This window comes from Thunnus thynnus, chromosome 4 (genome assembly GCF_963924715.1).
Source record: "Thunnus thynnus chromosome 4, fThuThy2.1, whole genome shotgun sequence".
Taxonomy (NCBI): domain Eukaryota; kingdom Metazoa; phylum Chordata; class Actinopteri; order Scombriformes; family Scombridae; genus Thunnus; species Thunnus thynnus.
The window spans coordinates 6,463,955-6,535,586 of NC_089520.1; the positions used below are offsets into that span (position 1 = coordinate 6,463,955).

General features: G+C 38.7%; 4 protein-coding genes across 6 annotated transcripts; 1 reads left to right on the plus strand and 3 right to left on the minus strand.

Annotated features, from left to right (window-relative positions):
* The first annotated feature begins 2,516 nt into the window (after positions 1-2,516).
* ywhaba (tyrosine 3-monooxygenase/tryptophan 5-monooxygenase activation protein, beta polypeptide a) lies at positions 2,517-21,942 on the plus strand. Its single transcript, XM_067586308.1, has 7 exons — positions 2,517-2,658; positions 9,675-9,834; positions 11,490-11,630; positions 16,524-16,647; positions 17,648-17,811; positions 18,262-18,357; positions 20,007-21,942. The coding sequence occupies exons 2-7, from the start codon at positions 9,682-9,684 to the stop codon at positions 20,061-20,063; spliced, it is 735 nt and encodes a 244-aa protein (XP_067442409.1). The 5' UTR covers positions 2,517-2,658; positions 9,675-9,681; the 3' UTR covers positions 20,064-21,942.
* A 4,001-nt stretch (positions 21,943-25,943) lies between these two features.
* tomm34 (translocase of outer mitochondrial membrane 34) lies at positions 25,944-35,188 on the minus strand. Of its 3 annotated transcripts, XM_067586306.1 has the most exons (9): positions 34,916-35,188; positions 32,967-33,116; positions 32,608-32,707; positions 32,311-32,463; positions 31,828-32,009; positions 31,412-31,559; positions 30,129-30,255; positions 28,309-28,439; positions 25,944-26,138 (listed from the first exon to the last, which is right to left on the minus strand). In XM_067586306.1, the coding sequence occupies exons 2-8, from the start codon at positions 33,094-33,096 to the stop codon at positions 28,338-28,340; spliced, it is 942 nt and encodes a 313-aa protein (XP_067442407.1). In that variant the 5' UTR covers positions 33,097-33,116; positions 34,916-35,188; the 3' UTR covers positions 25,944-26,138; positions 28,309-28,337. The 3 variants fall into 3 exon arrangements, with proteins under 3 accessions (XP_067442407.1, XP_067442406.1, XP_067442408.1); XM_067586305.1 differs by having other exon boundaries at positions 25,944-28,439; positions 34,916-35,187; XM_067586307.1 differs by lacking the exon at positions 34,916-35,188 and adding an exon at positions 34,703-34,810 and having other exon boundaries at positions 25,944-28,439.
* A 3,126-nt stretch (positions 35,189-38,314) lies between these two features.
* On the minus strand, positions 38,315-55,706 carry LOC137180990 (protein-glutamine gamma-glutamyltransferase 5-like). Its single transcript, XM_067586310.1, has 15 exons — positions 55,572-55,706; positions 49,750-49,920; positions 48,782-49,036; positions 48,562-48,680; positions 47,720-47,848; positions 47,005-47,182; positions 46,452-46,587; positions 44,479-44,588; positions 43,474-43,589; positions 43,231-43,357; positions 42,892-43,154; positions 41,078-41,252; positions 40,719-40,882; positions 40,099-40,232; positions 38,315-39,278 (listed from the first exon to the last, which is right to left on the minus strand). The coding sequence occupies exons 1-15, from the start codon at positions 55,594-55,596 to the stop codon at positions 39,131-39,133; spliced, it is 2,250 nt and encodes a 749-aa protein (XP_067442411.1). The 5' UTR covers positions 55,597-55,706; the 3' UTR covers positions 38,315-39,130.
* A 5,712-nt stretch (positions 55,707-61,418) lies between these two features.
* Positions 61,419-70,701, minus strand: ccndbp1 (cyclin D-type binding-protein 1). Its single transcript, XM_067586311.1, has 11 exons — positions 70,542-70,701; positions 68,900-68,959; positions 68,601-68,680; positions 68,086-68,167; positions 67,531-67,627; positions 67,109-67,182; positions 66,132-66,208; positions 65,535-65,794; positions 64,840-64,900; positions 62,959-63,005; positions 61,419-61,960 (listed from the first exon to the last, which is right to left on the minus strand). Exons 1-11 carry the CDS (start codon positions 70,627-70,629, stop codon positions 61,852-61,854), a joined length of 1,035 nt encoding a protein of 344 aa, XP_067442412.1. The 5' UTR covers positions 70,630-70,701; the 3' UTR covers positions 61,419-61,851.
* Positions 70,702-71,632: the final 931 nt, after the last annotated feature.

Consider the following 71,632-nt stretch of genomic DNA (forward strand, 5'->3'; position numbering starts at 1 on the left):
ATATGGGATTTTAGTTTTACTGACAAATTACTATATAATGATATCACTCCATATCTCTTTGTGTATTTTCAAGGACTGCATGATTAAAACTAGCATGATTTTTTGGCTCAAGTCTATTCCTGCTACCTCTCAATATAAGATTTTGGTCAAATATATTTATCTGGAGCTTTAGTAATATATTTTATTAGGGACATCTGCAGAGAGATCATTAGGGAATTAATTTGAATGCCTCTTGTCTAAAATTTCCACCTTTATTCATTTATGATGCCATGTGTTAGTTTTATTAGATTCTCAGCCTCACATACACAAACAGAAATATAAATGTACAATGTGAGCACACATATCCACTGGCCTATATACAGTCTATATATATACATACACACACACACACACACACACACACACACACACACACACACACTGAGCACAGCAAGAACAAAAAAAACACAGCTTTTAAGCAGGAAATCGATCAGTCACAGTTCAGTTACATTCAAATTACACTGAGACATTCAGCTTTCAATCAGTAACCTCTGACATCACTGAGTGATTTGATTGGTTAATAATTTCCTGGTTGCTTGCTCACTGGTCTGTTGTTGCACCCGACTTTTACTCACACAAACTCCTGACACTGGTTGAGTGTCTTGCTTTTCTTGATTAACTCAATGTTTGGTGAAGCATTAATGAATAAATTTGTTTACAATATTTATACTGGTTTGTAGATGTTTTGATTGATTACCAATTGATGAATTAATGAATCTACCGGTTGCTTGACAGGCTGACTACATACAGTTTCACTATGAGAAATTCATAAAAAGTCCTCACCCAAATTACAAAACAGATTTTTCATTCATTTTTGCCTTCTTGTTTGGATAAAGCATGTCTTGTCTGAAAGGATAGAGGACTCTGCAGTTCAAGATGGGAAATGCAAGTCATTTAATCAGTTGATGGAAACATACAATATTCCACAAACACACTTTTTTCATTATTTATAAACTCAGAAGCATTCTATTTTTCTGTCTCTTTCTGTTTAATGTCCACTCTTTGATATTTTTTTAAAAAGTCACCTAATTCAAGGCATTTAAAGGCGCGGTGTGTAGAATTTAGTGGCATCTAGCGGAACGGCATCTTGGCAGAAATGGAATATAATATTCATAAGTATGTTTTAATTAGTGTATAATCCCATGAAAATAAGAATCGTTGTGTTTTCGTTACCTTACAATGAGCCCTTTATAGCTACATAGGGAGCGGGTCTTCTTCCAGCCCACCATTTTACACCGCCATGTTGCTACAGTAGCCCAGACCGGACAAATCAAATACTGTCTCTAGAGAGGGCTTTTCACGTTTTTTGCAAGCCACTATAGGCTCTCCTACATGAAATTGTTTCCACAGCCTGTACGCTACCTTTTACCAACAAGCCAACATGCAAAGCATTGAATTTGATTAATGCAAAAATGATTGGTGTGTCTAGTTGTCTGTGATGACGTAAAATATCGACGATTCACAAGTGTTCAAAATCTCAATATATTGAGCATTATAGAGTAGAGCTTCCATGATTAATTGATTCGTTCTGAACTATTAAATTCATCACCAACTGTTTTGATGATTGATTAATTGTTTTGAGTATTTTTTTTAATGTCCAAAGTCTCTGATTCTAGCATCTCAAATGTAAATATTTTCTTTGATGACTGTAAACTGAATATCTTTGGGTTGTGGACTGTTAGTTGGGACAAAACAAGACATTGGAGGACGTCACCTTTTGGAAAACAGCGATCCACATTTTTCCCCATTTTCTGGACCAAACAACTAATTGATTAATCGAGAAACTAATCAACAGATAATGAAAATAATTGTGAGTTGCAGCCCTATTATAGAGAAAGGGTCTCAAACTCAGATTATGTGGGGGTCATTGCAGATCGTAGGGGTTTAGGGGACCTATTGAACACTCTGTTATCAAAAAATAAATAAATAGGCCAAATGTTTATGTTGACAGGTTGATCAGTTAGCTGCAACCTAAATGTGAAAAGCTGTTTTTTATGCTCCAAATTAGCAGTTAACCCTGTCATTACATAAGGAACAGCAAATGAGTGAACAAAAGGGAGATTTTAGACATAGCTTACATCTTCTCATGTCTTTTTTAATGATTTGAAAAATCAAATTCAATTATAAAAATAATAAAATCTATGGTGAAGATGAAATAATGATAGATCAGATGAGGCCTGTTGATGGGATTGCTGTTTCAGGGTTTGCAGTGGTTGTGTAGGTGGTGTCGTGGGAGAAACCTGCTTCATATAAAGTATAAAAAAAAAAGAAAAAATCAGTGTAACCCACACGAAGCTGTGTCAGCTGACACGATGGTGAACTCAGATACGACAGCAGCGGACTCATGGAGACAGTTGCCACGGAGACCGAGCGCACGTCATCCTGTAGCGGTTGCCATGGTCCTCCTGACGTCAAAGCCCCTCGCAAGATGCTTAGGAAACCCCCTGGCGCAGTCGCTATGGATACTGGCGGGGGGAGGGGTGGGGTTTAGAGGAAGCGGAAGTGTCAGAGCAGGCGGAAGTGGTACTGCCCTGAATACCCTGAGCAGCGAGCGGAGGACGGCTTGATAAACTCCCATCGTTCAGAGAATAAAATCGGGATTCCTAGTACGCTCTAAATGTGAGTTTACCTGCATATCACTCGATTATTGTCTTATATAAAGGTTAAGGAGAGTCTTTCGGGGGTAAGATCAGCCCCAGCAGTGGCCCCATTCCCTGCCTCTGCGGCGGAAGGTGCCTATTGTGGTTTGGGGCTCGGTGCGAGGATTTAGGCCGGGACTTGCGGCCAAAATAGCGAGAAATACCCCACAAAACACCTGGCGTGAGGTCGCCCGTGTTCTTTGTGCTGTCGAGTTTTTTACAGGTCGCTCTTTTTTTTTGAAGGCCCAGATTTCGGTCGATGCCACGCGCGGTGCGCCGGAGCCCGTGTGTGTGTATGTGTGTGTGTATGTGTGTGTAGGGGAGGGAGGGAGAAGCAGTACCCGAGTTTGGCCATTTTGACAGCTTAGCAGCCGCGGCCGTCGTGAAAGCAGCCCCGAGACATTTTAGCATTCAGTGCTAGCGTACGTTACACGGGCACGGATGATAACGTAAAGCTATTAACCACACAACCGACATATCTGGCTTCATTAGATGCAGAATAGACACCAGACAAAGCAGCGTGATTTTCGATTATGTGTTTAGTGTGATGTCTTTAGCCGAGCTCCGTCATGGCGTAGTGAGACGACATGGAAGCTAACACACCCTCCCTGTTTCCCGGGAGTTTCCCCCTCAAAGGCGATTTCACTTTTTAAAAAGGGTTTTTTTTCTTTCGATTTCATATAACTGTTAGGAGACGGAACAGACACCATATTTAACCCCCCTTTGTAATAGCTATTTCAGCGTACAGTATGTCGGTGTCGGCTTATATTGTATCTCCAATCCAGATTGAACTGGGTCAGGTCCCGTTAGCAGCTAAGCTAACGGTTGCAGCCAACGGCCGTGCTGTGACGTGAGGTTAGCATGCTAGCTAGGCGGTAATCTGTCTCTCCATCTTAAAATTCCGCAGGGGGATGCGACAAGGAGGGCGTAGCTGCTAGCAGGCCGACTAAGCAACCAATGTTTCACAGTCTTGGCCTGGAGGGCTGTTTTAAGCGTTATATCGTTTGCTTTTTGAATTTTTTAGTTTTTAAGCTGTTCGTTGTTTCTCGGTCTGCCGTTGAACACGGTGTTCCTCATTTTCGGTGCGCATAATAAGCCTGTTAACCTTAATAGTCAGCTAGGTGGTTGAGTAATAGCACTGCTACTGTTGAGTGTGTTGGTGGCGAGCCAAATGATTGTAGCTGATCGAAGAGGCCAAGTTGGACAGATTTTAATCGATGTGTGGGTCGTTAACCAACGCTTCATTAATGCGCCTGCAACCGTGATAAGCGACGTTTTACTCGATGCTAAATGGTAGCTTGAGGATGCTAAATTGAAACATGTTAGCCTAGGAAGGCATAACACGATTGTCGAAATGACAGCAATGTGTGAATGCCACATGTAAGGACTCACTTTCTATTCGAGTTAACTGTAAACCTCACTGTTAACCTGGTATTTACACTGTACATATGTTCCCATCTGTGCGTATTTAATGGCCTATCAAATTAATTGTAAAAAATACTGCTTAGCCCATTTAATTTTATTGTATCGGAGTAATAAAATCCATAAAGCTAAAGACACCGTTTTCAGAATCATTAAGTATAACTGCCCTTTCATGGGCTATGTGTTTCCACTATCTTGTCTATTGTCATGTATGATTATCATTCTGGAAAGACTGTAGTAAATACCCTTTTTTAAAAGTAAGACACATCAGGTGCATTTCGGCAAGGGCGTGTTAATCCCGTCATACCTATACTTTACAATGTCCTAAAATGATGAAACGTGTGATTTGAAAGGTGCCGCTGACAGATAAAACCCCTCAGCCCTCACAGATAAAAGAACAGAAACCGTCTGTGTTTTAGGGCTGAGACTAACGATTATTTTCATTATTGATTAACTTTATAAATAGTTTGGTCTCTAAATTTGCATAAAATAGTCTGTCAGTTTGAAAACCCATGAAAAAAAAACACATTTCCCATAATCATCATTATAATTGTATTTTCACAAGTTTTAATTTAAGTATGGGTGTGTGTGAGTAATGTAATATGATTAAAAAGGTATTGCTCCTTCAAATCAAGAACTGAAGCTGAGCAAGTGATGTAAATGTTGAACTTTCGGTCAATATGAAACAAACACATTTCCCTCACGTCAACCACAACACAACACTGGTGAATTTAGATCAATCTCAGGTTTTTTTCTCAATGAGTGTCCTGATAACAGAGGAAATGGGTACGTGAATTTATAATGACCCTATACGCTAATGGTCTTACCATTTTGTTTTTTGGTAAACTAATGGAACTGCACTCAATATCAGCAGATAATTGATTTCTCGATCCATCCCTTGAATCAGCACTGAAAATGTGCTGTTGGTGCGCTCCCAGCTGAGAGGCTATTAAATACTCTGCAGACCATAGGAAGTGCATAAGAGTGTCAGCAGCATCACAATTTAGCTAATCTGAGAATGATTTTTTTTTTCAAATTTGTCCCCTCATGTTTTCATTTATGTCTGCTGTCATGCTGTTGCTTGACATTCCAACATAGAGTAGTCCAATATTAAAATAATTAGCATAACTAACATTGAGAAGTGTAGGCGACACTCAGTACTAACACAAGTAATAATCTGTGGCATTTTTTATTATTGAAGCATTGAGAAATGTTTAGGGCTGCGACTAACAATTATTTTCAGTATTGATCAATCTATTGATTTTCTTGATTAATCAATTAGTTGTTTGGTCCAAAAATGTCAGAAAATGGGGAAAATGCCGATCACTGGTTCCCAGAGCCCCAAGGTGACGTCTTCAAATGTCTTGTGTTGTTCACAGCAGTCCACAAGATATTGCGTTTACTGTTACTGAAGACTAAAGAAACCAGAAAAGATTTTTTTCTTAAAAACATTCTCAAAACGATTAATTATCAAATACATATGGTATTGTTTGGTGAAATCCTTTTTAAAGAAATCTTAATGTTTTTTTTAACAACTTTTTCTCAAGCTCCCATAAAGAAAATGTATATTTTTCACAGTACAGATTTTATGTCACTACCCTCATATTATGTAATCGATCAATCTGAATAGTCTTATCAGTCAGATTTTAAAGAAGAAAAGCTGACAGTTCAACTTAAAATAGCTGAGAAATCAATTAAGTTAGTAACATTAAGATAAAAAGGTTACAGAGGTTATAGGAAATATACAAATGGCAGTGGTAAAAAAAAATTTAAGAACAGATGCCATATATAATGGATATAATACTGAAAGACAAGATCTTTTATCACACACATAAAGGACAATGTATCAAAATGAAAATATATAATTGTAGTTAAATATTTTTATGAGGATAGATGGCCTATAGCTATACCATTTTGAGTATAGTGATACTGTTTGGTCAAAATACATTAGCGCCGTTTTAATATGGTGCCTATAAAAAGTATTCAAACCCTTGGGCTTTTTTTTTCAAGTTTTATTTTCTACTATGGAATTACACTTGATGTAACATTCCCAGCATTGATCATGGGGGGCAAATGTACTTAATTTATGTACAAATTAAAGTATAAGTCAAAGTATAATGGGGATTATTTATTATTTCAAGGTGTGACATTGGCCTGCTCATTGATTTCCAGTACTGCACCTGATGGCCCAATACAATCAGGCATATTAAAGTGTTACCACGGTATAAACAGTAGTAGTGAAACAATTCTCCAAATCCACAGTTCGGTTCAGACCTCGATTTTGAGCCACAGTTCGGTTCATTTGGTTTTTGGAGGGTTGAATAAGGAAAAATGGGAAATTCTGGGTTTTATTAAATCAACTGCAATTTGAAATATCAAGAACACCAAAGAACATTATGGATGTAGATTAACTTTATAAATTAACTTCACATTGATTAACTAAGTAAACATAATTACTGTATTTCCTCTTAATAGTGGCCGGGGCCTTTATTTACATCAACTGCAGACGGTACCAGGCCTTTATTGGAAGCAGGCTTACACAGAGGCCTTTATTTCTAATTCCCTCTGTTTAATAAGATATGATATTTGCTCATATTATAGTACGAAACCTCCTTGTTTTCTGATATGCTTCCTTTTGCTCTGTTAATTTTTTGTTACTTCATTAGCGGTGATTACGATAACCAGCACCATAGACTGCCGCTGGCCGAGGCAGCTAACTTCCAGTTAGCCCTCTGGAAACCTGAATGAGGATAAAATCTTTTAAGCGTGCCGCTGTTCTAGACTTTCCAAATGTTATCAGATCGAATAGATAAAATTCTGCTAGTGCATATTGCATATTGCACTAGCAGGGGTTATGAGTTGCTTGGCTTGAAATAGAAGACGGAAACGCGTTTCGATACGGTGGATGTTTGTGTAATGGTTTCGGTCTCAGTTTCAGAACTGTTCCACACCCCTAATAAACAGTATCGGAAATTCACATGTGGCTGACAAATTTCTATAGTCTCAGTACATATTGTCATATTCTCCAACCCTAGTGTGAGTTTAGTTAAACCTAAGGCCAATGATTGATCTATCAATAATAACCAGTAGCTCACAACAATGAAATTTACAAAGCGATGAATATAATTCTGCACGCTGATCTGACGCTATGAATTGAATGGAAGATAACATCAAAGCAACATTGGAACAACCATTTCTCAACGTCATAAGTACTTAGTAATGTGTAACACACCACCACTCAGCGGGTAGGCGTGTTAGTTACTACGGATGCCTCAGTGCTATCTAGTGGTCTTATAGAATATAAGTTAAAAAAAAAACCTATAACTGTCTGAAAATGGCAAATTGAATTAAATATACAATACCAGTCCCACTTTTATGTCATATATACCTGTATCCAACCCCAGCCTACATCATGAACACAAAGAAACAAGTTATTGGAAGAATTAATCAAGGGATAGATGCATAAAATTCTCCAAGGCCCCAAATATCAATTAGATCAATTATTACAAAAAACAGTTGGAAAAAATATAGCACAGCTGCCCTCAGAATGCTTCTCACCGTCCATGTGAGCAGAGCACTAGTGAAGGAGGCCACCAGGGGGACTACGGTAGCTCAGATAGAGATGAAGAAGAGTCTACGGACTGACGATAAAATGCCACACATCGCTCATCATCATGAAGCCTGGTTGTGGCATGAAGTGGGAATGCTGCATAACAATGAATTCAGTAACTCAGAATTCCCGGAATAAAACCTACAATCGTTTAGAGAACTGTGAGTTAGGGTATTTATTTTCCAGCGAGGGAACAACTCAAACAAAAAGCCAAATCCACACAGTAATGGTTTAAACCAAATATGAATGTCCTGGAGTGGTTGTGTTATACCTCAGTCCAGTCAAGAATTTATGGCAGGGCTTGACAATCGCTGTTCACCCAAAGTCCACATGAAACATGGCAGAGCTTACAGCAGTGTTGCAAAGAAGAATAATGGAAAGAATTGCAGTGTATATAGAGCTGCAACGATTAGTTGATTAATCAGTTAGTTGATCGACAGAAAATCAATTAGCAGCTATTTTGATAATCAAAATAGCTGCTTTTAGCTTCTCAAATGTGATTTTTTTTTTTTACTTTTCAGTGTCATACATTAATGTAAATTGAGTATTGTTGGGTTTTGGACTACTGTTCAGACAAAATAAGACGTTTACAGACATAAACTTGGAAATTATAATGTTTATTATAACATTTTTCACTATTTTATAGACAAAACAATCAATAAATCAAGAAAATAATCAGGAGATGAAACGATATAATGAAAATAATCATTAGTTGCAGCCTCAGATACTGTAATAGCTGCTAAAGGTGCTATTACTAAATGTTAATTTGAAGGCGTTGAATACTTATGGAATCAATAAAAATATCACATCTGCAGTGATTTAATTGTAAAACAATGAAGTTTAAAGTAACCATGACATTTATTCATTAGATCAAGACTTTCCAGTAAATTATTCTGATCAGATTGGAGACACAATTCATTGGAACATTTCTACTTAAATCTAAACTCAGTTACTAAAATACCCTGAAAATTCAAATACATAAAAACCTTTGGTTGAAAACCCAGATGTAATTGATACAGGAAAAAGAAAGCTGGAACTTGAATCCATAAAATCGTAATCCTTCCTTGTCGTGCTGTGTATCATAAAACTATTTTGCCGCTGTAAGGAAACCCCATCCTCATCACCTCCTTCTGCGAGGAGGTCAAATGTTAGGTAGGCCTCAAAGATACTTGAGTACAACAAGGTGGTGGTTGAATTTCCCTCTGATGGGTTAACGGTGGTCACCAGTATCCAAACTGGAAAGTTGTCAAAGTCGTTAGTATGCAGATGTGAAGCTGAAGACGGTTGTATCAACTGACTTAAATGTAGAGATTTACATGTTCAAATGAATTAAACATGCAAATGTGGACACGGTTAAAGTGCACGGCGGAGAGTTTCTAGTGTGATGTAGATATAGAGGATATAGAGGAGATGGAGGCGAGGCTGTGGCCTACTTAGACCTACAGATTCATCTGGAGAGCAGAAAGCCCTCGGGGCTGAAATAACTGCAAGCAGCCATTTTATTGGAATCGAAAGGGTTTTTGACCTTTTTGTAAAGTGCTGTTGTTTCTTTGCTGTTATAATTTATTGTGATATTGGGATTCGATCAATACCTCTTTGCTTTTTCTTTTCCAAACCAGTGCCCATGGTTTGATTATATGTTTCACCTTTTTAAAAAGTCACTCAGAAGCCCAGCAGATGGAATAAAAGGTCACAATGTTGAATTGATACCAAACACAACTTGAGTGCGGATGATGCGTTGTGATATTTTTAAGGATTTAATTAAAGGCAATGACTTATCTGAGAAGGTTACATAAACGAGGTTTAATTTTATTATCTTAATGAGACACCCTCCCCTCAATATTTGTCACTCTGTCCCGCTCTCCACCATGCTTTACATAATATCTCGCACACCAATATTACCCGTCTATGCTCAAGTCCAAACACTCAACTCTTGTTTTTTTTTTCTGTTCTCCTCCCTGCAGCCTTAAGATGGATAAGAACGATCTGGTGCAGAAAGCCAAGCTGGCAGAGCAGGCCGAGCGCTACGACGACATGGCGGCTGCCATGAAGGCCGTGACAGAGCAGGGCCTGGAGCTCAGCAACGAGGAGCGCAACCTGCTCTCTGTCGCCTACAAGAACGTGGTATGGCATCCGTCTAACGGCTCAAATATTTCCCCCTCCTACAGGGACGGATCAGGGCAGAACGCCACAGATTTGGTTCGAGTCACAACGTAGAGCTCTTGATAGTTTGACTGAAAATAGACAATGACTTTTTAAGTTAGACTTTTTAAATCAATGGTTGAATTACTCTGCTTTACAGGTAAACAAAAAGAGGCAGCATGAATGCAAATGAAGTCTATTGAAACACAAACTAAAACAAACAGAAGCAGATTCACAGGAACTCCTTCATGCTTTACAATCCTTTACCACGACTTAATGACCAAACACTGGAGCAAAGGGCAGTTCGCCTTTTCCCTAATTTCTGTAGGAAATTCAGAGAAACTGAAGTTCTAGGTACGTTGGGAGATCTCTCTGTCTGAGCTGCTTGTTGTCAAAACAAACGTCTTTCTGGGAAATTAACTATTGACCTAAAAAACAGACAGAAAAAAAGCCCTGCGGTGGTCAGAGTCATGTGAAATGTTCATTCTGTGGCGCTCCATAGAATTAAACTGATATGGTGATCCATTTTTCAGCTCCTACTTATAAGTATTATCACAGCCTGGTATCGCCAAATGTTATTCACATAATAAACGGCTGTGGCGCATTTCAAGATGATTTTACTCCCATGGTAGCAAGGAATATGTCTCCCAAGTTATGGCCTCTGTGCTTTCTCGAATGACTGCCAAATTTTTTCTAAGGAAACCTGTACTGTGGGGACTTGGGGGGGGCGGGGGGAGGGTAGGAGGGGGGGGACAGGACATCATGTGCAGGCTGCAGCACCGGACTGCACACTGTGTAGCTTATCCTATCTCGGCTCATCACTTACTAAAATGCCATTTATATAGGCAGGAGTTGTACCGTACTCCTCAGTATTAGCGCTATTACAGGATGCACAGATAACAATCTGCTTACCCCTGCTGTTGTATATTTATAGCGTTTACAGTCAACGTTAAAATGTTTGCATTCGGTCCGAGGGAAAAGCTGCCTTATATAATACGTAGCCTGTGACTGGCTGCCGTGATTTGCTGTGCTTTTTGTTTTTCATGAAGATTTTATACTCTTAACTTTGAAGCACAAATTATGTAAGAACAGCCTCAGGTTCTCAGCACTGCTGCTCTGTTTATTATTGAGGTTTAGTTGATTTTTTTTTTTTTTTTTTTTTTTTTTTTTTTTATAAAGCTTGCCAGCTTTGAGTACCACTCAGTACTTTTTTTTTTTTGTTTCATCTTTCAATACCAGCTGCATCCAGGAGAATAGTATCATCACTCTGTGGGTATGTTTAGTTAGGAAATAGGGAACTCCATAAGCAACACTTACTGTATCTCATATATATGTTTTTGTTTTATATTTAAATATTAGCTTTTCATTGTTTAATTGTTAACATTTTAGCAATATCAGGTTTTTTTATGCCATTATAAAGACAAGACAATTATAAAATACTTAATTAGTTTTGTTAAACTGTCTGAAAATCATCCTGTTGCTCATTTAAAACATATGCAGTAAAATAACATTGTCCAAAATCATGTTTACTTTTATCACTAAGTGTTTATCAATTCAGCTGTGTTTATTTAGTCATGTCATCCTGTTGTTGTTTTTTTTTTTAATGTCAGTTTTTTGGTTGTTGTTGTCGCCTTTAGGTGGGGGCCCGTCGTTCATCCTGGCGCGTCATCTCCAGCATCGAGCAGAAGACGGAGGGGAACGAGAAGAAACAGCAGATGGCTCGCGATTACCGTGTGAAGATCGAGTCCGAACTCCAAGAAATCTGCCACGACGTGCTGGTACGGAGGAGAGGGGAGAGAGGGGAGATGGGGAAAGGGCAGGCGCAGATGAGTGGGGGTGTGAAGATGGAGAGAGAGAGAGGGAGGAGGGAGGGAGAGAGAGCACAAGATGGGTTGTGATGTTGAGCGGGAGGAAGGGGACAGAAGGTATAAAGAGGGGGGGTGGGGGGGCAGCGGAGAAAAAGATGGAAGAAAGCACAGTGGAGCCGATCCCTCCTGGCTGAGGAAAGAATAACAGTCACATGGTGTTACTCGTGGAGACGGTAATAATGTCGCTAGCAGCGACACTAGAAGCTGTTGAAAGATTCATCAAACAAAGCTTTAATTTTCCTCTCGGTTTTCCTCCTCGCTACCACGTCTTTGCTTTATTCTTTTGTATTTACTCGGCGCTCGACTGGAAAGGCGACGCAAGTCATGTGATACTGTGTGGAGAGGTGGGGGGGGGGGGGGGGTGAACTGTGTGGTTGTAGATTCAGAAATGTATTGAAGACATGAGGTGTTTGTAAATGTTTATATTTTACAAACCCGACATTTCTTATTCTTGTTTTTGAAGCGGTCTCTGTCAGCTGGGGCCTGAGCAGGTGTGCAAACCGAAAATAGCGACGCATTAAAAAAAACACACACACACACACACACACACACACAGCGTCGCATCGGTGCGGGTGTGTTGATACAGGTACGGGAGAGATGATGAAATATGATCCAGGATTTCATGTTTGAGTAAAACATCTGTGAGTTTGAAGGCTAATTAGATTACAAAACACTGCCGAGCGGTGGTGTATATAACAACATGAGACAGGATGTTACAGCTGTGCAAAGTTATTACAGAAACAAAATATTAGTTTTGCGTCGCGCCGGTTTTTGATGTAAACACTGATATCGCAAAAGTACCTGGAATGTGCCTGCATTTGATTGGTCGACGAAGCGTGTTGCCAGATGATGTCGAGCTTGGTTCAAACATTCTGCTGGAGAATCACATTGAAAAGAGGAAGCTGTGTTTTTTTTGATATGGCGCTGCTGTCATACGGTCTCTTTCTGTTAGTTTTGATGTCATCCGGCACCGCACTGCATCGGCCAATTAAATCCAAGCAAGTGTCTGTTCTAGGTAGGTTACTTTTTTGATACAAACAAGATAATTTGACAGTTCTGTAAATGTCACAACAAAGGATGAAATGATGATGATGATTTACAAAGCCTAGGATAAGATTGCGTGTAAGGGTGTTAGTCTGGTGTCCAGTGTGGACACTGATGGTCTTTCATGTGCTTCTTTAACGCTGTTTTAACGCTGCAGACGTGCTGTTCCAGCTGTAGCTTCTGGTAGAAAAGGAAGCACAATGAGGAGAAATGCAGTGACTTGTTGTTGAGAAGCAGGAAAGAGATGGTGGTCAGTTTGATTGTTCTGTGATGTAAGTTCAATCTTAAGCAATCCAAAAATACCGAACCCTCACCTGTTAGTTATGGTCAGCCGAACAATGGATGCAGCTTAAGTAAAGCTCAGTAATTGTGCCTGAACCTAGTGAGACCTCAAAGACTCGAGCTAGAACCAGTTTCACTCAGCTGCTCAAAGATGCTTTAGAAAAAACAAACATAATAAACATTTCAGGCCTTGAATATGATTTCAGCCTCAAACAGCCCCCCCCCTCCCCTCAAACACTGCCAGGTCCTGACTAGGTTAGATCAGAAATTCCTCAAGGTCAGACCAGACTCAAATTTGTAGCGCCTGAGCAGACTTCTAATAATATCTTCAAGGTCAAACTGGAAGCCTCTGCAGTGATGTGGTGCTGTAGGAATGAAGGGAGGGAAGGACGGACGGGTGGAGACATGCTGTCCTTAAAGCAGCAGGAAGCTCGGAGAGGGAAAAAGCTCCGATGCATCCACGGCACAAAAAAATGTCAGCGACCTTGACCTAGAAGAGCTTCCCAATTGATCAGAGTGGTTTTTTCCCCCCCCAATATGTGTTATATTTGTTCCGCGTTACAATGAAGGAGAAACCATTTATAGATGTTTTTCTCTGTTATGCACAAAGAGTTTCATCATACAGCTGAAAATTACAGCATTCAAATTGAGGTGCTGTCATAGAAAGTAGTCTTGATTTCATAATGCCTGTCATAGTTAACTGACCTGCCATTGGCTGGATTAGGTCTACTACAAACTGGATATTATGGCAACCAGGATGGGTGCGAAACTGCTAGAACATGCCACAACCTGGCAGTGAGCAGCAGCAGCGAGCGGCAGCGAGAGCGGTTGTTAGCCACTGCAGACTTCTGACTGCTGGCTATGTGGACACTATAAAAGTAGAAGAAATAGAGACACTGAATCAGTTTGACAATTTTAGTTATTTCCTTGTTAGTCACAAGATAAATTTGGTCGGGTGTGGGTGGCAAATAGGAGCGGATGATTCTTCAAATTCTCAAGAAGTGTTTGTAATTTTATCTTGTGACGTATATCCTAATAAGGTACGTTTGATGGAAATTCAATGGAAAAACTGCCAACTGAAAATGGATTTTTTTTTGTCTAATCCTGTAAATTAAACACAAATTATTTCATTGCATCAATGCAAAAATCATAAAATTCCAATATTGGCACAAATCAGTCTTGCACATTGATTTACAACATCGTCTACAGTGATCTATCTAATACAGTGGTTTCTAACCTTGGGGTCGTGACCCTTGTAAGGGTCCTAAATTAAATCGAGGAGGGCCACAAAATAACAAAGCAAGGAGGGAAAAACATTTTTTAACAGAAAATTGTGATTATTTTTCTGCTTTTTCCCTAATTTTTTACTTTTTACCTTTACCTTCAGGTAAGATTGAGTATATTATCAGTTTGATTAACATAGTAAAAACACCAATCACAGGTTTTCACAGTCTTGTATTTAATCTTCATAACAAATAGTAATAGGTTGTAGAAACAGTTTATTGTAGTTTTCTTTTAAAGGAGATCACTTTTCCTTTTTCCCGCAGTGTTTTAAAACAATCATTTCTCCAGCTGTCTAGTGACACAAGGTGAAACAAGCGCACAAACACATAAGCAGCTTTTTTTCACCAATAATCTGCTGCTCTGTTGGTCAGCCACACTGTAAGAGTTCATTTACAGTTGATGAATTTGCACTTAATCTTAATCCGGTGATTCCAGCCTGGCCCAGTGTGTCTACATGACATATTCCCAGGCCAGGTTACTGGAGTCACCAGATTAAAAACAGACTTCTCAGTGGTTAAAAGGTCTAAATGTAATCACTGAAACAAAGCCGGTCTCAGTGAGGAGATGCTCCGGGGGTAAATCAGCCCTGATCACATGATCTGGGTAAAAGCGATCAGATGAGGACAGCGGCGGCGGCGGTAGGAACAAGAATGACACACACACGCTGTGAGTTAGTGACACCCCACCGGCAAACTCGACTCGTTTTTACTTTTCATGAAGAACACACGTTAATCAGCTGGGCGAGGGCAGCGAGGGTACGTTAACTGTAAGAACTCTTTATTTCTGTCGGCTCTATTTATACAGCACACGGCAGCAAACCGTCATAAATCAGCATTTATTTTATTTTATTCATGCGCTGACACAACGGTGAAAGATGATACTACTCATGAGCAATTAGCAGTAATTTAACAGTTTGGGTCTAATTGAAAGGATGTGACAGTGTTTTAGTCTCAGTATAAAAGCAGAATGATGAAAGCCAGGCTGGCGACTTCATAAGATCATGATCTAAAATTTCACACTGAGCCAGATCAGATTTTGATCATCGAGTTACAGCTGTTTTCCTTTCATCATGAGGCTTTTTGTTGCCTCGTTTGAACTGCTGAACTGTGGTCGGAGACCTCCGGTTTAAAGCTAAATCAGCTCGGATAGTGACTGTTACAAGAGACGCCGATCACTATGATACACCCTGAACTCCTCCGCTAACTTCTCTGAACTGCATGACTATGAATCTGACAGCTCATCGTTAGCTACTCATGACTGCTCGGCTCCCAGTGCTGCACGCGTACGTAGCACTGACTATGCTAGTTGTACTGAGTGATTACGGTCCGTCCGTGTAGCCACGCCCTCCAGGTCGTCACTCACAAGGAGGCCTCGGTGCCACGCCTCTTCCTCTTCCTGCTTTCCACTCTTCTGTTGCATTTTTAAAATTTGCTGGAAGGGAGGGATCTAAGAAAGCATGTACTCAAACAAGAATAACCTCTTTAGGTTTTGGTTGTTGCTCTTTAGTCGGTGGTGTTTGGCAATGTGTTGGACACAAGTTTGGTTTAAAAATAAAAAAAAAATTACCTAAATCTCTCTATTTTCATAGACAAAAAGGAGGCAAAATATTATAGATTGTTTTTTTTCTTTTTCTAAATTACAATCTAAATACATCACTCATCAGTGAAGGCGGGCGTATAAACAGACAATGACTGACACAGTTGTAGGAATATAAAATGTGTCTTCAAAGCATTTAGAATTGCCGACAAACACGACTTCAAAACGTCCTTATCTGCTTATATTATAGTGTGTGATAAAGCATTTATTAGTTTATATACTGCTGATGTATAAGTGGACTTACAGTGTACAGTACAGGTGTGAAGGTTGATCTCAGGTTCATTGTGCAGCGTTTTGGTGTCTAACAAGCCTTCAGATTCACCGATATGTTACTCACACTGAATTTCCTGGATCGTATTTCACGTCTCGCCGCTACATGAAGCAACACGTCTCCGCCAGCGCAGCCCCCCCACCCCCACCCCACCCCGCATTGTTTAACACAGGCCCGCTTACAGTAACCATCTGTAGTGGAGTTGTGAATGTACTCGTCCGCTGACAGGTTTCTTTGTGTGGTCCTCTGGTATAAATACAGAATCTGCTAACCCTGTTTCACGTTTTCTGTTTATAAACCCTCTTCTGGTCTTCTGTCTGTTTCAGAATCTGCTCGACAAATTCCTCATTCCCAATGCATCTCAGGCGGAGAGCAAGGTGTTCTACCTCAAAATGAAAGGAGACTACTTCAGATACCTGTCAGAGGTGGCTTCTGGGGACTCAAAGAAGGGTGAGTGTCTGAGTTTGAGTCACAACAAAACATCTAATCTTTCTGATCCGGTAAAGAAGTAAGGTGTTTTTTTAAAGGAGGAGCAGGTCGATATAGATACAGTATTTATCATTATATTGATGTGTTCAAGTGGAGTTGAATTACTGCTAAAGGACAGGACAGGCTGATGTTTATTGACTCAGACGGGGGCTTGAACCCAGTTAAAAAGGTAGACCACTCAGTGTGCCACTCGGCTTATCAAAGCCCAACCAGAGTGTCTTTTTATTGCTCAAACAAAAGTCGCTCTGTGTTGCTCAGAGTAAATATTCCTTTTGTATTAAACAGAACTTGCTTTTTTTATTGCTCGCAGTAAAGAGTCTGTTTTATTGCTCTAAGAAGAGCTAGAAGCTCCTGTTAATTAGTGATCCACTGATATCACAGCCTGAACCAACCGTCACCGGCGGTAGACAATACTCAAAAATACCATGAGAATCAGAGTGATGTCAGAGAGCGAAAGAGGAAGATTAGAGGACACATGAAGCATCAGGTGACCAGAGATGACGTCTTCAAATGTCTAAAGTCCAGATATTCAGTTTTCTGTCATGTATAATGCAGAAAAGTTTCATATCCTCACACTTGAGGAGCTGAAACCAACAAATATTTGGCATTTTTGCTTTAAGAAAATAAATCAAAGGATTATTTGATTATCCAAATAATTGCTGATTCAATTTTTGATAATCGACTCATTGTTGCAGCTCTACTGCAAAATAAAAACATTTGAAAGCGTTAGCATGCTGCTGCTAGCATTTAGCCCAAAGCACTGCTGCGCCCAAGTAGCCTCACATAGCTCCATGCTCAGCTGTAGACTCTTAGTTGTTAAGTTGTTGGTTCCTGCTGTCAGACACCAGCGTCCGCTGCAGGTTACAGTAAACGGCGACGGTCTCCGTGCACAGTTTGTTGGTGTACGATGTGTCACAGAGGATCACAGTGTGACCGTTGCGGTTGTGTTTTTGCCGCGCAGACACGGTGGAGAACTCTCAGCAGGCCTACCAGCAGGCCTTCGACATCAGCAAGAAGGACATGCAGCCAACACACCCCATCCGGCTGGGCCTGGCCCTCAACTTCTCCGTCTTCTACTACGAAATCCTCAACTCGCCCGAGCAGGCCTGCTCTCTGGCCAAGCAGGTGGGTGCACACACAAACACTTTGTTTTATTCATGTAAGAGCTCTGAATTTGAATGTTTTACAGTAATACAGGTTACAGACAGGCGGCCCCGCCTCTCTGCAGTCAGACAGTAAAGATGGAGCTGTGTCTCGCCAGACGCTGAGCTCCTGCTCCTGGCAGACCTGCAGACATGTGACGGCTGCTTACTGGACACGATTGTCAGACATCAACACTGCAAGGCTTATGGTTAATTTGAAAGAGCTCATATGTCTCTTAATGTAAAAGTGGATTATTGCACTACCTGACAACCAGTTAATCGAACAAAAAGGCAACCACATGTTACGGATCACATGCGTCACTCTTATATAAACGTCATAGAAGTGGACTCATTAACTGAAGCAAACCTGATCTGTGTGTATTTACTTGTCAGAAAGATTCACGCTGACTAACGTCTCCGTTTCTCCCCGCAGGCTTTCGATGAGGCGATCGCCGAGCTCGACACCTTGAACGAGGACTCTTACAAAGACAGCACGCTGATCATGCAGCTACTAAGGGACAACCTCACTGTGAGTATGACGCACCAAAAAAAAATACCATCTGTATTTGCTGTCTTCTATCTTAAAGTTGCGCCCACATCAGATACTGAACAACAACAGTACTGTATGAATTTAATAAACCCTTCCGGCATTGGATTGTTTTTAATGCAGGAACTACTTCATTTTTCTTCAGCGTTTATCAGCTTTAACAACGGCCACAAAACAAATGAAGTAGTAAATATTTGTCGACGTTATCTTATGTCCACTGGTTGTGTTGACAGATATGAACCATAAGGTTCCACACCCAGTACACCCAGTGTACCCAGCGTATTCATGTTTTCTTTTTACAAACGTCACAAGCCGGAGTAACTCTGCCGTATTTACATATCAAACCGCACGCTGCGGAGTAGAGAACAGAGTTAAACTATTTTGTTTTCCTAATGATGGTGAGATAACGTTAAACCAAGTCACCAAGACATACAGGGAAGTTAAAAAGCCAATCTCTACTGCCATAGTAGCAGAAAAATAGACCAGAATGCATTGCAGCCACTAGACCAGACAAGAGAAGTTAGACTGATAAGGATCTAAGCTGCCATCTTCCATCGGCTCTAATGTTTGCCTGTTAGTCAGCTACTGTTCCTGCATTTTTATTTTTATTTTAGTGTATCTAATCACTCTCGGTTGTTGAGAAGCATTATGGTAAATGTAGAACGCTGCAGACGAGGAGGCACATGAAGATAAAGTGGCTGCACTAGAAATACGCTAGATTATCTGAAAGTACCTGCCTCAGAGATGATGATGATGATGATGATGATGATACGGTGCAGTGTGTGAGGTTGTGGGTGGATTTTTACTGTCAAGTCTGGAAGATATTTTGCATCAAGTCTTTCTATGCAATGATCTTGATTTTTTTTTTAATATATGTGCAAAACTGAAACTAATCCCAACATTTTGCACGGTGCAGCTCTGCAGCTTCACTGTGGAGCGCGGCACGTCTGTGTTTTATGTTCAACTGCAGAAGCTAAAAAAAACAAGCACATCTTTATCACTTCAAATATATCAAGATTAGGATGAGGCTGGTAATATTTCATATTTTTATAGTCGACAAACACCATAAAAAGGCCAAAACCAACAGTACATGAGTCCATCTCTCAATACTCTTGAGTTTTCTCAGCGCCAAGCCCCCATTGGTTCCTACTGAGGATGTAAATCTTTAAAAACACCTCAAAAAATACATCATTTCATTTTTAAAAAGGCTCAATAATCTCCCTCAAACAGCCGGTCACTGTAGTTGTTTGCAAACGTTACTCAAACAGGAGGAAGCAGCGCATTTGTCAGGGACTATTGTCAGCTGCGGATTAATACATATCCGGTGCTCTAGTGGGTATTTCCGGCAGCAAGAGGGTGCATGTAATGTTGTTGTAATGTTATGTAAAGTAATGTTTGTCTGTTAAACATGTCGATCACTGATGTGTTTTTAATAGTTTTTGTACAATAACGGAGCTCTATGACACAGAAAAACTGACAATATTTGATATAAGATAAATAAGTTGTTGGTTTTGGTCTTTTCCTGGGATTTGTTAATAATTTATAGAATATTTTGCTGTATTTAAAATGAAATTATCACATTTTTTTCACCGATATGAAGACTAAAAGATATTTTTTCTCTCTCTCCGCAGCTGTGGACATCAGAAAACCAGGGAGACGAGGGCGAAGCCGGCGAGGGAGAGAACTAGAGCGCACTTCACTGTTAACCCATCCCCACTCTCTTCCTCCTCCTCCTCCTCCTCCTTCTATCTCTTCCTCTTTCTTCTCTTCTTCCTCTCTTCGTACACATAAACAGCCCGTTCATTCCCTTGTCCCACTTTTTCAAGCCCAGCCTCCCGACCTCCCTTCTGTATAACCAACAGCATGAATAGTACCTGACCTTCACAAACAAATATTAAAGAAAAAAAAAAAAGGAGGGGAAATAAAAAGAGAAACTACTCCATCACCCCTACGATCCCTCCTCCCTCCCTTCCTCCTCCCCCCTCCCCCCCTCCCTTGTTCATGGCACTCCAAGACAGGCCAAGCAAACTAAAACCCCTGGCCGGTCTAGTCTTACAGCACGCAGGGAGGGTTTTTATCCAAAACCACAAAATTAAATTAAATGTCTTTTGGAGCCCACATCCCTGTTTTTACCCTCCTCGTTTAATCATTCTCCTCCATCTGTTCCGTTCTTCCCTCGCTCCTCTTCCCTCCTTTTTTTTCCCCCCTAACATTTCAGTACGTTCTCTCACCTTCCTCCCCTCCTCTCTCTAGCGAGTTAATGCATTTATATAGTTGTCCATCCCTTCTCTTTTTGGCTTTTCTTAGTGTACTGGCAAATGGCTGGTTTTATTCCACTTTAAACAAAACAACAAAAAGGTTATTAAACTGTCCGTTTATTTTCAACAAACACTGTGATTGCTTAGTTTTTCCTCCACCTCCGCCAACAGAATCCTCGTTTTTTTTTTTTTTTTTTTTTTTTTTTTTTGATGGCAAACAAGAATATTCAAGCTGGGGGAGGGGGTTGTGTTTTTGAACAGCAGTGCAATTCTGCTGAGGTTTATACAGAAGGGTCCTCCTACAAGGCTGTATTGTGACACTGACAAATCTAAAAAAAAAACAAAAAAAACAAAAGCATTTTACCTGCTGCGTAATCAAACACTCACCGTTTTTTATTTTTCCTTTCTAACATGCAAGTCAGATCCAAAAGGGACCCCCAGGTTTATTTAATTCTGCATATTTCCAATTGGGAGCTAAAAAAACAGGAAAATTGAAAAGCATACATTCCATCTTAATGTTTGAGAGGATTTTAGACCTTTTCCACAACAAACGGGACCCGCCTGCTTCCTTGTATAATCCCACTTCCTGTCAAGGTGCTGTTGAACATCAGTACTGCTGTCCCTCAAGTTAATTCCTTAACCACATGCTCATTCTCCCCCCTTTTTTTTTTTGCGATTGCTTTTCTTTTCCTTGTTCTGTGTGTGTGTGTGTGTGTGTGTGTGTGTATAACAAATCAAACTCGCACCTTTTTTTCCGGTTTTTGAAAACTGTAAAATTGTAAACATTTTTAGAGCTTAACTGTAAATCTGTCTTTTGGAAGAAAAAAAAAACAAAACGGTTTGTCGATGTTGTTCGTTAACACCTGCTTGCAAAGAAGCCGTTACAGTCAGCTGCTGTCTATGCTTTTGCATTTTTTTTTTTTTTTTGACCAGATCATTTTTTTTGGTACTTTATTTTTTTCTCTCCCCCCCCCTCCGCCCGCCCCGCCGCCCCTGTTCTTCCGCCTCCTTCCTCTTTATGCCCCCGTACTGCTTGTACTGACAAGTCTACAAAAGTCCTAAGTTTCCACTCACTGCTGAATGGTGTGATCTGCCAACAAGAATGCATGCCTTCATTTATCACCATGTGAATCTACTGCAAGCATCGAAGTGGGGGGATCGTACACTCCGCGGATTGACACTTTGAACTTTGCTGCTCTCTCATTTCCAAAATATGAAAAAGGCAGTAGTGACAGTGAGGCCCAAGGTATTGATCTGATGGTTCCATCTGAAATGATCGGGATTAGAGTTATCAGCTAACTGCCTTTTTTCTTTAAAAAGAAAAAAAAAAAATGCCAAAGTTGAGATTTTGAAAGTTCATTCAATAATTGGCTGAAAAAATGCAGAAAAGCAACCTTGAGCTCAGATTTTTATCAAAAAAAGTTTTGATTAAGCGCAGATCATGTTGATTTTTAGGCTAAAAACCAGCTGACTTGCGTAACTGTAATCAGGAAGCAGTGTTTTTTTTTTTGTTTTGTTTGTTTGTTTTTTGGCGCATTTTTTTGAGTCCACACAACAGGTACGTGCGTTGAAGGAGCCAAATAAATCTCCCGGCAGCCGATCAGCCAATCATCTGTTTGTGGAAGTGAGAACCTGTAGTTTGGATCAGGGTTCATATATTCAGGCTGGACTTCGGAAACATACACGTATCGAGGCGAATATTCCAATTATCTTTCAGCTGCTTTTAGAAAAAGAGAGAACAATGAATCAGCAGTAAACGGTACATTTTCCAGCTCATTTTTGTTTTTAAATCTGATCTTTTACAATATGTGCATTAAATGACGATGCCCTGCCAGTAGTAAGATACTGCGCAAAAGTAACGCAAATCCCAAACTGGACTAGTCTCTAGTCCCAAACTGGGACCCCCAAATTGACATGACCTGTCAAGCCCCCCCCCATTTTTCCTTCCCAAGTAGAAATAGTCGAGTAAAAAAGTGGATTTCACCACTCAGTGTCACAATAACCTTGTCATTAACCATCTCGACATTCCACTCTGTAGGTGTAGAAAAGTCATGTGTCTCAATGTTTTGTTTTTTTTTTGTTTTTGTTTTTTTTTTTCTTTTGCTGGGGACAAAAAAAATGTTTTCATGCACTGAAGTTTAAAAGGTAAAAAAAAAAAAAAAAGATTCCTCCCTGCCGCTCTTTTCTCGTTAGCTGAACAAAAAAAAGGCAGTTATTCTACGCTTTATAAAGGAAAAAAATGATCCCATGCAGTAGTGAATGTGGCACCGAGCCTGTCTGTATATCTGGTATCTCAAATCATTTTGTTTTTACTGACCAGTATTCTGCTTAAAATAAAAAGGAAAAAAAAAAAAATTTACCCAAAAAAAAAAAAAAAAAACAACAAAAAGTTTGCTTCTGTGACGGTTTTATTGCTTAGCGCGCACGTGGTTGTGAAAATTTAGACTTTAGCTTAAGGACACCAATAAAAAAAAATAATAAAAAAAATGACAAAAAAAGGAAAACCCTTCAACACCTTCCCCCCCCCCACACACCCTGGTTATTGACGTAATACTAGATTTGTGTATGTCTTTTAAAAAAAAAAACAAAAAAAAAACTCTAGTTTCACCTTACATGTTATAAACAGGACAAAATGTAAAAGACAATTTAAAGTGAAATAAAGGTTTTATCAGTTCCGAATCATCCCTGTTCTGTTTATTATCACCACTACTAGCCTGTTAATGCCGCATGTTATTCTGACTTCACATTGAGTTTCCTGGTTGAAGATGCATGGCATGCAGGATGTCAGTGATGCTACAATTCTTCTTTTAAAAAAAAAAAAAAGTCTAAAAGAAACGTAAAAAGCATAACATGTTTTGAGAAATGTGTAGAAATTCCAGTATGTATGAAAACTCGGTGAGTCTGTGGACGTGTGCAGTGAGTTTTTTTTTTTTTTTTTTTTGATCTGATGACGTTTGGGACAGAAAATGCAAATAACCCAAACGGGATATAACACAAAAGGCTCATTGTGTGGACGTTACCGCGGTAACCTCCTGGATAACGTCTGGGCTCAACACTGATGGATGCAAATTTTTTTTTTTATTCTCATTTGGTTTTCACAGATGACAAAACCAGCAGAGTGGCACCAACTGAGCAGAACCTTTTTTAAAATCACATTTAGACGTCGGCCGACCCGACCCCCCCTCTCCCCTCCCCTCCTTCACGACCGGACGCTGCCTGGCGTTGGTGTACTGCTGTTTCCTGTTTTTTCAGGAATAGAAATCAGTTTAGTGCCGTTTAAACTTCATTTAACCCACCGAACACCCCAAAGTGAGAGAGCGTACATGTTGACAGAAGAGGTTAAACTATTCGGTAAAGATTGGATTGAATCCTAATTTTGGGAAAATCGGTGTACAGAGAGTCAGTCATGGTCAACAGGAGAGCTTGTCAGAGGGTCAACAGCATCTGAAATCCCCCATCTGACACCAGAACTTTTCTTACAACTTCACACAGTTGATTAGCCAAGTGTGTGGAGGTGAGAAAATATGCGGTCTTCACACAACTACTTCTATGGACGACATCATGATTGTCATTGAGAAGAGAGAGTAGTTTGTAAGTGTTTACCCTCGTCCCCATTTGAATGATTATAGCATGTTGCCTCTCTCTATGACAGCAGATTCCCCCCCCCCCCCTTTAAGTTTACAGGCCAACTAGACATTAAAATTCATTAAAACTCTGATGCCAACAAATCTTCTATCACACTTGTCTCGCTTAAAACATCTGTCTGTATGACCTTCATCAGGTATTTGACCTTTTTATGCCTCCGTGCCGGCGACAGCTGAAGTTGGAGGCTTTATGTTTTTGGGTTGTCCATCCAACCGTCCTGTTCTCGTGAATGTGATATCTCAGAAACGCCAGGAGGGAATTTCATGACATCTGGCACAGTTGAGGATGAAATGATCAGAAATTGGTGGTCAAAGGTCACTGTGACCTCACAAAACACATTTTTTGGCTGTAACTCAAGAATTCATACAGTTTCTGAGCAAATGTCTTAATAGAATAAAATGATGAAGTAATGACTTTTTTTTTTATACAAAGGGTCAAAGGTCAACTTCACTATGACATCATAATGTTCTGCAATAACACTTTTCTAACCTTTATTCAACGCCGTAACTCAGGAACAGAAGGAGGAGATTGTGACCATATTTCACATTTGGTCATATACTGAACTGGTGACTCTAATCTTAATTCCTTCCTGCTGCCGGCTTGAAGACGTGTGTGAAGCATCAATGTGTTTGTAGCTTTTTTGCGGCAACGTCCATCAGAATCAGCCGGACATTTGAACACATACAAGGAAGATACACTCAATACCTTTTTATTAAATTCCTTTTAAGTCTTCACTACAAACATTATGTGAGTCTGGAGAGACATGGATGTAAACTGCAACTTGACTGGTTGGTGGAGGCGTCTGTTTTAGCTTTCCTCACTTTCTTTAATGAACAAAGAATAGATAACGTATAGATAGCTGACTCATTTTAAAGCCAAAACATTGCTGCTGTCTCTGGTTCCAATAGCTATTCAATATTAACTCTGCAATGACGTAAATAAAAGGTTTAGCTGTCTGTAATCAAAGGTTGTTTGAGAATGAAGAGGTATCACTCTGACACCACTGTTGGACTGTAGTTTAAGGGACCAACAGCAGTGTTTTCTCTAGATAAATAACCAAACTGATCCCCTCATGTCAATTTAAGAAGTTCAGTTAAATTTTGATTCATGTCAGCATTTTAATCTGATCAAATTCCTGTCATTCCTGAATCTGAACCTTCAGTATTACATGTAATAACCGAGCTGAACAGAGGAAACATACCAGAGAGAGAAAAGACTGGAATACTGAACTAAATTAACCAGACACAACTTTTCCACTCCAGCTCTGATTAAAGAGAATCAACTGTCTGCTTTTATAAGTGCTTTGTTGTTTAACTTCCTTCTCTCTGTTTGAATTGGATTGTATCTGGCGGGGCGGGGGGGGAAGAGTAATGTCTGAGTGTACAGCCAACACAAACAAAAAACATTTCTTATCTCGATTTCTTTCTTTCACTTTCGATTTGAGGTCATTCGGTGTGCAGCTGAAGAGGAAGAAGTTCAGATTATCTGTGTGCTGTGTTATCTCTACGCTGTGTAAATAATGTTCTGCTTTTAGTTGAAAGTAAAAATATGGGGAACATTTCCTTAATTATAATTCTAAAAAGTGTTTTTGGCATATTTATGTACATTCTTCCTGCTGTCGACCATTTAACTCCCCAACAAACTGTAAAGAAAGAAGACAGTAAATCTGAGTATTTATTTATTTGCAGTTGAAACAGAAGCAGGTTGACATAAACCAATATAACAAATTACAAAAAAAAAAAAAAAACCTGGCAGAAATGTGATTAAAAGTGAGATAAAACAAAACAAAACAAAAAAAAAGGATCTGTGTTGCCGACAGTGTCAGGCTGCGGCCGCACCGTGCGGCTTCTTGGCTCGACTCTGTGCAAACATGAAGAAGCGTTTCAGAAAAACTTCCCTGCATGAAAAAGTTGATACACAAATCTGGAGACGCAACTTTTTTTTTTTTCTTTCTTTCTTTTTTTTTTTCATATCTGTTCAGCAGAAACTATTCCAGAGCAGCAGATGGGAAGATGACGACAGGCACTTCAGAAAAGATGGAGATTGCCGAACTACAGCTTGATCCACAATGAGAATGAACTTGTTTCAATATGATGTATGAAGTGACAGGAAAAAAACACAGGATGAGACAGAACTTTGTATGTACAGACCCGTTTGAGAATTATTTCCTCTGATCCTAAAAAGTAGTGAATGAACATGAAGATGAGGGTTATTTCAGACGTCAAGGTAAGAACACTTGTTGTATCTAACAGGCTCTGGGTTTGAGGACGGCGATGTCGTTAACAAAACCACACGAATAAACATATTTTAGTGGGCAAAGTTTCCAAACAGATTTACAAAATAAAACAAAGGCAAATAACTTGAGATTAATGCTGCGTTCATGTCATATTGGAGTTTGATGAACATAGGAATTATAATGAAGCTATGACTTGCTGCTTAATAATCCAGAAGTGCTTAAAAAGACAAATATGGACGCCTCATGTCAGCTGTTGATCGAGGTAATTAAACCTAAATTTTCATGTGTAAGGTAACATCTCTACCATCCTATATCCTATACGACGTGAACACAGCATGATATTCACACATACATAAGTAAACTACCTGAGTGGAGAATACTATGTGAAAATAAAATGGTTATTTATTTATATTTGTAATTTGAACCTTTATGATCACCGATGTTTGGATGAGTAGGTTGCATGATTAATGTGGGCTTCAATATGGATAAAAGTTAAAGCATAATTAACTTATAAACAGTCAACAAAATAAATTAGTAAAAGGGGAAGGATAGGTTCACAATTTTTCAAGGTTATCTTAAGAGAACACTGAGTCATACTGGGTTATTGATCAGTGTAATTGAAGATGCCTTTCAATGCAGGTGATGGACAAACAAATCATCTTCCAAAGTTATGAGCTTTATTTTTAGTATGAAACTGTCTTTGTGCTTCCAGAGACAGTATTTCTTTGTAGCAGAGAGATAAGTGACACAAAATGTGAATTTGGTACCAAAAAGAAGGAATATATATATCATTAAGATCATCTAAACTTTAAGTATTTTTACTGTGAATTTCACCGTCACTTAGACTGAGATTGCTTTAAGGAAGGATCTTTTTGCATCAGGCCACAGATTTCAGCATATATTATATATATATGTGCTCTGTATTAAGATAAACTTGAAGAAAATGTGAACCTAACTCATCATTCTCTGGTTGCAGCTTCTCAAATATAAAGATTTGCTGCTTTTCTTTGACTTAAAGGGTTTTCAGCTGTTTGTCAAATAAAACTAGCAATATGAAAATGTCACCTTGGGGTTTCCGGGACATCGTGATGGATGTTTATTTTACTATTTACTGACATCTTCTGGAAAATAATCAGCAGTTTAATAATAATAATAATAATCAAAGTTATTGCTAGTTGCAGCCCTTATTTTAATGACTCAGAAAAACCTAATAAATGCATCTTGAGCTGTGATTATTTTGTCAAACGCTGATCTCAAGGTCGAGAATGAACTCTTGCTCTGATGTCCAGCTGGAGCTCCGCATGTTGGCCGGTCACCTGCTAAACACTCGCATATAAATGGAGGTCATGAACAAATGATGGTGGTAAAGGCTTATTATCAGTTAGGATTATGATGTGTCAATCATTTCAGCTCTTATAAATAACCATAAATACTCAGTGACTTGAAACTGACAGTGAAAACAGTAAAACTGGTAAAATTCAAACAATCTCAGGGCTGAAAGTGGTGGCGCCTCTTCATTCCCGATACAACCCCTCGGTGGTTCCCGCCAACCCGGAGCTGCGTTTTCCCAGAAGCGTCTCGAGACCGAGCTCATGTTTGTTCCGGTGAGAGTCAACGGATCAAACACGTGTTCAGTGGAAGGGAGCTTTTGGGAAACACAGTCTCGGAGCAGTTGGATCGTGTCACCGCTCGGCTGTTTTCCGCCGTCTGACTCTTATTAAAAAACATCAGATTGGTGTTCCTCTCTCTCTCTCCTCTCTGTGGGGGGGGGGTGGTGCGGTGACAGATCCTTACCGCTGTCTCCGGAGTCCTCGGTTGTTTCGTCACTTCTTCTTCTGCACCTCCTGCAGCAGCTTCTGGGCGGCCGTGTTCTTTGGTTCCACTTTGAGCAGACTGTTGAGGTCGTCCACACAGGCTTTTGTGTCCTGCAGGAATGACGAGGAGATTTTAAGAGTTGTTACTTTCTGTGGGTTTGTCATTACATGCGACACATTTCACAGCTTTAAAAAAGGAACCTGAACCTCCGTGTACCGGCCTGATGGCTACAAAAGCTTAAAGGAACAGACCGTGTATGTTGGAGAACAGCTGTTTGACCTGATTTAGAAATTACAGGTTCCTCCTCTTTCAGTTTATTCATCCCTGAAGGTCACTTCTTTTCCTGAAATATATTTTACGTGTCAAAAAGAATTATCTTGGTTGGACTTCAGTGTTTAAATTTGTAAGATGATGAGGAAGTTGAGGAGGTTCATCTGCACAAAATCTCCTGATGTATCAAACCAACAGCTGAAGCCTCCCTGAACGGTTGCTACACTCTAATTTGCATGTCTGACTTCATTAAAAAATGTACCTGTTCTTTAATAAACAACTTAATGTTCTTGCATATAAAACACTAAACACATGAAACAACTTCTCAGAATGAAAACCAAATAAAATTCAGCAGGTTACAGAACTTTTTTCCCCACACAGCAGACAATCTATTTCAGAGCGAATAAGAAGGAAACTGATCTGATAAATACAACCCGACCCGTGAAACGCTGCAGAGAGTAAAAAAAACTTTCTGTTCCACATGCTGGTTGAAGAACGCTTAATTATATGTTAAAACAATCTCCGATGAAAACAGATTTCCAAGAGTTTGGCGAAGCTCTCGGGGAAATTCCCATTTTCGTTTTAGATTATGTAACGAGGCCGACTGACCTCTTCTCTCTGGCAGACGGGTACGCCGGCTGCAGCGCAGTGACACCCGACTATGGAGAAGTATGTATGTATACGAAATCAGCGTAAGGCAACATAACCTGGTTACTCTCAATAATCGGGTTTCTTGTCTGCATGTTGACGGTCTCATCGGCTTTATAGTCAGAGTAGAGTCTGAGCTGATCAGGCGTATAATTAGCCGGTTTCAATCAGTGGCATCTCTACTCAATATGCTAATTAAATATGCAGTCAGTTAACAAACATGGCGTGTATGAGGAGGTCATGGGAAATGATGTTGCTGTACAGCTTCTACTCAGAACATTTCGTCTGTCCTCACTGATATAAACATCAGAAACACCTCTCAGCATAATAAACGACCATAAACTTCAATCAATACTTGAAACTGCTGCACAGCTGTTATATTATACTGTATTGATTTTAGAGAGCTGTCCCTAATAAACTAAGTGTATTTTTAGAGCTTTTTGACAGGCAGCTTTAGATGACAGGAAGTTGCAAAGTTAGTAAATATTTGAACTTGTTGGGCAGATTTTTTTCTTATGAACGTGGCCCGACTTGTCAAATCACATTTCCACCTGCATTAAAATGCTTTTTTCCAGATTAGACATCCAGATAAGATTGCATGTTAAGCAGTGATTAGCGATCTGTGTCTGTTGACTGCTCTACTGTAAGACAGCACGGTTGTGAGCGAGTCGGGGCTATTTCAAGAGTTCAGAGTCGTGCTGTACGGAGCTAACTGCGTCCTCTGTGTGTGTGTGTGGAATACTGATGAGGACGAGCTGTCGATTATCGAGGCAGGAAATCGTCAACCTCCCCGAAAACCTCCAGACGCTTTTGAAACTGACGTGTGATTGCTCTGTGTGGGAAACTGAAGAGCGGTGATGAAGGTTCGGGCTCTCTCTCACCTTGAGCTCCTTGTGAGCCTGAGCCCTCCTGTAGAGAGCCTTGACGTTGCTGCTGTCGATCATCAGAGCCTCGTCGCAGTCTCTGATGGCGTCTCTGTACTGCTTCACTGACAGGTAGCACAGCGCCCTGATGTGTCACACACACACACACACAGTCAAAACACAATCAAAACATCAGACAGCTTATATTAAAGAATGTGTAGCCTGTTTTTACCTCGAACCAAAGGGACTAATTTAATACACAACATGATAATGAATGCAGGTCATTATTACAGCTGTAACAATATGTAAATATTTATTATGAAGCACCTTGCTGGCTGTCAGTAGTGTTGCTATGATATGAACTGATTCATTACAGACACATATTACATTTTCATCAGATTATACTCATACAGATACATTTTATATTCATCCTTAAACACTTTCTGTTTATGGTTGCTGGTTTATAGTGGAAAGTTTTAAAACGCCACAATGGTCGAAATACTGAATTTTTCATTTTCTGGACCTTAAAAATCTTTACCATTGCCATTTCAATTGCAAAAGTTGGTATTGGCTAATATACTTAGAAAATTAGAGCATGTGTGCAGAGTGTGTCTATTAAACTATTATAAATAAATATAAATAAACCTCAAACATATTTCTACCCAACAGTTTAGCCGACAAACAGCAAACCGTCTCATCAAGAGCTGGATCACCCAAAACGGAGGAAGCTATCACAGCTCTTTAACACTATAAACTTTTATTTAACCTCCTCTGTTGCAGTATTCACTGCTCCACTAAAGAGTGGAATCAGTTAACTCACTCTCTATCTACAACTGTGAGTAGTCTCAACATCACCAAGACTCCAATATAAATATTTTGCTTAGACGCATTGATGAATTTCTCTTTGCCTCTTTCTGGCGTGACCAGACCCCTTAAATCAGTGTTCAAGTATGTGTGTGTAAACTGCAGGTAACCATAGCAACAGTAATTCCTGCTTTAACAGTTCAACCGCTTGTGAAACTAACATATCCGTGAGTTAACCCGTCTACACACACACACACACACGCTTGAAAGCATCGATGACGATCTGAACTCAGCTCCTCTCGACGTCTCCGGAGGTTTTGTTTGTTATGACTGTGTGTCAGGATACCTCACTGTGTATTACTGCTTACATAGTAGCAGCTGAACCAAAAGATTAATACATTAATTAATGTTTTATAGGTGGTTGATGAGCAGATACATAGAAAAATGGGATTAAATAGAGATAAAACTGCTGATGTACAAGTGATGATGGGACCCACCGGTTGGTGTAGGTTGTGATCTCAGCAGGGTTGTGTTTGAGGCTCTGGCTGTACTTCTCAATGGCTTTTTTATGCTCTCCTTTCTTCACCAGGGCGTTGCCTTCGTCTTTCAGAGCCTGGGCTTTCTTGATTTCTTTTTCACTGGGAGCTGACAGGAGGAGAAGCAGGGAGGAGGAGAGAGGGATGTGATGTGGAAGACAAACAGTCAAAGAAAAATAAAAGGTCATAGAGGCAAAAAAAAAGATGGATTCACGGAGAAATCAGATTAACTACAAAAACTATACAATTGTACATAAATAAAGCTAAAGAGATGTCATCATTTTAGCTGAATAAAAATCACAAATCCAGCTGGTAATAATTCAAATTACATGACCTCTCTAAGCTCTAATCTCAGTAGAATACATATTTCTTCTTACCGGGTTTGTTTGTTTGTCTGGTGCCGTTCTGCTGCGGTGCAGGTTTGGGTTGGTTTGGTTGTGCAGCGCTGGCAGTAGATTTTTGGGACAGTTTCTCTCTGACTGACAGAGGAACGGTGGGGATGGGAGGAAGCTTTTCTCTCCATGATGGACCATCTGCCTCTGTCAGCGCCTTCGTCATCCTGAGAAACAGTGAAAGACACAATGGAGCGAATGTTAAAAAGGAAAAAAACTTTAATACTCTAATACAGGATGTAGAGATACTACATCCTATGTGCTTTCATCAACGGAAAGTACATATGGCACCTTAAATCTCAACTAATTATTCTGAAGAAGAAGAGGTGAAAAATACCTGATACAGTTATGCAAAAACCTACATGACGTCAGAGTGGATAAATCTGAAAACACTGGGTTGCGTCGCTTCTTTTGTCCACCTCTGATATCTCACATGAACACAGAGTCGCCAGCCTACAGATCAGGTACCTGTTGGTGCCGTCGTGAGCCGCTGCGATGTTGTAGTCGATCTGCAGAGCGGTCTTGTAGTCTACGTAAGCGTGCCTGTAACGCTCCAGAGCTTCTAAAGCGGCGGCGCGGCGGAGAAGAGACTTAACATTGAAGGGGAACAACTCCAGAGACCTGCGATGTACGAACACGTAGAGTTTACAAGTTACGTATCGATGCTTTCAAGCTTACCCCTCAAAAAATAAGACACTATATAGTATGACTGACAAATACCAAAAACACAGTGTGAAGTGAAATAAATCAAATAAAAACACTTACATATTGCAGTCTTTCACACATTCGCTACAGTTGCCGTCCTTCAGGTAGCCAGCTGCACGATTTGAGTACAAAATGCCCAAATCCTCTGGGTTCTTTTTACCTAAACAGCAAATAAGACTCTTTAAGAGAAACATTCCACCAAACTGGTAACGAGACAAACTGTATAAAGATGCAGAAAGAGAGAAACTAACAGACAGGCAACAGACACTCAGTATAACAAGAAAAGAGAGAGACTTATTGGTATACATTAGGAGGTAGTAATCTTTAAAACATTTTCTGACTGGGATCAAAATATTGTTTATATGTTGAATTTATGGTTTGAAATCCATATCCTCAGCTAATAGTGAAGTCATACTTACTGTGCCTCTCCAGCTCTTTGATAGCCTGGCTGTAGAGAGTGGTGGCCTCTCCGTACTGGCCTGTCTTGAAACATTCATTTCCAGCTTGTTTCAACTCCGTCCAGGACCGAGACTTCTGTTTCTGAGGCATCGCGTCTATTTCTGTCTAATCTGAAAAGATGAAACAACACCGGTTACCATCTGTGCATGAAAATGTCTGAACCGATCATAGTGTCGAATGGATTCAGAAATATACCAGAGAAAACATCTGAACTGTAGTCAAATTGTGTCAAATTTTTCCAACCTGGAGCCTATTTTCCCATCTTTTTGTGTCTCAGTGACTAATGGGGAGAACAGTTTTTGAAATGAGTCCAGTATTGAGTGAGACAGCTTCAGCCAGCAGCCACTAAACAGGCTGCAATGTAATCCGATGGAGTAATAGCACATTGTTAATGTGTGTCCGCTAAAAGCGCCGCTGACAGGCTCAGAATGTTATTATAAGCGTCTGACAACATTATGGACCATACAGAGAGATAAAACATGTCTTTACCTTTCACTTGATCTGGTCTGTTTTTATTGTTTCTAACCAAGTCTCACTCAAGAAGTCTTATTCTAAGATCTCGCGAGAGTTTAGTTGTCGTAATCAGGTAAATATTCAGCCATGACTGCTTCTGCTTCATGCTTTCTGTACTCAAAAATAACTTTTTGACAATTCAACTCTCTCTCTCTTGATATATATTTAGGCAGTGGCAGCTCACTGGCAGGTGCGACCGGCCAAAGGCACCTGCCAATAAGCTGCCAACAAGCCGGCCAAAGGCAGTTTGTTGGCAGCTGCCATGACAGTCACCCCTGGCAGCTACTATTCTCCAAGACTAGTAGACTGTATATACATGTTTGGGGTTTGGGGTCTATGTCTGTGATTAATATCTGTGATTGACAGCTGGAATGTTAAAGATCAAACTTTACATGATCAGGTTCTTCTTAATACTGCCTCTCCCAAACAAGTGTGCTGTTGAGACAGAGGGGACAGACAGGTTTACATATAGGAGCCAGGGCTTCTTGTGAACGTCCAGTCAATCCGGACCCAGCCCATGCCTCCTGTTATGAATATAATATGTTGTGATGTGTAGCGTTTTCTATTTTGGAATTTTCTATCGATCAATAAATTGTTGGTGACGTTGAATATAACAGTTACAGTGTAGCTGGAGATCATTCACAGCGATCCTGTGCCCAGTCATATGTGGTTTTCATGTGGCTTACTTCCATATCGTCGACGTCGTTGTCATGGTGACGGTAACTGCTGGAGAGTGTTGTGTGTTGTTGCTGCCGAGCTGACGCATTAACGTTACACCGGAGAATTTACTATCAGCTCCGAAAAACGCAGATACATAATGTGTCTTGTTTTATTTAGTATACAAGTTCGACGACTGAGTTAGTGTAAATGTAGTTGTGAGCAGAGGCGGGTGGGCCATCGGGGGCACCGGTGCCGTAAACAAGTCAGTGACGGAAGTGAAACTGCTATCTGCCGCTGCCACTATCTGAGCCAACCCTTACTAACTTTTCTTGAATCAATTTAAACCCAGATTATAATCCGTAACTACACACACATTTATTTATATTATCTAAATTATATGTTAGCTAACCTAGTTGTGCAGCTAGTAGTCTCGTACTAGCTGCTAATAGTTACTCAACCAGAATACTTTTTAGACAATTTGCTGAAACTGACATTAAAAGTTTACGATGAAAAGGAGTCATACTTAGATTATGTTTCGTTTGTTGTCAGCTGTCTTTTGTTTTTATCAGCGTCACTTCCACTCTTTTTTGTCGGTCACTAGCTAAGTTAGCTCGGTGGCTAAGTTATGCTAACTCAAGTGGCACCAAAATAGGCGCTTTTGAAGTAAGCTAAGTTAGCAGGCTAACCACACAGCCGCTGCTAGCTGTGCTAATGTCAGGAGGCTCACACTTCTTACCGGCTGCAGGGTCTGAGTCTGAGGCAGTCCTCCTCTTCCGCACTACGCAGAGGACTCGGTCGAAACGTCTCAACGACTATCAGCACCTAAAGTAGTCTGTAACTTGTGTGTCCGACGGTAATACTGACATTACTCTGAGTACTTTCTATTCCTGGTCGTTCAGACCCACGCGGTTCTCCTGTGGCCGGTGTGTAGGGGGGTTTGTGGGGAGGTGGATATGGGCTGCCGGCTGACTCCGGTCACTTCTCGGGCTACAGAACCTTAATTTTTTTTCCCTAGGATGGCGAAGTCATTACCCGCCCTACTCTACCTCTGATTGGCTAGTACTCGTTGCCTTCTTTGGTTGGGTTGGTTAGGTTTAGACAGGCTATTTTTTTTTTCAGAACCGCATTCCGCGAAGACCCGCCCTACTCTGCCTCTGATTGGCTAGTTCTGGTTGCCTTCGTTGGTTAGATTGGTTAGTTTTAGGCTCTGGATTAGGGTAAAAATATCAGGGGCAGAGCCAATCAGAGGCTGAGTAGGGTGGGTCATGACTTCGCCATCCTAGTAAAAAAAAAGTCCCTACAGGACGGTTATTATATTTCAGTGTCGCTTTCGCTTCAGTTTACACGCTGCGTTCAGGTCCTGTGGAAATTGTAGGACATTGGATGGATGCTCCATCTGGTGAGAGGAAAGATCAAAATTCAGTGTTCCTTTACTTATGTAAAAGTTGCAGTAATACAATATAAATAAAAATGTCCACGACAAGTGAAAGACCTGCATACAAAATGGCACAAGTACATCAAAGTATTATCAGCAAAATGTACTTATATCAAAACTAAAGGTGGAATGTATTATCAGCTAAATGTAGTCTACTTATAGTATCAAAACTAAAAGTAAGCTACTTAGCAGAATCGCCTCTGTGGATACTATATTATTATTTATTATTTTAATGGAATAATTACTTGTCTTTTAAAATTTAAACAGCATTTTAATGATCTCACTGGTCGAGAGCAGAATGATTTTATACTGCTTCACAGTTTAACCTACAACAATGCATCATATTTTGTAAACTGTTTTGTTAGTAAAAAAAATAGTCAAGAAATGATGAGTAATAGCTGTCAGATCAAGTGTAGATCAAGTACAATATTTCCCACTGAAATATGGTGGAGTAGAAATATAAAGTAGCATGAAATGGAAATTAAATAAAGTATCCATTCAAGATAAGGCAAGAGCTAATAATAAAGAATTAAATTTATGATTGTTTTGGAAAAAAAAAAATACTCATCTGTCAATGTGGAGCAGGTGTCACTATAATCATTAACGTACAATCTTTGCTTTACAGGACACACAAAAATACAATTTCCCATAAACACAGTCAAATACACAGTTATGTACTAACTCTGTAACAACTGTGTTCTTTGAAATTCAGTTTAGTGGAGGGCTAAACGGATCCACCATCAAACAGTATTTACAAATGAACAGAGACGTTCATCTTTATAGAATTTACCATCTAAAACTGCAGTAAAGTGTTGTCTGCCTCATTTCTACCACCTTTTCCAATATTCATGAACGCATCATTAGAAAGAGCGCAGCAGTTGTTCGGTTTCTATTTCAGGGAGTCGATAACAAACAGCAAATCTCGCGTTGTCACAGTTTGTTCTTTCAAATCAAAAGTGAAAACTGCTGTTTCATCTGCCTTCATGTGACTCATTTCACCTCTACACTTCGCTTTCTTTTATTACATTTGAGGCAATTTATTACTGCACTGAAACTATTTCCTGTATTTCCTCTTTCATTTTGTTTTTAAATGATTTTATTTTCCTCTTTATTTTGTTTTTAAATGTTCTAATGCACTTATTGGCCTCATGTAAAGCTCTTTGAATTGCCTCTGTGTTTTAAAGGTGCTATTCAAATAAACTTGCATGATTAGTTGTCATGTTACATTGAAGTACCATTACATCTATGTTTCCATGAAACATGAATCCAGGATGCAAAGGGGATATTTTGTCTATCAGGGGAACAGTTTTGTGTCAGGTTTTATCAAATAACATCACAATGTTTTTCACTGTCAGTCATTTTGTCAAAAAAAACACCTTTTCTTAGGTGAATATGTCATTTTTGAAACATATCTAAAGCGAACAGTTGTCATTTCAACAAACCGTGTAGCGACACATTTTCATATTTGATGTATATTTCATATACGCAGCAAAACAACTAATATAACTATATCTCAGATTATATAACGGTGTCAGGATACATTTGATATTGTGTAAAACAGTGGTTCTGTCATAATTCTCCAGATAAAACACTGTGGATCACAGGCAGCATGTGGTCCTGACAGCAGCAGCAGCAGTGCTTGATGGAAACCGGCAGCCTTATATAGCCTGCCACTGGCGACGACCTCGACCCCTACCTCAGTATAGGGAAATCTGCCCCTCACCTGACATCAAACTACACAAAACACAACAAATACATTAAAACACATTTACACTACACTAACATCAAATAGTCTGCATGATCTTAATTTATGTTACATATTACAGTAGAATCATAGAAAACCTGAACAGCAGATTAAAGAACACTAACACCCCTACACTAATTACCACATGGTATCTCCTGGAACCTTTAAATTGGTGCTCTGATAACCTGCGGACTCTTTTATCCTGAACACCCCGGAGAGGAGACCGAGGTGACATAAACACAAATGTTACACATTATATTTCTGCACAATCAAGCAACAGTTAACGTTACATTCAGTCCATCATCATTTTGGGGAAGGTAATGAGCTCATTATGTTGAGGTAACCAAACTGAGTATATATATGTTTGTCTTTACAGGGTTGACCGCCAATTAATTCCAGCTGAGAGGCAGCTACAGTATCTACAAAACACACATCATTAATACATGCAACAATTTCAATTTAATACAAAAAAACATTCAACCCTTCAAGTTTGTGCCTTATTTCTTTTACCAGCACTGTTTACAAATTGTGCCACAAAATACTAGTAATGAAGAGGACCGTCATTACAGGTTCCAGACCTTTTCTGGCATTTGACCCCTTAAAATGTCCACTTGTGATGCCTCATCACAGGTCATAGCTTTTGGTGTGAATATAAGTTTTTTAGCAGTCATTTCTCCTTCTGGGATTGTTTCATATGGAGGATTTATAGAGGCCAGAATAATAATAAAGTAAAAGTATCCACTATTTAAAAGATAAATGCAAAATTTTGAGAAAAGTCAGTAAATAATAGACATAATTTTGTGTGACAGAAATATTTCTCGCCTTTCTCATCCCTTTAATTATCTGGTGACCCTTCGGATTTATGTTGAGACAACTTGGTTGAGAGCCACCGATTATCACAGTAGTGTGATGACAGAAATATATATGGCGTAATTAAGACACAAAGACCACAGGGCTTTCAAAAAACATTTTATTTGTGTATTTCACACATTCATTAACAGTACAAATGGAAAGATACAGTGCAGTTTATACAGCGTTTGGTTTTTTTTTTTAGCCACAGGGAGGCACTTAAACCCCAGTTATGGATCGCTATTTGAATCCATTGTAACTGTGAATGGAAGCTGACTGCAGCTGTCGTCCTCTGCAAAGGAGCAAGATATAAACTTTCCAGAGCCAAACAAACCCAAGAGACAGTAGGAGTGAGACGTCTCTGTTTGTCCTGCTCTGCATGGCATCCTTTAAGTTCGGCCATTTGTTTTTCATCGCTGCCAGGTATTATGGATAATATTTTATTCAATAGTTCAACCTGTGTCTGTGCCTATGTCTTCTCTCTAGAGCTCCAATTTGCCCAAATATTTAACACTATACAAAGAAAAATCCCAAAAGAAGCACATAAGAAGAACTTCAGATCAATTTCTACCCGGCCGTTGCAGAAAACAGACCATAATGCAACAAAATGTGTTGTTTTTACTGATTTTCACAGCTGTTTGTTGTAGGTATGCTCTTTCTTTTTCAAATGACTGAATGTAAACAAGACGAGTTTCCCTAAAACAATGAATTAAATATGTATTTGTAGTATTAGAAACAGTAAGTGAATTATTCCTGGAATATACTGAGTGTATTGCACACTAAAGACTATGATACATATATATATATATGATATCCTGTAAAGATTATATAAACAGCCATGAAGTTTTGTCACAAAGAGTTGACATTTCTGACATTTTGTTCCTGAGTAAAAGTATTCGACTCTTATTCTGAAATACTCAGATTTACAGTCGGACGTAGACAGTGGAGCTTCCCTTAGCATTTCTGAAGGTGGAGCAGTCGAAGTCGGCCACAAGAGTCTTCTGTCCGATCTTGTAGGGAACAAAGAAGAACTTGATACGTATTCTGGTATTTGGACGCAGATCTGGAAGTCTGTGGATGACACAAAGAAACTGTTAGGAAGAACAAAACTCAGAATGGGTTTGTTTGTTGGTAAAATTTATTCATTTACATTGCCTGATGTTGCCCAGATTTTGGACAGTTTACTTTTAATTTATTCAGTGCAAAACTTCCCAATTTTCCAACCAGGGCTGGCTAAGTATCAAAGGCTAGCATTAAATGTCTGTTGTTTGCTTATTCTTTGACCAAAAAGTTCCTGATTTAAATTAAAATTTGGTAATTGTGGAGTATTTTATGCAGGTAAAGTTTTTGAGAACATCTTCTAGTTTTTGTTGAAAGAAAAAAAAAGTGGTTTGTAGAAAAATGTGTTTACATTTCTCACAGTAAGGGTTCAAAAAAAGTCGTTTTGGAGCATCTGTACCAAAAGTCATATATCAGATAATCACAGTATTGACACATTTGAAATGATAGCCTGAAACCCTAACTGACAGAAAATTAAATTAATATATTTTTATTTCAGTAGTTTTAGTCATTTACAAATTAAAAATAACTGAAAACATTTACTGATAACAGCTTTTATTTATTTTCATATAATTAAGAATACTCAAGAAATTTTGAACAGACTAAGATGAAACATCAATTTGTGCTCTAATAAGCTGTAAAAGACAATTATGACATTTAATAGACTATAACATTAAATGATGACCCTCTAGAATTAACCCACAGATTAATCAATTGTTAAAAAAAAAAAAAAAAAATTAGTTGTTTTTGCATGTTTACTGTAACCAACCTTGAACAGCATCCGACATCCCCATGAGGTCATACACACACACACACACACACACACACTGACCTGCATTCAAATTCCCTTCTCAATAAGCCACTTCCAGAAACAGTCAGAGTGCACTCCTTCAGCGTCTCCTTGACCGTATTCGTAAAGATCACCTCTGCACTCGCCTCATGGTTCAGTCTGGTCTGACCGACAACCTGGAACAAACATTTTAACAGTTTAATCGAATGAACTCAGTGAGGCAGTCAAACAACAATCACTTGCAGTTACCCATCAGACGACAAGACGAGACAGAAAAACAGAGAAACAGAGTGGAAAAGCTGTTGAAGTTGAAAAAGTTGTGTTATTACGCCAAGGAGCAATACAATGTTGGTATTAAAGGTTATATCTTCCAGAAAACAACAAACCAAACTGCATACATCACCTTCACAATACTCTGCTTACTATTTTTGCAGATAAAGCTTGAAGTTTAGCTCAAAGCACTGCTGTGCATAAGCACAGTCTCACAGAGCAGCTTGCATGGCTGTATTTTGTTAATTTTGAGTTTTTCTCTTAAAAATCACAGTTTGAATATGAGAATTATGCCAACAGCTGTCAGTTAAAGTGACAAATATTCTTTAGAATATTTAGAAATTCTAGAAACAGATGGACAGAGGTTGAAGTTTAGTTAACTATCTACTTACATTGATGGAGACGGGAGGGTCCAGCAGCACGATGTCATTTTCAGCCAGGTATGTCTCGTCTGACTTCTTTTTGTCTGTCACAATGGCAGAAACTCTCATACTGTCACATTCCTGCATGTGTTTATGGTAGGCCGAGAACGGGACCAGGATAGGGATGGACAGATCTGCAAGACACAGCAGATGGGGAGACAGATTTAAAGTTGGTGCACCAAAATTCCTGGAAAACATATAGTATTTTCTTACATAAACCTCAGGGTATTTGGGGTTTATTTGTCCAGGCTTAGAGATATCTGTCTCTGAGATTTATGCCTCCAGCCAAAGACAATTAAGCTGAATGGAATCTAAAAAACAAGAGTTACCTTTCCCAGGCAGCAGTGTCTCCTGCTTCACGTCAGTCTGGATGCTCGCAACAGGTGAGCCGTTGTACCTCATGCCCCAGACGCTGATGATGATGGACAGCGGCCTGGCAACACTGCTCTCACTGTGCAGCACCAGATTCAGACGCACATCCTCACCGTTCACCGGCTTGGACACCTGCAGAACCACACAATGGGAGGAATGAGATATATATATATAAGTCATATATGGACGTATCCAATATTTAGTGTCATCCAGCATGATAACAATATTTACTTTAAACCACATCTTGTGACATTTCTTTAGTAGAGAAATACAGGACTGATGCACAGTGGGGGTAACACTTAAAGTCTCCCTCCATTCAAGTTTTTCTTCTTTTTCCTACAGTTGAATGAGCTTCACTGTGCAGAATGACGTATGTGCAGAGTTTGAAACAACAAGGCTGTTGTCATTCATCTGCTGAAAGTTTCTCTGAGCTCAATGAAAATCAGATTTTAAGTGGGCCTCCTTAAAATCTAACATAATCTGTGACATCACAACTAGTTTGGAAGCCAATACACACTTAAAAAATCCCATTTATCTGCTTATAACTACATTATAATGTGTTATAAACCATCTATAAAATGTATGTATACTGCTTATAAGGACGTAAAGTAAAGTTCTACCAAAATCGGTCAAATCTGTCTATTTTGTTTACTTTTAAACAACTAATCAGTGATGTGTGCACCGACTGTTTTTGAGGGGAAGGGGCAAACCAGAAGGTCATTTGGGTCGACTACAGGAGTAGTTTGATTAACCAGAATCTTTGTTTTTGTTAATGTCTTGATGCAGGAGAGAATGCACTTATTGAAACAAATTCAAAGTTGCTATCTATGATGTGATTGGTGCAAAATGCAGAATGAAATGTTATATTGAAGCAGTTATATACTCAAGGTTACGCTGCATTGTCAGATAGTGTAACTGCATTCACAGCCAAAGTAGCATTCCTTGTTAGGGTGTGTTTTACACTCACAAACAAGCACCACCGCAGTATCCATAATTACAGGCAAGATTTTTCTTAAAACTGTTACAAATGTACAGAGATCCTGAAGTCCTGACAGATCACACAAGACAAAAACATAACTGTATATTTTAAGACTTTCAATTGCTCTGTTTAAATGTGTCTTTGACAGTCAATATTTTAAAATGTGGCAGGTTTCATGCTTAAAAAGTAAATTTTTCCATGTTTCATTTTGGTTTTTGCTTTTCTTAGATAGGAGACAGTACAGACGTGGCTGGAAATGAGGATATGTACTGAACAACATTATCACTGGGTGTGCTTCTCAATACTTGTGTTCACAGAGAACAATGGTCCATTCTTAACATAACCATAATACCAGGGCCAGTGTGTATTCATTTAAAGTCCCCCGAGTAAATAATGAAGCCAAATGTTCCTTTTTTTTTTACACTGGTGCCATGTTGTGGAACAGCATTTTGTTGCACATCCAGTTGTTAAATATGAAAGTCAGGTTAGGACTTATTTATGGAATAAGAACACAGATCTATAATGAATCTTCAATCACATTTGTACTTTAGCCATTAAATTGTATTTAGGTATTTTGATATCATGTCATATTATATCTTTGAGAGATTGGAAATTAAATGCGTTAAAGCTCTACAGTCCGCCAGGATGCCCAAGAGCTTCTTTTTAAAACCACTAACTAGCTAATACTGAACAACTTTATAATAGCCAGATAGAAAAATCTCACACTAATGAGACTAAAAACAAGATCCATCCTTTTCAATAACTTCAGGGACTGAAGTTTCTCTGACGTACCTCTTCAAATCGCATGGACACTTCTGGCGGTGGAAGGATGCTAGTCGGGGTTTCATTCCCGTTCACCACCCCGTTCTGTGCCGTCCCTCCACTCTGCTCTTCCTCCTCCGTCCCTCCGTTCTCCTCTGGCTCCTCCGTCCCTCCATTCTCCTCTGGCTCCTCCATCCCTCCATTCTCCTCTGCCTCCTCCGTCTCTTCACTCTCATCTCGGGAATAGTCTCTGGTGATGGCGTATTTAAAGACAGCCCTCTCCTTCTTTGTTCCTGTAAGGGTAGTAATTCAAGTCAGTAATTTGCCACTGATTGTTTGATTTGTGATTTGTTTGTGCGGTAAACCCACCCTCTCTGTGCTTGTAGGAGTCAGTGATGTTCATCCTCTTGTTGGAGGTGACAGACTTGGTGGAGATGTTCTGACCGACTCTCTTTGTGTCAGAGAAGATTTTCACTTTGGAACCGTCGGCTTTGACCTGACAGGAAACAACAAACACAGACAACAGAAACATCACATAAACAAATTTCTTGAAAACTCATTTGTATTTATTTTTTTCACTAAACGTGTTGTTGATGAGGTTATAAGACTGACCAGCCAATCGATGCAGTCGGCGTTGACCTCGGCGAAGACAAACGGGATGTCGTACTTCAGGTCAGTTTCTCCGTTCAGGATGGCTTTGACCGGAGATGGACCGCAACAGTACACACCTACAACAGGACAAACCATTAAAATCAACACACAGACATGAAATACGAGATGACAACAGAGTGTTTTCCACAGTATAGTTTTCATTCTAATTCACTGTGAAATGTGACTTAAAGCCATTATGCGGCGGATTCCAAAATCTCTCACTGTACATTATTCAGAAGCGACGTACTAATGAGATAAAATTCACACCACAGTAGCTCAAGGAGAAGCCTTCTAGAATAAGCGACTCAGCATTCAGTTCCACCTTCCTCCCCAGAGGATGAATCTCTGTCTTTGTGATTATTTCTGACCTTGCTAACAACACCATCAGGTCAAAACTTCCTCTTGAACACAAGAAATATGAAAATCTGTCAAGTAGATTGTGATGAAAACTCCTGAGCACATTTACGCTCGCCAGAGGATGAACCCCCCGGGACAAACTCTTTGACCCCGTAACCTCAGGACAAACTTAACAACACATTTTTAACATTTTATAACATTTATTTATGCCTCACTACTGATTTGGCTCTAAGAATAACAAAATCAAGTATTTCAGTCTTTTTATATTTTAAATTATTATTCAAAACTCAGAATTTACTATCTATAAATTGTTATCTATACGTTCATATTCAGGAGGTGGTTAATTGGTAACATTTCTATGGAAACACATTACAATATTATATTTCAAATAATCTACAAAAGACTTCAAAGAGGATGATTCTGATGAGTTATGTTTAGTGCAAAAATATATTTTCCTAAATCCCTGTTTTAGATGGCTTTAGAGTTTTTTGAGTAACACTGGCAGTAAAATCTCAGTGTAGAAAGCAGTCAGCATGTTCAATTTGGACAAGAAACAAAGTCATCAGAGCAGAGAAAAAAAAACAGGAAAAAAAACAGGAAAGTCTGTACCATCGCTCTTCTCCTGCGGTGTTGGATCCAGAACTTGCCAGCCATCATATTTGCCGTCGTTTGCCAGGTCTGGCCGCCTCATCCACGCCTCCACCCACACGTGATAGTTCCTAAAACACAGCACAGCATTCAGTAGACTGAAACAAAAGGACCAGAACATTCGAGCACAGTGAAATCCATCCAAACAAAGTTGGTTTTGAAATAAAGAGGACAAACACAAAATCTTACAACGTTGATTTTGTGAAAAATGTTAAGTCACAAACAAATATGAGTGAAAATAAGATTCTATAATTCAAAACTGGTATAAAGCACAACATAATCCACAGAAACTGCAGCCCAACAGGCCCAACAGTACATGTTAAAATAATTTAGAACCCCGATGTACTGAATACTTTGAAATATCACACTGCTCTGCACACTTGATGTGCTGGAAAAGGCTCAGAAACGACCTTTAAAGAATAACAGGACACTTAAACTCGACACTGGAATAGACAATAACGACATTATTTATTGGCGGATCAGAAGCTTGTTCATGCAGTTGTAAAAGTAAACAAGTACTGACATGTCGACATGTTTCATGGTCTTGTATTGTTTACTCTGTTCTGACCTATAAAAGCTGTCAAGTTTATTTAATTATTTTTAACAGGCAAATTACATTTATTTAATTACCTCTAAAAAAAAAGGAGTGGCGCTGTCTGGAACGGTACTCTACACACCCAAGATCATTTATAACGCTGCGTGTCAAACAGAGGAATTAAACTGTAAACCAGCTGGAGCCTTGACACCACCGACCTGATTACTCCTTGACATAGAGAGTTCACAAAATCTGTTTGTTCTTTGCACAACTTTAGGGCTCTAATCAATATTGTTATATTAAGAATGGATCACTGTCATGTGAAAGATGTAGCTCCTGGAGAAAACCCCCAGAATTATAACTCAACTGTGCGTTTCCCCTCAGCTCTACAGAGCGTTTTAGTGTCTTTCAGGGTCATTGTTTTGATTTTTCAACTCTACTTTTTGCTAAGCGTCATTTCCAGCAGCAGCAGGCAGCTGTTAAAGCTCTGATAAACCCACTGTGCTCTACCTGCTCAGCATCGACAGGCAGCCAGACAAAGTTAGCGACCACATGGTGAAGAAAGTGGAGCATTTAGCAGCAAAAGAGCCAAATAAGTTGGTGGAAAGCAAAACAGAGTTAAAAGGAGAGTGAATATTGAACTTAATGTTGCTCTGTGTCTGTTGGATGTGTAAACATGCATCACTTAGCTAACACATGTCATATCACCGTAATAGAAAATAAAATGTCAGTGTTGTGTTCACAGCTTATTTCCACTTCCTCAAGGTGGCAGAAAAATCACTTATTGCTAGTTTGAAGACAAAAATCCTTACATATCAACTGCAGAAGCCAGTTGCCAGTTGTTAACTAAGCAGTTTTAGACTTTAATCACAGGAGCGGCGGATCAGAAAATGCTAATTTGAGTCATTTTTGGAAGCAACCAATACAACTTATTCTGTTGTTTAGAGGATTTGTTGTTTGGCCAGGAATAACTGTGGAAAATCAGCCTTGTAGCCAAACTCTGGATCATTTAGTTCTGCTCTGTTGATCAGTGGAAACTGTCTGCATTGGATTAATTGATCTCTGATTAAAGATAAAGACATAGACTCAGTAAACACCAAAGCAGGTATGACTTCAAACTGTGTCTGAAGATTGAAAGATAAATATAGTAAGGCCATCATTTTCTATCAAATAACATCTTCTTGCCAACTAGAATACATTACCTAATTATACGCTGGAGAATTTAAGACATATATTTATTATTGTCATTATATTATCTGTGTTTTGTTTCAGTTTTCTTTGATTCAGGTGTGTTTAAAGGTGGAACACTTAGAAGAGACCATAAAACAATCAAGTATGAAAATGTTAAAATCAGTAATATCAGGTGCGCACGGTGTCCTGTTCACCCTCTGAAACTCACCAGATGCTGTCCTTCGCTGGTGCCACTCTGACCCCGTAGTCGGCGTGGTAAACGTCGATAGTCAGGTTCTTGTTGTTGTCGTGGGCTGACTGGTAGTTGGTGATGACGCGGCAGGGGATGCCCAGCAGACGCATCACTGCAACCGAACACAAAGATGTGAATCATTCAAATAAATCCATATCAGTGCACTGTTTCCTCACCTGTTGCAGCTCCGTTAGGCAACAATTAATGCCCAGAACAGCTGCTTAATATTTACTTATTTTATACAGTACTGTGCAAAAGTTTTAGGCACTTTAGATGTTTAGATTCTTATCCATCACGCAGTACCATCAGGGAGGCATCAGGTATCATAGACATCTAGACTCTAGATTATTTTTGAAAGCTTCCTCACTTCCCTTCTAGTGCCTAAAACCTTTGCACAGTGTTATACATATAGCAGGAAATGAGAATAGAAACAATAAGACTCCTTTTTTGTAGCAACAGTGCTTCAGGGCTGGTATGTTTCTTTACAGATGTTGTTCCAGGTGTGAGACGCAGCAGAGTCAGATGTTACCTGAGCACATGACGCCGGCGAACACCCAGCACTGTCCGTACTTGACCGACTGGCAGCCGCTGTTGAACCACTTCTGAAGGATGGTGTGGCTGTTGCTCCAGTGAGAGGGAGAGAACCCGCCCAAAAACGAATTTCCCCAGCGTCCAACCAGGACGCCACCGTCATCTTGACTGTTAATCTAAAAGAGAAAAACAAACAGAGATGGAAATTTTTTTTTTTTACAAAAATTCACAACTTTATTCTCTCAGATTTGGACTCCCTTCCAGATTTTTCCCTCCCTTACACAGTCCCATTTATATTTTGAAAACTGCATCATTGACATCAGCTATCTTCTTCTTCTCTGCTTTAGTGCCACATTGCAAACATTTATAGAACATTACCACCACCAATTGTCCATCACTTACACTGTGCAAGTGCATTAGGATGGGATCTTTAATGGTCAGTATGTACAGGGGCAATAATTACAGTGAGAAAAACATGTTTCAGTGATCATCTGGGCTTCTGACTGTTGTTTTAAGACAGACTTGAAAAATTGCGAACTTGTCCTTTAAAGAAAACAATGACAAGGGGCATTTAAATGACTCCTTTCACTGTCATTTATCAGTTGAAAGTTTTAATATGTTGCAAATTCTCTCCTCAAACTAAAAAGGGCATTTCAACAATCATCAAATTAAGCTCATAAATGTAAAAAAAAACCACACAGAGCACGTCCTACCATGGCGCTGACCACGCGGCCGACGTAGATGGGGTTACAGCGAGCGGAGACGTCGTCACCCGGGTCACTCAGGTGTTTGCGGTTCTTGTCCAATATCTTCACACAAATCTTCACCATGTCCTCCTCAAACTGGGCAGGAAGGCAGACGGGAAAGGAAAAGTTTATTACAGTTTACTGGTGGTTTACCAGCACAATTACACAAATTACACACAATTAAAATAATAAAGATTCCACCTGTCGAGATGGACAATTATCCAACTATTACAATTATATAACATTTTACTTTCAGTGGAAGCAGTTTGTGGTGATGGTGATGTTCTTTTACATAATTCAGTTGTCAAAATTAATGATTCCAATTATATTGTAATTAAAAACTGAAAAAAACTAGTTATTGAAGTCTTCATTTTGCACATGTGAATTTTCATCTTATGTAATGAATAACATAGTTCATTGATTTGAACATCGGTTTGATTAATTTATATAAAATTTTGTATGTATTTTCTATGTAATGGGATTAATGTAAGGGGTCACTTTTTTTGTTAAATCCTAATTTATTTGTGGAGGATAAAGGGGATCATTACAATATACTGTAAGTATAATGCCAGTTTAGATATACAGGCAACTGTTTCATTTCCAGTTTGTCTGTAGTTATTGTTGCATAAGCAGTAATTCTGATGCCAATTTGCCAAATAAAAGAACAAATGGTGACCATCAGATTTCCAACATGTCATGCAATTTAATGTCAGTTGGACATTAAAGCTGTCAGTTTGTCATGTCAGGGAAATCCCTGCATTTAAAGGGTATAGGAGTAGGTTTCTTTTATAATCTCACTGTGTGTGTACCTGTGCAAAGTCCCAGTTCATAGATATGATGTAGTTTCCACTTCCTTTGTAGATGATTCCTTGTTCATTCATCACATACTCCTGTCTCTCCACCTCATCAGGCAGAAACACCCAGTCATCTACAGAGAGAATGAATTGTATGTAAATTGTAAATGTAATGTAGACAGACAGACAGACAGACAGACAAACACATATATAGACAGACAATATTCCAACCTACCAGGACACCAGGGGTTGAAGAGCACTGCAGGTGTTGCCAGCAGTGTCTCCTCATCCCTGTGCTTCACAGACAGCTGGTACTCCCCTACTGGGGCGTCAGCAGGGGGGGTGATGGTCAGGGTTAAGTTGCCTGTTAGCGGTGAGGAGCTCTTGTGAAGCTCTATCTTCCACACCGCCTTTGCTGATGGTGAACGCGGCACGCCGTCTGGGATACTCAAGTATGACAAAGTACCCTGGTCCTCTGAAGGGTGTTTTCCTGTAGAGGGGAGCCATTCAGATATTTAGTGCTGTAACAGTACTCTATATTCATCCATCCATTGGTTTTCACTGACTGAACCTTCCAGTCAAAACAATAATATCATTCTAAAAGTATTGTCAGTGTAGCCAAAGCCTGATACGGGTTATTTCCCTCTACTGTGGAATAAAGCAGTAACTAGCCTATAAAAGCAGTGAAATTGAGGAAAAATGGTAAATTGGACATTAACATCAGGTCAGACATTTCTGTTTTGTTAGATATGTGTCTGTGTACTATTAATCAGGGTTTCTTCCGTGTTCACCAAATTAAAATATATGTTTTTAAGACCTTTTCAATGCCACATACAATGTAATTTAACACCTTTTTTATACTCAAACTGGTTGAATGATGGAAAACCAGATGGAGCAATAAGGCCTACAATTATTTAGTAATTACATACATTTATTGGTATTTATATCACAATTTTGTCAGTACTTTCCAGCTGTACATAACAATAATTCCTAGCATTATAATTAATCAATTAACATAACTTGGACCCAAATAAGTGGCAAAAAATTGATGGATGAATTAACCAATTACAAAATAGTGAATTAACTTAAGTTAATGAGCCAATGAGCCTCCTAGTTCCTAACAGGAGTGACAGTGTTTGCTACAGACGCCCGTTATTGTCCAAAAACGACTCTTAAAAACAAATAATTTAATGAGGGACTAACCGGTCACTGCAGTGATGACGAGCGGGTGAAGGTCAGGGTTGAAAGATTGCGTCAGTTTAAGGGTCAAGGTGAAGGGTTGGCCTCGCCTCACGATCAGCTGATCCACTGAGATCTCACTGGTGTGGTGTTCAGTGTTGTTGGTCTTACTGTGGAGGTCGACTCCGTTAAAGACTGAAAGAAACAAAAACATACAAATATGAACAAGTCGATAAAATCTGTGTTTACTTACTTATTAAAAGAGACATTAAGCTTTGGAAAGTTAATCAACTCTAACAAATGATTGATATAATTTATTTGATGCTACTAATATTTCATTTCATTACTATCCACTATTTAAGAAGAGCAAATCTCCAAGTAGAAAAAGCAAAATATGTATCATATAATATAATTATCTTATCTTATAATTATAATCAACATAATCATTTGTTTCATGTCCAAAACTTATGTACAAGCTTCAGATCAAATCAGTGTAGTTTTTCTGGTTGCACATTGAGATCATAACAAACTTAAAATGTCCTTAAATTACAGTTTTGCCTGCTATTACACAGTTTTATAGGTTATTATATATTACATTCTCAAACCTTTTATTTTGCATTGAGGCAGGTTAAGACTTGATGATTTTTTATGACTTTTTTTAAAAAAAAATTACAGTTATTAGACAGTAATACAGTGGCTGACAGAGCTCAGTGCATGGTAATTTAAAAAAAAACACGAGCAAATAGACAAAACACAACAAAATAAAGAAACAAAAACAAAACGCTCCTTACAAATGAATAAATGAATAAAACACAGGCAAGTTAAAGTGTCCAAATCTTGTATTTATTTCATCTTGTTGCTGACTTTATGGTTTAACATCACACCTTGATGCTGCTGCACTGATACAAAGGTTTCCTTCAGGGTGCATCAGTACACAGTGACATCACTGTTGGGTGTGGTTACAGGCGTGACAGGGTGCGGTTAGAGATTTGAAACTTTCCAACCCCACAAAGCATTTAAACTTCACTTTTCAGCCTGGCGTTAAGTTACTCTTTAAGAAACACATTCACCAATCTGACAACACATATATACACATACATGACATGAACGCACCGCAAATACAGAAAACACGAGCAAATAAAGAAACGCTGCAAGTCATTAATGATCGCAACAAATTTGCAGCCAGCGGACATTAAAAATGGATCAACCCAACAGATAATTAGTAAAATACCTGTACAAATGCCTGCAGTAACATTAGAACCACACAATCAGAAAGGTGTGACTGGCCCTGCCTAACCTACCTTAAATATAATGATACTGGTGTGATCCAGGAGAATGTGGGTGAGGCAGACAGCCAGATTCAGAGCCTAATGCTCCCAAAGGATAAAAGACCAACTCCCAGTATCTCTCACCTTGACTCATCTCAGCCAGAAACTGCAGCCTTTTGTTTTGCATTTAACATTACTTTTGTATACATTCCACAACACCTTACACCTCACTGTTCACACATTCACACCTACATTACTGATGTTACTGACTGACACCTACTTAACTATACTCAATATCTTTAATGTACTGCCAACCGTTGTGGCCATTTGTCATGGCCTAGGAGCCGACACTGTTAAAACTAAAATAAACATTGTTAGCTCATTTCCCAACATCAGTGACATGTAGATGAAAAGGTGAAGTTGCTTGTGATTTATTTGAACCATTGTATTGCTTGTGTTTCTTAAGCTGCAGTCTATTGAGCTCTCTCTGAAGCTGTAAGCACTGATATGGTGCTTTGTAGGTCAAAGGACGTCTAGTCATCCAGGTTACATACACACTGTATAACCATTGTCTCAGCATTTAAATGACAATATTTCAATGTGAATCAAGTTTAAATACACACTGGAATACAGTAATTGAAATGCTGTGTAGACAACTTTAAAAAAAGTTAAGTTTTAAACCAATTTAGACCTCTTTCTACCTGGCTGCCTCGATGTTTTTTGACCTGTAAAATGGCAAAAAAAAAGCTTATTGGGTACATTATGCATTATGTTATTATGCAATACGTTCTACAACGTCACAGATCACGTAATGCCTGTTTAATCATAAAACGGAAAAACGATCAGCTCCAGGGAAGACATACTGACATGCTGAGACAGGTGTGATTCACGAAAGGTGAGTTCAGCTGAGAGTGCGGAGACACCTGGAGCAAACAAGCTCAGCATGTTATAGTAAGTCACTTTGTTTGAATTTGTTTTGCAGAGCGTAAAATGTCACTGATGTGGCATTCCAGTGAGGAAACGTGCATGAATGGGGCAAGACATGACAGGACGGTGTAAGAAAGACGTGTGTCAACTCTCGACAGCTTGCTAGAACGTCACGGTCCGACACCAACACAATCCTGGAGTTTATAAAAGCTGTTTAAACTGCATGACGGAAACCTACCCTCAAAGGCTTAAATATTTTATTATTATTATTATTAAGCTTTATTTATTCAGGAAATACAAAGAGAAGTTTGTGCGTTATAAGTGGCAGAAACAAGTTGACAACATGAGAGGACAACTTGACACAGGAAGTCTGAAATAGCAAGGAGATTAGTTTAGCTTTACCTCAAAGGACCAGCGGTTGATTCCTGACTTGTATCAATATTGTCACAACTTAATTCATTTTCTGTTGTTCCTTCCTTTAACTAACTTGATGTAAACTTTATGAACATTAACAAAGATTAGAAAAAAGTGAAGGCACTCAAATAATAAACTGGTGCCATGAATGTTGACAATACTGTTTCTTCACTCAAAATCAGACTTTGCAATGCAACAAATCTTCCAAAGTAAACAACAAAATATATCAACAAAACGATCTCACCTCAAAGCTTTCTATCAAATTACATGACCATCATCAGCAGATGCAGTTTGCTTAGTTATGAGGCAACTGTAGAGCACTTTAAGGACTTCTTGGACATGTTTATTTTTCATATTTTTGAGACTCAACTTTTAAGCTCTTAATCATGGACAAGTCATCCTCAAAGTGCTCAGAAAAAATGAGGAATTTGAACATCTGTGCTATGTTTCAACAATATCTGAGCAAACTCCATCTGCTGATCATGTGATACAGTAGGATCTAAAGCCCCAGAACAACTCAACCATCTCCATGGTTGGGTTTAAGTAAAAAACTACTTGGTTAAGATAATGTAAAGATTGATGAGGTTAAAAGAAACCAATGTTGACTGTCAAGGAAGTTTTGCAGCGTAACAACAACATCATGCTACCTCTACCTGCTCAGAACAGACAGAGTCATGATCCATATGGCCACTTAAAGGTTCTTGTCAGGTAAAGGTTGTTTTGTGGGTTTCAACAAATAACCAATGCTGTCAGTTTTCTCATGAGGACAAACTTGAAAAATAAAATCAAGCTTTAAATGTTACAGTAGATCATGTGAAGAAACCAAAGAATCCCACAATCCCAGATTCATATCCTGCACGATGAAGGTCTGAAGACTGAGACGTGAGTACAAATGGTCAACAGTGTACAGATACTTTGGTTTCTTCACAGTCGAGAGTTTTTCATCCTGTGCACCTGTCAGCAAAGTTTTATTGTGTGCAAGAACTTTGTCGAACGTAATATGATAGATGAAGAATTAGACTAACTGTCTTGTGCATAAAATATGTTGATATTCCTGTATGCAGCAGAAAGCAGGCGTTTCATCTCCCTGCGATGAGAAACAACTCTGTGACCTTCTGTTATGACACACAGAGCACAGATCACATCAGATAATGTCATTTGGAGCTCATCTTTAATTGCAAGGTGTGTCTGACACGAACACACACACAGAGTCTTTCAGGTTACATTTAGCGGCCAAAGTATGTTTTTTAAATATATTTTATATATTATTTTGTATTGTATTTAAATTAAATATTCTTTTCCTTCCATTACTTCTGGTTTTAGGGTTTCTATGTGCGTTTGACAAACGACACCTGACAATGAAGTATGTAAAATATTTGAAATGCACAGTCAGCCTGGTCGCCAGATGTGTAAAATGACGACATTGTACATTTCTGTAAACCACAGATATGTTGAATATCTACGTTTCAACACGTGTAATAAAGAGCATATTAACCTTTCAACAATATGTATCCTGTCAACATTTCTAAAGTGGTGTGGACGTAGTTCACATGAGATCTGTATGAGCTGACTCTCTCATTAGGAGGAGGAGGAGGAGTCTGTGGATGGTTAGGAATTTTGTTGGAAGTTTGTTGGAAGAAAGTTGGAAATCAGCAGAGAGCATCCTAACCAAGTGGTTTTTGTGCCTGAACCTAACCAGACCTTAACTACAGTGTTGTCACATCATAAAACATCATTATTCCACTGATAACCGCCAACATTGAAACATAGACATCTAACGTATCCGTGGTTTGCAGAAACATATAATGCCAACGTTTTGTTCTGGTGATTGGGTCGGCATAGTGCATGTTGTATATTTTGCGACTAGTAATAACAAAATCTAAATAAAATCTAGATTTAGTTTCAAAACCTTCTCCACACTGCCTGGAATAAAATTCTGTTGGGGAAATGCTGAATCAATGTATTTATTGTTGACCTAAAAATATTCAAATTAAGATATACTAAAAATACTAGAATCTGCCTATAAATATCCATCAAGTGTAAATTTTTACATGTAGAATTTAAATTGCTAATTTCTTTAATATCTTATTTCATTTATTTAATTAAAATAGTTCCTTATCTATTTTCTTATCTATTACTTTATCTCTTGTGCTGCTGTCACATGTCAATTTCAGCACTTGGTGATGGATATAGTCTTATTGAATTGTTTTTAAGGTGCTTTTTGTTTTCAAATCACTTCATGACTTTTACCTAAAAACTTTTAATAAATTTTACCTGACTTACATTATTAATTCTCTTTAAAACCTTTCATGCTCCTACTTTTTTACATCTATCTTTTCAGGTGTATTTTTTTCATATTTTGTGAAGCACAATGTATTCTATCTTCTTTTATGATGTGCGCTATAAATAAAGTGTGTGTGTGAAAGCAATGATTGACATTTAACATTTCATGAATTACTACTCTGAGTTAAAAAAAAAAAATAGGTCTGCACAACATTAGTCAGACAACATTATATCTGTCACATCATAAGCAGAAAAGTTGTGTAGAACAAATTTTTCACTCTTCTTCTGTTCTTGTATTTCCTGCACATCTGCTCAACAACTGGCCAAACATAAACAAAATCATATTTCCGGCAGCTCTAGAGAAGTCGGATATCACAAAACACTTTAGTGATCTAAAGCGGAGACGTGTTTATGAACGACTGTTTGGTAAAAATGCAGGGATGCTCTTCTTAGTCTTGTCTCAGCATCTCAATGTTTCTCTTAACCAGATGTAATTTCACACAGTGATGTTTGGCCCAGATTCCAGCAAACATTCCAGCAATTATGGAAGAGTTCAGCAGTTGAAAATTACCAGATTTTCTGTAATGAACATCAACTTTGAGTTTTGTTTTTCTGTTTTTCCTGCAGAGCATCTTGTATCTTTGTTTAATTATTAATTTCTAGGATTATTTTCTGGAAAACAGATCGACACTGACACTGTGATCTAACAGTATTATTATTTTTCTATTTATTGCACAATATGAAGTCCATACTGGATTGAATGCATCATCCCCCACATTTGAAATATCAGCTATGCAACAGTGTTTGCTTGTCAAAACATGTGCAAGAAAACACCACATTAAGCCCTTCATTCATGCACCATTCAGCGTGGGCTGTCTCACTGAGACTTACACAGGATAAAGTATGATGACGCAGGTAAAATGGATTAACTTTATAAAAATTTTAAGTACTTACTCGATCTTCTGAATTCTGCTGTCATCTTGCCAGAACTTTCTCTCTTACAGTAGTAGATGTGAAGATTGTAAACTGCGCTCTGGCAGCCAGTCAGCAGCACACTGACAGGTGAGTTTGCGCTGATGGAATTTAAAGCACCTGTCGAGCCCCTCCCACTTCAAATGACACACATGAAACACGTCTTTCAACCTGGATTTTTTTTATCCATTTCCTGGTTGTTTAGAAGCAGCCTGTAGCTCAGGCCGCCACTGTGTCTGGGGTGTTGAGCGAGAAGATTTCTCACAACATAAATCATTTTTTAGCAGTCTTGACATCCAAAGTGATTTACGATGCAATGTAAATCAGTTTCTGGTGAACTGGAAGGCACTTTAAGTTATGAACGTCAGCTTTTCTAACGTGTGTAGATTAACTACAGACCAAAAACTACTAAAAAGCTTTTCCCAGTTTCCTGTTTCAGCAACAATATGTGCAGAGTTTTCTTTATATTCATGCTTTGTGTGAAACATTGAATGTTCTTGAAAGACTTTTCCTCAAACTGTTGGGATATATATTTGTATCATCTGCACTTCTTGTCAGTTTCAACATTGTAAATATATTTGTGAGAACTGTTGGCTTTTTTGTTTTGTTTTTTAGAACAGTAAATATACAATCACATCAACAAATCGACACCTCGACACCAATCAGTCACCTTAAAGTGTGATATTGATAGAAACAGGTATAGCTATCAATCTGGCTTTTATTATTATATATTATTGTACATTATTATAAGAGGTGATAATACTATATAGAGCTGTCTATTGTACAAGACAAGTCTCCGAATTATGTTTTTGTCTGTCTTGGTGTTGAGTTTTATGATGAGTATAGATGTTTAGGTTCATTAATGTGGACCCCAGGAAGAGTCCAGGTGATGAGGAACTAAATAAATAAACAAAGAAAACCTTGAACACCCTCGAAACCGCTCACTCATGTCGAAAGTCGTCAGTATGGGCAACATGTCTTTTCTAGTTGGTGATTATGACCTCATAAGATATGTAATGAGATGAAATAATAATAATGTTTAACAAGAAACTTATTCTGCCAAGCCTATGCTTGGTACAGTCAGTACTGAATAGTGTAATATCTGTTATTATGTAATGATATTGGGTAATGTCATGATGTGATGCAATATCATTCATATCTTTTAGTCATGCTTAATGACTTTAAAACTGACAGTTACTGGTAAATGTACAGGTGTGTGTGTGTGTGTGTGTGTGTGTGTGTGTGTGTGTGAGAGAGAGAGAGAGAGAGAGAGTGACAGTTGCAGGGGAGGGATTTTCAAAAATGACAAAACAAAGTGTGAGTCAAAAATTCCTTTTAAAAGTGAGGAAATCTCAGGACTCAGTTACGTAAATTCTGTATAATTGCTTTCAATCAAAAGCTGTGTCACCTCCCACTTTCTTTATGTGCTGTGGGGGAAAAAAAGAGATGAAACTATGATCACATCCCTTCATGTTCAACATATCTGGTTTACAGTTCAAGTTCCTCCCTTTCTCTCTATAGAAAGGTGATTTTGTGGTATCGTCATATTACAATAAATGTTACAAACTGTAAAAGAAGCTTTGCTCATTTTTATGCATTACAGAACCTTTTTTTTGTCGCTCATTTTTCGTTTGTACTCTAGAAACAATAGACAAACATAACATAAATCATTTTAGCAGGCTTGATGGCCAAAGTGATTTACAATCCAAAATTACAGTAAATATACAATCATATCAACAAATCAACAGATCAGGAAGGAATCAGGAAGACTAATGTTTCACAGAATTATACTAATTTTCAGTGATGGGGAGTTATTTCACTACATGTAACTAAACTAGTAGTTTAACTACATTTTGCAGTAGCTTGTAGTTCAACTAAATTCTAATTGGCAGAGTGATTTTAGCAGTTAATTACTTTTTTTGACATTTTGAAGTGGAGTTAATCACTGGAACTACAATTTTGGCTGCAGACTAATAGAAAAGAAAAGAGTTACATTATTTATTCTCTCCTCTCTTGAGTGAAACCCCTTTGACCAACCCTCCTCTCTCTGCGCTGATGACTGAGCTGACAGGTGACCGTTGTCATGGTAAAGTTAGGAAATGGTCTATAAGGAGCTAGTTCAAGATAAACAAGTTTTAAATTAACATCTGCATAACAATGCAGTTTTACAAGTTTACATTTTTTCAGTTTTCTCTGTTATTGTGTAAGTGAGAAGCAGCCTACACTCTGAATGTACGGTGCGTTCTTATAGTAATTATAGTATGCCAGAAAAAGATTTAGTATGTGATGACAGATGAAATAGTATGTCCCAATTGTATGCATACAAAGTATGTACTGTTGAATACATACTGCATGCAACAGTACATACCTTGTAATTGCAGCTGCAGTACGCGCTTAAAGTAAAAAGTAGAGGTTTGTGATTCAGATGTACTGTTAGTTTTCATTCTCAGTTGAGTGGTATTTTTTGCAATCATTTCTCTTCATTTTGTGTTGGCCTGTATGTTATAATGTTGTATTACATTGCAGGTGTTTTTACATTTTTTATGAAGAAGTTTGAACTACTTTTTTCCAAGTAACTTAAGTTATGTTTCTCTTGTGTGTAACTTTGCCATAGTTCATCTGAAGCGATGCTTTCAGAGTAGCTTCCCCAACACTGTTAATGTTAATATCAATATTAAGCCACTATGTGTATGATTTATACATTTCCAACTGTGGTGCTTCCTAGCGGTAGTTTAAAAAAAAAGTTCACAGTGGCAGACAGTAACGTACGATGCTGCCTCCCATCACAGAGGTCCGACCTGCAGTAACTGAGATGAACGGGTCATTTTCATCAGGATCGTCTCATTTTGCCGCAAATGAACACGTAAGACATCAGGATAATTTAGAAGATGTTAAGATCACATTAAAAGTGTTCACATAGTGGCTTGAGGTCCATGTTAAGGTGTGTGAGCAACCCTGACTCCTAGAAATTACATTTATATACAACTTATTTGCAACAGCAAATATGTTTTGTCTGAAACGTAATGCCGCTTGAATAATAATTATAATTTGCCAAGTCGCAAAATGTTCCATGAAGAATGAATCGGCAAAATATTCACTGATAACGTATGTTATTTATTTTCCCTATCCGCTAATTATAATTACAGAATTACAGAAACATTTTTATGGTTATGTTTATGCACTGGGTTAAGGTTAGTGGAGATTATGGTCTTGGTTTAAAGGTGCAGTGTGTAGAATTTAGTGGCATCTAGCAGAACAGACTTGGCAGAAATGGAATATAATATTCATAAGTATGTTTTAATTAGTGTATAATCCCATGAAAATAAGAATTGTTGTGTTTTCATTACCTTAGAATGAGCTTAGAATGAGGAGTATTCAGTTAATTGCAATCTGCAACCTCATCGCTAGATGGCACTAAATCCTCCACACTGGTCCTTTAACATTGAAGAAAACAACAGTGACTTGAACAACATTTTTAATGAACTTTTAAACAAAACCACAATCTTTCACTATCCTTATCCAAGCAGCAGAATTTGAAATAGAAAAAAAAAATTGTTTCTATATTCATTTGACTTGTGTCCATGTGCACATGCATCATTTATTTTTTGAGGAGTCAATCTGAACAATTTTAGTTCTTTTTGAGGATGTTATCCATTTATCAATTTCCAGGTTACTATAAGCAGCTGTCCATCAAGAAAAATAACGATCTCCATGTAAATCACTTCATCAGTCACCTCTTAAAAACTGATATTGATAGAAACAGCTACAGCTCTCATTATTGTGAGCGATGATAATATTATTTAGAGCTGTCTATTGTACAGTGACAAACCTCTGAATTGTGTTTTTGGGTCTTGAGTGTTATGATGAGTATAGATATTAGAAGTTATGTGTATCATTTTAGATACATTAATATGGACACCAGGAAGAGCACAGGTAAGGAGGAAATAAATAAATAAACAAAGAAAAACCTTGAACATCCTGGAAACTGCTTACTCATGTCGAAAGTCGTCAGCTGTTATTTGTCATGATGTGATGTAATTCAGTGATTATAGTGATCATTCAGTAATTAAAATTAATTCAGTTATTAGCTAGTAACTGACAGCTCCTGTTGTTGTACAGGTGTGTGTGTGTTGTTGTACAGGTGTGTGTGTGTGTTTGTTGCTGGGAAGGGATTTTTAAAAATTACAAAACAAAGTGTGAGTCAAAAAGTCCTTTTTGAAAGTGAGAAATGTCAGGATTTGGTGACGTTAACGCTGAATAATTGCTCTCAATCAATGTTTGTATCACCTCCCACTGTCAAAGATGAAAATATAGATGAAACTATGATCACATAAATAATCACACAGGCCTCCACATTCAACACCTGTTGTTACACATCATAAAAGAAGTTTTGCTCATTTTCATACATTACAGAACCTTTTTTGCAGCTCATTTTTCCTTTGTACTCTAGAAATTGAAACAATAGTTGACATTACATAGTGCATCAGTTACAGTACTTGTCTTGTGCTATTTTCTATGTATTTTATTGTTGACGTTTATCTATTTTAAAGGCCCATCTAGGAACGGGGATTGCAAGGTAGCTTAGATGATAAATGTTGTGCTATGTGCCATTAATTCATACTATACTCTTGTCCCCTATATAAATAAACATTATATAAATGAAAACCACCCTGAAAATTCTTCCTGTATGTTGTTTTTTTTCTGACAATTTAATTAAAACAGCTGACACGATGACTTAACAAAAAGTAAAACAACTATATATGCATGACAAAAAATAAATAACTTGCAGTCAATAATTAGTTCAATAAAGACAGTAGATGCAGATTGACTTGAGGAGGAAATCAAGTGTTTAATTGTTGGTCTGAATTAATATTCTGCCTGAATGAAATGTCCAGTATTTCATATGTTAAAGCCACATTTGCTTGTAATTTTGAATTAATACTGTGGAGCACCAAAGGTTAGGTGGCTTGTTGGTAACTATAGAGATGCTTGTTTCTATCCTCAGGTTGGTTGAAAAGTGGGAAATCCACCTCAATGAGTTGTGATCTGTTGACTGACGACAGACTGAGGATCACCAGGCGACTCCCATTAATCTTTTAATTATCACTGTCCTCTCTCATTTCACCTGCTCTTTGTCACAAACACCAAACACTCCCTTTTTTTAGTTTTAGCTAAACATTCAAGAGATGTTGAAAGATGATGACGAGCAGTTAGGATGAGAAGAAACAACTCACCTGATGTCACCTCTTCATCTTCAGGGAGTTACCTCACATCTCATGTCCAAAAAAAATTTAAAAAATTCTGCATCGTTTGTGTTTTGTATGTATTTTCTTGTTGTTTTGTTTTTTAAGCTTTCCAAACTTATTTTAAAGGCTCATGTATGGATGAGCATTGCAAAGTAGACAAATAAATAAAATTATTAAAAGACCCATATCCATAATATTTAGTATGCCAGAAAAAGATTTAGTATGTCTAAATACACAGTATGTCAAATGGAGAGGAAATATTTGGAACATAGTTTTTTTTTTTTTACCATGATGCATCACTACATTACATGCATTACACTGCAAAAAACGAGAAAAACAAAACCAGAAAATAAATAAATATAAGGTCACATTTGTCTATTATGCCGAATCTGCCATCATCACAATGGTGAAACTAATTGGTGACATTAGAAGCCTCGTCATCTTTGTTGCAGTAAAAAAAGTGAAAACATACATTTTTAACTTTTAATCTTCACCGAGTCTATCTGAACTTTTCTTAGTGGGAGATCATCAGTCAGGTTTGTTGTTGTTCAGTTAGTCGTCACAGACAAACAATGACAGACGATTCAAAAGAGATTTTCGTGTTATTTTAATGAACTCAGTTGCTGCAGAAGAACACAACTCTTCCATCATCACAAGGATGTTCTGTGTGTATTTGGCAAACAGTCAAAAGTAGATTAACTGTGACAGCAGTAATGACATGCGAAGGATTACAGGATGACATGATGCTTTCCACAGAAGAGTTCATGTTATGACACAATTGATATATGACCTATTTCATTTTTATTCGTTGCACATGCAAGTGCTCGTGAACACAATGATACACTGTTAGAAATCCACACTTTTATATGTAGTCCCGAAGATGTAGAGGACGCATGCGCGCACGCGCGCACACACACACACACACACACACACACACACACACTGTAGCCATTCATTCCACACACTGGCACATAAAATCACACACACACACACACTTTTAATTACACACACACACACTAGCTGTCCTGGTGAATAAGGTTTTTGGCTTTTTGCAGGTTGTGTTCCACGGCTCCTTCTAAGAACTGAACCCAGGTCAGCTCTGATTCCCCGCACACGTGACTGGACCTGTAGGGCCAGAAGAGAGAGGAAAGTAATGAAAAAGAGAAACAGACACAATAAAGGACGATCAAGTTATTTTCTAGAACAATATTCTGTTTGTTCGTCATCGGCTCCTATCAGTCACAGAAAGAAACTGTAGTGACAGGAAGTGAACAAGCTGACTGGATTCAGAAAGCGTCTGACCCGCATTTTGAAGTAAATCTGTTGTTTTAAATGGCTGAACGAGCACCAAAAGCATTATGAGGCGCGTCAAACTGCCTTGACGCACCTAATCTGACCTTGCTTCAATTTTGGAGCGTTAAATGAAGACCCAGCGACCAAAACTGTTTTCTTCTGCAGCCAATGGAGAGAGAGAGAGTGCACGAGCTAACTGAGAGCAAGAGCAAGTGAGAGAGAGAAAGAGAGAGAGAGCGAGCACGGTGGCGTTGAATGAGAGAAATAAAACATTATTTTCTGATTGTTTCATGGCGGTTACGTTCTAAAGCACAAATAAATAACCATCAAACAGATGATTTACCGTGGAAACAGACGCTCTTAGTTTAATTTCCTCCTTTTCATTCATTCATTCCATCCAACTAATCCAGCAGTAAGTACGAAGAACAAATCTGTGTCGGTTTTGTGGTTGTCGGCGTTTCGAATCTGATCCCCGCAGTGCGTCGTATAGGAGCATCAGATGACGCACTTCAAATGAAGCGCATCATTTACCGTTTTCAGCGCGTTCGGGCCCTTCAGATGAACTGATAGGACGACTTCTCAGATTTCAGACTCACCACCCACATGTTTCTCAAACACTTTTTCTCACATTCACTGAATCCATTTTTATCTTTTGCATCACTTATCCTCCCAATTTCAACACCTGCATTTCTTCATGATTCGTCTCACTGTAAGTAACATCTCAGCATGTTGGAACCCATTAACTACAAACTGAAGACACCGAAAACCTTCCAAGGAAAAAGTGTTTTTGTATTAGCTTTAGCTAAAAAGCGTAGGTGGATCAATCTTACCTGATGATCTCTAGAACTTTCTTTAACAGTGCTGCCAATTTAGACACCTGCAGAGAAAAAAAAACACATTTATTTGTTGTTGTTGTATTTATGTAACACAGCTGAGGCAGAAGCAGGTTGGGAAAGCATAAAAATAACACAATTCCCTTTTGAAATGCCCTTTTTCTCTGCAGGTTTAAGTGAGAACCTTAAGCTGCTGTAAAGATACTTCAGGCAGAGAGGTATGCTCCTCACAAGAGCAGCTGATACAATCACTGAAAATGAAATGAATGTTTCTCCATTGAAGCATCAAAATTAGAAAAAAATGTAACCTGTTCTAACTGAAGCAGAGTTTTGACTTTCCTTCAGTAAACTAGTGAAGCGTTAAAACAAGTCGGGCCAGTTGGGCGGGACTCTGATAAGAACACAGATCCTCAACCACAAATATCTGAAAACTGATTTTTTTTATATATATACATGCAAGATGTAGCAGTGTAATTTTTTCACTGGAAAAACTGTTCCTCTGAAAACTGTCAGTGACGGTGTGCTCTTTGGATCATTTAGTGTTACTGGGAAACACCTTCTAGACAATGACGTTACTGTCGAAAATCTCAGAGACGTATTATCTCCAAACTTGGACAAATTAAACCAAAACTATCTGATGTCAAGATACCACATGAGGACTGACCCATTTAAAATAACCTTTGTTGCTAATTTTTAATGCAGAGATAACAATCAGTAAATATATTATCCAACATCGTCTGTGCATCCCTGGGACGTCAATTTAATCCACGCCGGTGTTTTCAGAGGCTGCGTTTGAGCCGAATTTCAATCAGTTGGGAGAACGGTGCAGCAACTATGAACAACACTGATCAGAGTTTGTTGATCTCTATAAAGACAAGACCAACACAGTCAGAGGTATTTACTTATCCTGATGATATGTTGGAGGGTTAACTTTGACAAATTCAGTACAATATTCTTTCTCTTTAAGCTGTTTTTGCTCTCTACCAACTCCTGATGGAAATATCTATGGAATATTATATCATTCAAAAAGATGTGCTTTAAAACAGGGTTTTGTATCTGTAACCTTATTTTTGTGAACTTGTACATTTATGTTTGTATCTGTAAATGCTGCCTGGTTGCACAAACGTACTTGCAGACTGAACATTTCGGTGTCTTCTTGCAAACGTCGTTTGGCAAGTTTGTGCTTTCAGATACAGACTGCGAGCCTGTATTCACAACCTGTGAGGCACTAACACTCACACGAGTGTGTGTGTGTGTGTGTGTGTGTGTGTGTGTGTGTGTGTGTGTGTGTGTGTGTGTGTGCGCGCACACAGACTTTTGACATGTTTATTGCATGTTCTGATTTTGTACACTGAGCTTCGTGAGAAAGAGAGGTGGGACATTCAACTTTTGACCAATCAGCTTTGTTGGAGCTGCTACAGCAAATCCAATTGGTCAATCATGTGACAGCAGCTAGAAGATCCCAGACGGACCACAGACATCATGTTTTAATTAGTGTGTAAACACCTGAAAATAAGAATTGTTGTGTTTTTGTTACCTTAGAAGTAGCCCTTTATAGCTAAATAGGGAGCAGGTCCTCTGCCACAACAATATTAATATTTATACACAATCTAACAAATATTCCAATAAGACATCAGTGTGGCCCAGGAGCCCTTATAGCCAATAAATTAAAAAACATTACATCACTACAGTCAATAAAAAGACGACCATGAGTGTGTCAAGTGATGCATCTAAAAACAGGCAATAAATATGAACTAAAACCATTTCCATTAGGCACAAACAGAGTAACGAGACCTTACAAATAAACACAGCTCATGTTGATGGTATGTGTGTGTTTGTATGTGCAGGTGTGTGTGTGTATGTGTGTTAGTGTCTTACGTTGTTCTCTACTCCACTGTAGTCCATAGGCGGGTAGAGACAGAGAGCCAGATCATCAACACTGATGAGAAAAGACAGTGAGAAAATCATTTATCCTGACTTTTTGAAACATTGTAAAAAAAAAAAAATTATTTTAATGAAAATTACAGATTAAAAATTACAAAATTACAGATTAAATGTTGGATTAAGTGTTTGATGTGTTACAGTGAAGCAACATTCTTTCCACAGTCATGACAATCATAAACAGCAGAAACAAATGAATAATTATAAAAAAATGAATTTGAACTGTTGATGTTCAGACAAAGAAAAAACATTTTTCCACACTTAAGACTGATGCAGGAAAAAAAACTTTTATGCTCATTGTCTGCACTTCCATTAAAATGAGTTACTGCTGAATTTGAATGTGTAAAATGTCCAAATCCTGAAAATCAAGTTATTACAATATGCACCAAAGAGTTAAAGGTGCAATATGTAAGAATTAAGTAAGAAACTGAGTTTAAAACATTCACAATGAACTAAAATGACGTGTGTGTGTGTGTATGTGTGTGTGTGTGTGTGTGTGTGTGTGAGTGTGTGTGTGTGTATGTGTGTGTGTGTGTGTGTGTGTGTGTGTGTGAGTGTGTGTGTGTGTGTGTGTGTCTGTATGTGTGTATGTGTGTGTGTGTGTGTGTGTGTGTGTGTGTGTGTGTGTGTACCCAGGACTGATGTCCTTGCTGATGTCAGCCAGGTCGTCCAGCTGGGCCAGGTTCTGAGGAGTGGTGACGTCACCGTTAGCTTTGACGGCCGACGTCAGTTTCCTCAGACACGCCGCCGACGCCTTCATCAGCCCCTGGCACGGACCGATCACCTGCCGGTCCTTCTCCGACCAATATGTGTCCTGGTTGCCTCGAGGCTCGTCACCTTCCTCGTCATCGTCGAGGATGTCGTTGAACGGGTCCTGAGGCTCAGATAACGCCTGGGTGGAGGAGAAACAATCTTTTTAATATGGGTGTCACCAACAATCAATTACATTATTGAAACTTGTTTATGTACAAGTGGAATCAGTGATGTGGAAATATAGATCATCCTGAATTTATGAAGACAAAAGGAGGCTTTTGAAGAGATAAACTTACAGGCTTCTCACTATAATATACTTACAACACAGGAACAATTTTAATACAGGCCGTCCTCTTACATACTGTTTCATTAAAGGGTCGGTTTTATCTGCAGTTGGGGGAAAAAAAACCCTCTGGCCACAATTAGAGAATTTACGGTGTGTGTGTGTGTGTGTGTGTGTGTGTGTGTGTGTGTACCTGTTCAATTTCCTCTATCGCGTCCTTCACAACTCCGATCTGATCAGACAGAACCACCAGCACTGCTGCCTTATTATCTGTGGAATACAAATACAACATGTTTTTCATTAATAAACCTTAATTTATTAAAATCTGCCAAAACTCCAAGACAAAAGAACAGAAATATAAATATAAGGAAACACTTTTTCTTGGCAGAACATTAAGTCCCACATTCATCAGATCATCTTAGAAATAACAGCTGATTCACAAACCAGGAGGAAGTACGAAGCTCTCCACATTAGATATCATTGTCACACAGACTGAGTGTCATACAGTTGTCATGAGCAGATAACTGATCACATCTGGCATCATCACCAGCCCCTGAATACATTTTAAATTTGAAATTGATCTGCAGTGACACTAACTATAAAAGGGAAAGGAAGACTGTGTTCAGAAGGGCTGCAGCTAACAATTATTTTCATTAATCATTCAACTGTTATACTGGCACTATTTCCTGCAAATGTAAATATCACTACTGAAACTATTAACACTAATACTTCTGCAGCTGATATAACTTTAAAATACAATAAAAGCAAGTTGGAGTTGGACAGAATTTGAATGTATTTTAGGGGGTATTCATGCAGAGCCACGCTGGTGTGGTGCGAGTGTTTTTCCACTGCACTAAATACCAAGGTTAGAAGATCATCTAACATGTCACTGTGGGTGTTTGTGCTTATATTGTTCCTCCCTGTAATATTTAAAACTCATTCGCTGATTCCCAGACAGCCCCAAATATGTCCACATGTTGTTGAGAAGACCTGAATCTGAAAGTTCACCGGTGGAAAGCTTTTAATGTGATGCAGCAGCAGCTTAACGAAGCTCTGATACAGCTGAAAGTGATTTTTAAGGCTATCATGCTGTCAACCACAACAACACGGCTCAACACAGCTATCCCCTTTACATCTACATGTTATTTAAATCCTGTTGACTGGACTAACCTTGTGGCAACTGGGCGAACTGGTCGCAGGCTGACCACACACCTCCTGTTGATGTCAACTGCTCCTGTGTCAGACTGGAGGGAGAGGATGAGGAAGAGAGAGGATGAGGAAGAGAAAAACCAAGAGAGAAATAAAAAGGGAACATAAATTAAAACATGCTGCTGTTGTTTTGCTGAAAACAAAAATGCAAATCTAAAGATGTCAAGTTTACAGTTGATTGTGTTTGAGCTATGAACATAGTGAAAAAAAGTGTCTGCATGTGTGTTAGCGTTACCATGAAATTTCATGTGTTATGACAACACTAGCGCAAGTGTGTGTTGAATGGTTGTATCCACGGATGTGAACATAAACTACAATTTACTGTGATATCTTATATTCACTCTCTGTTTTTTGTGATTGTGTGTGTGTGTGTGTGTGCGTACCTCTGTAGCGGTGTGCTCAGTATGACCTCCACCAGCTGTGCGACTCCCTCCAGAACCTCGACTGTGGCGTCTCTGACCTGTCGCCGCAGACTGACACCTGACACACGTAGAGAAGAGACGACGGAAACACAAGTGACAAGCTGAAGTCCAGACGCTGACAAAGTTTATATCGATTTTTATATCTATTCATAAAATCTAAAACAGCAGACATATCAAGCTGTGTGCCGGCACGCTCTTGGTTTTTCCAATATCAAGTATAATCTGAGGTTCACTGGAGAGTTTTAACGTTGCATGATTAACTAAAAGTGCAGAGCTGCAGAAAATGCTTATATGTGAGAACAGGACGGAACAGCTTTTCTCTTCTATTACTTTTAATATTATTATGAAAGTATTAAAGTATCAACTATCAAGCCAAACCACATTTCAGTGACTGAAATCAGACTGCATGAAACTGACGCCCTAATATAGAAAAGGACAGCAGCAAAAGAAGAGAACTATATGCAAAATAATACATGACTGAGAACATAGTAGGACTGTGGAGGTGATGGGTGTTACCTTGGCTCTTTGGTAGCCAGTAATACACTGTAGAAAGAGTCAGGACGCTCTTCATGATAGACTCTGTCAACTTCTCTCCATCCTGCAGAGAGTCCAGGAAAGAGAGACAAAAACCAAATTAAAATAAATGGTTTAAGTGACAATTAAAGGTCTTAAAGCTGGAGAGCTTCTGGCAGTGAGAGTAAAGGGGGGCACTCAGACACAGGCATGCAGCACGCTCTCATGTGCACCCTGAATGACATGCACACAGAGAGGGCCGGTAAAAACAGATGTGTTTTGACGGTCCACTGGCCCACCGGCTGGGATTTGTCCCAGTATGCCCGATGGCCAGAACACCACTGGCCGTAACCTGTCGTTACGGCTGTTACTAGTTTTAGCTGTAGTCTATCTATCCATTCATCCATCTATCCTCAGTCACACTTCACCAGAGCTCAGATTTAACAGGTTAATTAAATCCAGGTGTCTTGCGAAGGATCAAAACCGGTAAAATATTATGATTACAATAATGATCTGACCTGTTGTGATGGCAGCGGGGGTTTGGAGAAGGCCAGGCTGAGTTTCGTGGCTTCCTGGGACACTGCCTTCACTGCCTGGTCTGAGGACAGAAGAGACAGTTAACTCACATTAAAAGTCCCATTAAATGACTTTCAGATGGTGATTTTCTCCCACTGTGGCTTGTTGGAACAGGATTAAATGACAAGATCTATAATTACATAGATGATTGCACTTAATGGATAAACATTTTGAATGCACACCAAGAACAAAGTGGAAAAAAGCAGGAGGAGGATGATGAAGATGATAAACTATACTCAACTCAGAGTGTCCCAGAAGTTGGAGAGGTTGAACGCTCCGTCTGACTCGTTGGACTCTCCATCTGTGATAGAAAAATGAGCATTCGGTCAGACAAATCTTCCCTCTTCCAGGTTAAATTCGTGGACAAACAGCAGATTCACAGGCCGAAGTGACAAATGTACCAAATGCTTGTTGACTTTGTGACTGATTTTGCAATTAAATTCAAATGTCCAAAATGAATGAAAAATAAAAACAAAATTTCTAAGGTAATGTCTCAGAATTTAGTATTATTATGAATAAAAACAAATGGCAAGAGCTGAAAACAACAGACAAATAATCAATTAGTTTTTTGTGTTTTCATCAGCAAAATAAAGGTTTTACAGAAAGTGGGTTTTTGCTATGATGTCTAACACTTTTTCACAAGTGGTGAAAAAACAGAATCTGCTGCTAAATATCATTATTTATGTTTCCATTATCTCCAAATCAGAAGCTAACTTCAGCGTCGTCATCCCTGTCTAATTATTTTATCCATTAACAGTTTCACAGTTGTTTTCTTTCAAAACATTTACTAAATTAGGGCATATGGCGGCGTAACAAAATAAAACTACACTCCAACTTGACATGTCAGCTGTTTTAGACCTCAATACAGTTCAACAACGGTCGAATAAGACTATTTAGTTGTATCCACACCTCTCTAAATTAGTGGTTCTTAAAGTGGGGTCCAGGGACCCCCAGGGGTCCTTGAGGGATTCCCAGGGGGTCCCCAGCAAAAAGGGGAATCATTTTTATATTTTTTTGTATTTATACATTTATATATAATATTTATAAGTAACACAATGACATAGTGTATGACCATTTTGGTCGTGGGTTTCATACACTTTCTGTAATAAAACACCTAAAAGCAAAAATCTTCTCAGATGGGGGTCTGTGGCCTAAGTTGTGTCAGTTTAGGGTCCGTAACGTGAAAAAGTTGGAGAACCACCTCTAAATACATGTTGTAATGTTCTGTAGTTTGTATGATCTGATCTGCAGTTTTATAGACGTGCAACTGATTACAAACCAAATTGCACATTTTAATTTTTCTTTATTGTTGTCCTTATGATTCAGCCTGCTTCTACAAGTTGATCTATTTCTTTAAAAAGTGTTTATTTTTATTATTAAATATATTTACTTGTTTGTTTTACTATTTTTATTCTGTGTGTTTTTGCTTGCTTTTATTGTTTATCTGCTTTTGCCTGTGTACTTTCTCAAGCGCTTTGTGTATTAACTGTGTTATATAAATACATTTGCCTAAAACAGTTTCTACATAAACTGGACATCATATGTTGCATCATACAGTATTTAGCTCAGTGTCGGTTACCTAATTAACTGACATCTGAGTGTTTATGTCGAGCTGTTGCAGAAACTTAAAAAGGAAATTTCACAACTTGCCATCACTTAAGATAACAAACACATCTAACATAAAGCTTGTAACCGGATAACGCGGACTCTGTAAAACTACAAACAGAAACCTTCAGTGGAAAAAACGAGCCCAGCGAACATATAGACTTATTATTTAGCTTTGTGCTAATGTTAGCACGTTTAGCTTGAGGCTAACGCTAGCATGCACATAGCGGAGTTAGCTACTGGCTAAATATTAGTCCTGCTAATGTGTGATATTTTACCTCTGACTCGGTCTTTGACACACTGGACGGAGTTCAGCAGGTTTCGTAAAGGCACAGACACATTTCCTCCACTGTTATCGGCACTCATGTCACCAAAGTTTTCTGACAGCTAAATAACATGCGTGTTGTGGAACTGAAGAGGGACAGGATGTTAGACCGGGGACGATTATAAAGGAGGCAACAGTTCCGACGGAAAAAATAAAAAGCGACACATTGAAGAAAAGGTTTTAGTGACATCTTGTGGTGAAATTTAAGTACTACAAGTAAAATGCGTAAAACAGTTAAAATATATGTTGTATCAAGATAAAGCTTGGGCTGTGTGAAGTTGTGAGAGGCATTAAAAAATATATATTTTATGACATTTACGGACCAAACAATCAATCGATTAATCAAGAGAATATGGTCTTTTCATATAATCATTTATCACATCGGTCATAAGTTGCAGCTCTAAAGTAGTTGTGTGGTCTTTGGATAGGACATAACAACAGAGCCTAAATCATAAAAAATATTTTTTAAAGTTACGTGGTGCAAATACTGACATAAAACAGCACTGAGATTTAATACAACAGTAATCTAGCAAACCATGTGGCTTAATCTATAAGCAAACACACATTAACCAACAACTACACAGCACTAAACATAATCACAAAGACTGAAACTGAATAATGACACAAGCAGCAGCTGAGTGACACAAAGCTGCATTTTCTGTACTTACACTCACACAGAAAACTGTCCATTAAACCTGCATTAACTGATTTTTTTGTCACACTTGGGGGCAGCAAAAACAAGTTGTGAGCACAACACTGACATACCATCACCTAAGTGGTAAAGTTGCAGCCGGACAGCTAAACAATGAGCTGAAACTCACTATAAAGCTGTGAAGCCGAGGGGAGCTGTAGAGTCACTGATAATTCTCTGTAGATTCATTATGAGTGACATCTCTTACATTAGACATAGACATTTGAAACATTGTTATTATAAAAAATATTGATTATAGCTGCTTTAACTGTCCATTTCTCTCCTGGTACACAGTGCCTGAGTGAAGCAGCTCGTTCTCTTAAATGTGCCACTCCTGATTTAGTCCACTGGGT

Coding starts and splice junctions, on each gene's coding strand:
- ywhaba (XM_067586308.1), top strand. CDS start 9,682: ATGGATAAGAACGATCTGGTGCAGAAAGCCAAGCTGGCAGAGCAGGCC. Junction 9,835..11,489: donor CTGTCGCCTACAAGAACGTG/GTATGGCATCCG, acceptor TGTCGCCTTTAG/GTGGGGGCCCGTCGTTCATC. Junction 16,648..17,647: donor TTCTGGGGACTCAAAGAAGG/GTGAGTGTCTGA, acceptor TTTGCCGCGCAG/ACACGGTGGAGAACTCTCAG.
- ccndbp1 (XM_067586311.1), bottom strand. CDS start 70,629: ATGAGTGCCGATAACAGTGGAGGAAATGTGTCTGTGCCTTTACGAAAC. Junction 67,183..67,530: donor CTGAGCACACCGCTACAGAG/GTACGCACACAC, acceptor CTCTCCCTCCAG/TCTGACACAGGAGCAGTTGA. Junction 63,006..64,839: donor ACAGTGGAGTAGAGAACAAC/GTAAGACACTAA, acceptor TTTTCTCTGCAG/GTGTCTAAATTGGCAGCACT.
- tomm34 (XM_067586306.1), bottom strand. CDS start 33,096: ATGCCTCAGAAACAGAAGTCTCGGTCCTGGACGGAGTTGAAACAAGCT. Junction 32,708..32,966: donor CAAAGAGCTGGAGAGGCACA/GTAAGTATGACT, acceptor TTTGCTGTTTAG/GTAAAAAGAACCCAGAGGAT. Junction 31,560..31,827: donor CAGACAAACAAACAAACCCG/GTAAGAAGAAAT, acceptor TCCTCCTGTCAG/CTCCCAGTGAAAAAGAAATC.
- LOC137180990 (XM_067586310.1), bottom strand. CDS start 55,596: ATGACAGCAGAATTCAGAAGATCGA. Junction 49,037..49,749: donor CGTCATCACTGCAGTGACCG/GTTAGTCCCTCA, acceptor TCCCCTCTACAG/GAAAACACCCTTCAGAGGAC. Junction 39,279..40,098: donor AGAAGGGAATTTGAATGCAG/GTCAGTGTGTGT, acceptor TGTCATCCACAG/ACTTCCAGATCTGCGTCCAA.